This window comes from Coregonus lavaretus (genome assembly GCF_964263955.1).
Source record: "Coregonus lavaretus genome assembly, chromosome: 13".
Taxonomy (NCBI): domain Eukaryota; kingdom Metazoa; phylum Chordata; class Actinopteri; order Salmoniformes; family Salmonidae; genus Coregonus; species Coregonus lavaretus.
In genome coordinates this window covers 21,025,380-21,086,327 of record NC_140000.1, presented here as the reverse complement: position 1 = coordinate 21,086,327, position 60,948 = coordinate 21,025,380, and the positions used below count along the sequence as shown (strand labels likewise).

Sequence of the window (60,948 nt, the reverse complement as noted above, 5' to 3'; positions counted from 1 at the left end):
GTAGTTCCTTGCAAACAAAAATGTGATAACTTTTTTTGAAAAACGCATCACACGGAGAGGAAGTGGTTAATAGCTGATAATCCTTTGTGATTGTTTTGCTTAAACTGATAGCCTAACAGTCAATATTTGTATCATTTGTATCAGTGAATATCTATAAATGTAACCAAACCTATCCAAAATTGGGACTTAGGGCCTTAATGATGACACCCACTTTGCACTGCTTGACAAGACACATACCAACCATGACTGTTGACATTTTGTTATTGGAAAAAAAAAAAAATACATAAAGACATGTTTTGTACTTCCGAAAAAAATGCCTCTTCGGCACCTCGCATGTATTTTTCGGTCGCTTTGACATTTTTATGAAGGTGCCGAATAGGCATTTTTTCGGTTGCTTGTGTTTTTGGATGTACATACCGGCCGTGTATGCAGTGTAGGCCTACAGTGGGGAGAACAAGTATTTGATACACTGCCGATTTTGCAGGTTTTCCTACTTACAAAGCATGTGGAGGTCTGTAATTTTTATCATAGGTACACTTCAACTGTGAGAGACGGAATCTAAAACAAAAATCCAGAAAATCACATTGTATGATTTTTAAGTAATTAATTTGCATTTTATTGCATGACATAAGTATTTGATACATCAGAAAAGCAGAACTTAATATGTGGTACAGAAACCTTTGTTTGCAATTACAGAGATCATACGTTTCCTGTAGGTCTTGACCAGGTTTGCACACACTGCAGCAGGGATTTTGGCCCACTCCTCCATACAGACCTTCTCCAGATTCTTCAGGTTTCGGGGCTGTCGCTGGGCAATACGGACTTTCAGCTCCCTCCAAAGATGTTCTATTGGGTTCAGGTCTGGAGACTGGCTAGGCCACTCCAGGACCTTGAGATGCTTCTTACGGAGCCACTCCTTCGTTTCCCTGGCTGTGTGTTTCGGGTCGTTGTCATGCTGGAAGACCCAATCACGACCCATCTTCAATGCTCTTACTGAGGGAAGGAGGTTGTTGGCCAAGATCTCGCGATACATGGCCCCATCCATCCTCCCCTCAATACGGTGCAGTCGTCCTGTCCCCTTTGCAGAAAAGCATCCCCAGAGAATGATGTTTCCTCCTCCATGATTCACGGTTGGGATGGTGTTCTTGCGGTTGTACTCATCCTTCTTCTTCCTCCAAACATGGTGAGTGGAGTTTAGACCAAAAAGCTATATTTTTGTCACATCAGACCACATTACCTTCTCCCATTCCACCTCTGGATCATCCAGATGGTCATTGGCAAACTTCAGACGGGCCTGGACATGCGCTGGCTTGACGAGGGGGACCTTGCGTGCGCTGCAGGATTTTAATCCATGACGGCGTAGTGTGTTACTAATGGTTTTCTTTGAGACTGTGGTCCCAGCTCTCTTCAGGTCATTGACCAGGTCCTGCCGTGTAGTTCTGGGCTGATCCCTCACCTTCCTCATGATCATTGATTCCCCACGAGGTGAGATCTTGCATGGAGCCCCAGACCGAGGGTGATTGACCGTCATCTTGAACGTCTTCCATTTTCTAATAATTGCGCCAACAGTTGTTGCCTTCTCACCAAGCTGCTTGCCTATTGTCCTGTAGCCCATCCCAGCCTTGTGCAGGTCTACAATTGTATCCCTGATGTCCTTACACAGCTCTCTGGTCTTGGCCATTGTGGAGAGGTTGGAGTCTGTTTGATTGAGTGTGTGGACAGGTGTCTTTTATACAGGTAACGAGTTCAAACAGGTGCAGTTAATACAGGTAATGAGTGGAGAACAGGAGGGCTTCTTAAAGAAAAACTAACATGTCTGTGAGAGCCGGAATTCTTACTGGTTTGTAGGTGATCAAATACTTATGTCATGCAATAAAATGCAAATTAATTACTTAAAAATCATACAATGTGATTTTCTGGATTTTTGTTTTAGATTCCGTCTCTCACAGTTGAAGTGTACCTATGATAAAAAATTACAGACCTCTACATGCTTTGTAAGTAGGAAAACCTGCAAAATCGGCAGTGTATCAAATACTTGTTCTCCCCACTGTAAATGACAATAGGTGCTAATCGAAACTCCATATTTGGTGAGTAACGATCGTATTTTGACATTATTAAGCTTGAAAGGCTGTTGAATGGCAAGTTGAATGGCTGCTTCCTGGGTTTAAAGGAGATTCGCCATATACACGTATCATGTCATTCTGGTTCAGGGGATTCCCTATAATATTGTATGATGCGCAATCTGCCTGGGGAGGTTAGGGGATTCTCAGGCAATGGCCAACCATGAATTTCACTTTAAGTTTGCAAAAATAAGGCATATATTTATATGTAGGCTATTATGTATTTTTCCTTCTCTAATTTTAACGCCTTCTCTTCTACACTACAGAAAGAACCCCGCTTAACGCCAGCAGGCAGACATAATAAAAAAGCGTTACACTGGGATGCTGGCCCATGCTGATTCCCATGCTTCGCACAGTCAAATTGGCTGGATGTCCTTTGGGTGGTGGACCGTTCTTAAAACACATGGGAAACTGTTGAACGTGAAAATCCCAGTAGCGTTGCGGTTCTTGACAAAAACCGGTGCGCCTAGCACCTAGTACCATACGCCGTTCAAAGGCACTTAGGCCTAATCTTTTGTTTTGGCCATTCACCCTCTGAATGGCACACATACACAATCCATGCCTCAATTGTCTCAAGGCTTAAAAATCTTTAACTTGTCACCTCTCCTTCATCTACACTGATTGAAGTGGATTTAACAAGTGGCATCAATGAGGGATCATAGCTTTTCCCTGGTCAGTCTATCATGGAAAGAGCAGGTGTTCATAATGTTTTGTAACACTCAGTGTAAAGTCTTGCAGTGACAACTAATTTTCCGTTTATTATGTTTGATCCTTTAAATAATAGGTTTAACAACTTTTAATAAACTGATAGCTAGCAATCTCCTTGTGTAGCCATGCTGGTTAACGTAGTCTTCGTGTTATTAACACATAACAACACACCGTTTGCTTAAGTTGAACAATGTATGAGAAACATAGCCTAACCAAACATATCAGGAGAGTGCCGCAACGTATCGGCATGATGATCAGGAGAACAAATTGCAGTCGGTCCTGTGAATAGAGTACACGCGCAATTGAGAAGCTCGCCCCTTATCCCAAATGAAATGCCCACACGCACTGTGACCTAGCACCTTCAATTTAGCGAAATGTCAGGGATCTGTTCAGTATCATAGAACGGTACTGTCCTGAACAACCAGTGGAAGAACGGTGTGATTATGGTGGCCCAGATGGAGATTGTATGGTGCTACGAGTTTTGCGATTTCAAATGGTCACATCCATATTGATCAGGCCACACACCAAACGAGAGCAAACGAACATCAAATGCTGTTGAGGAATGGTGCGCACCGTTTTAGAGAAACGTGTCGTTAAATTCAAAGCGTCACGCAACGTGGCAAACGTTGAATCGAACAGAAAGCTGACCGCACTCGCTATGGGAAATCCCTAGCCTTGTAGATTCACTTCCGTTTTAGATAGCTTTATATAAACTGCAACCCTTCTGTTCTGGATCATCATCTTCATTGCTGTAGTTCTACAAATATGTTTTTTCTACTCGTCTGCGTTATAGGTATGTTGTCATTTCTTTTTAACAACGAGTTTGATATTAGTCCAGCTGGGCAGGCTCACCTGAAGTTATGATTTATCTTGTGTTTTTCTATAGCTGCCTCCTTGCAATGTGGGCTCACACAGGAAATGCCTACCCAAGAGGTGAAGTCCGTTTGTGGAGAGGACTCAATTCTGAAATGTAAAGCAATATGTAAGCCTGGGGTCCAGTACCGGGCAGTGAGGTGGTACAAGGTAAGCTTTCTATTATTGTGATAGCATAAACGGTGTGTTTTGTACCGTCTGACCAAATTCTATACAAGTGCAATATAAGAAAAACATATACAGTACTGGTCCCAGACCAGCTGTTAAGGGCATAGAGTAACCTCACACCCTCTTCTCCCAGCTCGGTGAGGAGCCCTCTAAAAAGGAGTCTGGTCTATTGATGAAGAGGCTATCACATAACGGCACCACCCAATGGTACGCCGGTCTGGAGCGTGAAGTGAAACTTTTGGCTGATGATTCTTTCGATATCTTCCTGCCCAATGTAACGGCTGTTGATAGCGGGAGGTATAAGTGTCTCCTGGCAGCACCTGTAGGAGAGCAGAACCAGGAGGGGCAGGTTCACCTCAGAGTGACAGGTGAGTGTGTTCTACTCTCATTATGTGCTTGTTTTGGTACATATACCTACTTTATACTGTATGTGAGTGTTTTAAATTGGACCCAGAGAGAGTTCATCTTTTAAAATGTTTCCAGTGATGCTCAAGGATTTGTGGATCATTTTTTTGCAGGTTGCCTTGAGTCCACAGACCAATCAGAAGAAAGGGACACCATCCTAGTTCTTTCCATTGTGGGGCTTGTGGCAGCATTGCTGATATTCACCATCAGCTATGTGAGTTACAACACTACCAGCTGTTCCTCTGACTTATTTTTAAAAAAACATACAGTGGGGAAAAAAAGTATTTAGTCAGCCACCAATTGTGCAAGTTCTCCCACTTAAAAAGATGAGAGAGGCCTGTAATTTTCATCATAGGTACACGTCAACTATGACAGACAAATTGAGGAAAAAAATTCCAGAAAATCACATTGTAGGATTTTTAATGAATTTATTTGCAAATTATGGTGGAAAATAAGTATTTGGTCACCTACAAACAAGCAAGATTTCTGGCTCTCACAGACCTGTAACTTCTACTTTAAGAGGCTCCTCTGTCCTCCACTCGTTACCTGTATTAATGGCACCTGTTTGAACTTGTTATCAGTATAAAAGACACCTGTCCACAACCTCAAACAGTCACACTCCAAACTCCACTATGGCCAAGACCAAAGAGCTGTCAAAGGACACCAGAAACAAAATTGTAGACCTGCACCAGGCTGGGAAGACTGAATCTGCAATAGGTAAGCAGCTTGGTTTGAAGAAATCAACTGTGGGAGCAATTATTAGGAAATGGAAGAAATACAAGACCACTGATAATCTCCCTCGATCTGGGGCTCCACGCAAGATCTCACCCCGTGGGGTCAAAATGATCACAAGAATGGTGAGCAAAAATCCCAGAACCACACGGGGGGACCTAGTGAATGACCTGCAGAGAGCTGGGACCAAAGTAACAAAGCCTACCATCAGTAACACACTACGCCGCCAGGGATTCAAATCCTGCAGTGCCAGACGTGTCCCCCTGCTTAAGCCAGTACATGTCCAGGCCCGTCTGAAGTTTGCTAGAGTGCATTTGGATGATCCAGAAGAGGATTGGGAGAATGTCATATGGTCAGATGAAACCAAAATAGAACTTTTTGGTAAAAACTCAACTCGTCATGTTTGGAGGACAAAGAATGTTGAGTTGCATCCAAAGAACACCATACCTACTGTGAAGCATGGGGGTGGAAACATCATGCTTTGGGGCTGTTTTTCTGCAAAGGGACCAGGACGACTGATCCGTGTAAAGGAAAGAATGAATGGGGCCATGTATCGTGAGATTTTGAGTGAAAACCTCCTTCCATCAGCAAGGGCATTGAAGATGAAACGTGGCTGGGTCTTTCAGCATGACAATGATCCCAAACACACCGCCCGGGCAACGAAGGAGTGGCTTCGTAAGAAGCATTTCAAGGTCCTGGAGTGGCCTAGCCAGTCTCCAGATCTCAACCCCATAGAAAATCTTTGGAGGGAGTTGAAAGTCTGTGTTGCCCAGCGACAGCCCCAAAACATCACTGCTCTAGAGGAGATCTGCATGGAGGAATGGGCCAAAATACCAGCAACAGTGTGTGAAAACCTTGTGAAGACTTACAGAAAACGTTTGACCTGTGTCATTGCCAACAAAGGGTATATAACAAAGTATTGAGAAACTTTTGTTATTGACCAAATACTTATTTTCCACCATAATTTGCAAATAAATTCATAAAAAATCCTACAATGTGATTTTCTGGAGAAAAAAAAATCTCATTTTGTCTGTCATAGTTGACGTGTACCTATGATGAAAATTACAGGCCTCTCTCATCTTTTTAAGTGGGAGAACTTGCACAATTGGTGGCTGACTAAATACTTTTTTCCCCCACTGTATAAAATAAAATAGTTTTGCATGTATTTATTTTTTTGTTTCATGTTATTTACTCAATGTTAATCTTTACCATAGGTCATCTTAAGGAATATGTTATTGCAAAGGAGTAAGAAGTATCCACAAGAACCACTTCTAGATGCACCCCTTGAGAAGAAGGATTTAATGTTGATCTACACTCTGGGGCCAAACTGGTCAGGACAGGGTTCCATAAAACATGTCTGTGTGTGAGAGCCTGTTCTGCTAGTTTGGGCTCATTGGATACTTGAATGTGAAGAGGAAACGCAGAGAAAGACTAGGGCACTTTTAAAGCTGAGCAAGGAGCCTAAGAGTCATGTCTACTTTCCAGGAGAAGAGTTCACCTCTAGAGCAGATGGAGGCAGACAACCCTCTGGCCGGTCCTGTAGAACTAAGATGTGTAGGCTTTTCAAAGAAATGAAACAAACAGAAGCCTACACCCTTTCACTCAGACAGCCAAACAGCAGTACAACCAGGCTAGGGCAGCAGTTCTCCAGCAATGACTGCCTGCCTGCAGCATTCACGCGCCTGTGATGCGCAAGGAGCAGGGCCTGGTGAAGGGACCCCACAATCTAAGCCCCAAGATCTAACCCCAAGAAGGAGCTTCAGAAAGGGGTGAAGGAATGGTCCACGATGAGGAGTCATATTGGACAGTTGCGCCATGGCAACGTTGGGGTTAATTCCATTCACATCTTAGCCAAACCAGGAATTGAAATTGACATTGAGTTTTGAACTGGGAAATGACCAATGTGTACAGAATTGATCTTTTTGAATTTCTGCACAGAGAAATGAACCCAACCTTGACTGCATTCCATCTGAGCCAAGCAAGGCTCCCAATGAGCTCTAATGTTTTAGGCATACTTTAGATTTTTTGCTAGGCCAAAACAATACATGATGAATTTTTTTAATGCAGAAACAAAAAATAAAATTGTCTTCCGCCAAGCAAACCATAAGTAAAGGGGCTTGAAAAACTGGCTAAAAGAAATTGGCAGAAAATGAAACATAAAAAGTTCTGTAAATAATGTTGTAAAGTATCACAAGTACATGTACTGTGTGTTCTGAAATATCACTGTTTTAGATAAATGCTGTCTTACCTTTTAAGATGAGTCCTCACTTTTGTAGTCACCACAGTTTGAGTGTCTTTCTGAGAATGTGTGGTCTCTTTCAGTCATCTCATGTTATTCGGGTTAATCTAAATGTTTTTTTTAATTTTTATTTTACCATTTACAGATGTTCACAGACTAGATAACATTGATCAATATAACATTTAAGAAAACATACTATTTCATATTTCATATTAAAAATAATACATTGAAGTTTGTTATATAGTACATTGTATTTGGAATTTATAGTGAAATAATCTGGCAATGATTTGTAGGAGAGCACAAAATGTCTGTCGATTAAATGAATTAACTATATTCATTGGATGGCGGTTTTGATTTTTAAATAAATATGTACATAATTTATTTCGCATAAATAATAACTTTCACATGAACAGGATGTTCAACTCCTACCACCTCTTAACTGATATTTTTGTCATTGTCAATCTTCTTTGAGAATCATCCCAACACATTACAAGGCGGAAACATAGCCCTGTAAACTCAAGTATATCACACACGTGTTCTTAACATTTGTACTTTTGTGTACATGTGTTGGCAATCAGAACCCTGATAGAAAAGAGTCGCAATGTTTGAAGACAACTTTTTTTAATGCATCACAGGACAGATTAGAAAATGATCAGAGCATGAACATGGGTGATTGTCTCTCATCAAAAGCATGCAAAACATTATGGCATACAACTATGCTACGAAAGTACACATACATAACATCAACGGACAAGAAAATAAAGCTTATTGTTTAACGCTGCTCGTGTTCAAAAGGGCTCATCTTAATGTGTGTAACGTTATGGTTGTCAGTTAATATAAGTGTTTGGTTGTATGGACTGGAGGGAGGTAAGAAGTATTATTAATATCATGTTTAAACACTATTGTACAGTACATCTCTCTGAAATCTACCTGGTGAAATCAATCACTTGTCTCTAAGCTTATTGTCTGATCTAGGGGTGAGTAGGTGTAGCTATATTTGTACCAATACAAAATGGTCCAAGTCAAGGTGGATATATATAGTTTTTTTAAGGACACACCTTTAAAATATATATTCTTAAAATCTTGCAAAATAAATTCCTTAATTTGATGAGACATAAAAACACACAATTTCACATTGGTCCCATTGCATAGTGAAGTACTTCCATTTTGTGCCAACAAATTGTCCATGGGAGATGATTGGCTTGTTACGGAAAAGTTCACAGCTTGTTTTTCTAGCTAATTGTACATTCATACTTTGGTCATTTGTGCCTTTTATAATTAATAGGTAATAAATAGCTTAATAAATATATTTCATAAATTACACAGTCTATATGGCACAGCATGATGAGGCAGTGCAGTTTAAAGGTGGTCAGCAGCAATAAACACATTTCCTGTTGAAATTCGTGTTCAGACAAAAAACACTATGGCTTTCTTTCCTCCTCTCTTAGGTGAAACTACATAATGTAAACATCACCCATCCTACAGGTAAACTTGGTTTAGTTAGCAGAGTATTGAGACAAAAAAGGTAGAAAAGTGCATAGAAGACAGCAATGAGACTAAAACATGAATTAGAGTGGACACTAGTGGGGGAAGACACATTCTTCCTTTAAAAAGCAATTAAAGGTCCTGAGTAGATAGATGTCTATAATACTATTGGCTCAACTTTGATGTTAGTTTGTGTAGTGTGTCCCACCCACTACAAATACCCAACTGTTCTTCATTGGCAGGATAAAGGATGCCATCTGGGTTCTTTGGGGACCAACAATGTAGGACCAACAACGTGAGAGACCCCTCAGACCACATCTACAGTACAAATAGTTTGATCAGCATCAGGAATGCCCAAAGTCCTAAAATATAAACAGAACAGTTGTTAAATAACAAGTTATTTTGTTTATTTCAAAATCTCTCATTGTAGTTAGAACATCAGGCATTTTCCTGTAGCATCAAAACTTGTTTTGATAGTAATTGAGCTCTGATAATATGCAGTTATCTATATTATAATACACTAAGGATTCTAAGCTGCAGGAGGGTGTCCCTCCTACAATTTTGGGCCAATTTGATTCATTTTAAGCTCAAAAGAAGTGCGTCGTCCTCCCACATGATATTGTCCACTTTATAATCCGCTGTGTTTTGTATTTTTGTTTATTATCCCGGTTTTTGTGTTTGGAACTACTTGAGTCCGGTCTCGAGGCCAGTTTGCTTCATCATCATCCCGCAGCAACAGGAAATGTGAATTATAATGAAAGGACATTTTTGTAAGGGTTGATACATTCTTCGTTAGGGCAAATCAAGTCTGGAAATTACAAACTTTAGATTACTTTTTAAAACTTGAATACACAAGTTTGCATTTCCTGCTGTGCAGGTAAATTCTCAGCAACAAAGGAGTGATCAAATTAAGATCCTACATCTGTATTGAGTGTCTCTGTCTTGTCTCGGTGTCAGATACATTTTTACTTGGTCTTGATTCTGTCTCGGACAGTGATGACTCATTATTTCTTGAATTGGACCAGCGGAGTGAAGGACTCAGTTATCAGCTCCCATTCACCAAGCCAAATATTCACACTCCTTTCATGACACATTAATATCTTCTTGCCTATTGAAACCAGGGCTTCCTACTTTACTCATAACATTACTGTCCTTTACTTTCACAGAAATGTATCCTTAAATATTGTCACGCTCGTCAGAATTGATTTGCTGCTAGGGAAGACATTGTTTGAAAGTTGCATGCTCACTATTAGTAAGGGGAAACTGGGGGAAGTTGTAACATATTTTGTCTTTTCATCTATTATAGACCTGTTTGGTTCGTCATCATTTGTAGAGTGACTATTTACCGTCAGCATGAATGTTTTCACCATTCTGAATGTCTAAAGAATACATATCTTCTGAAATATCAACACAGCAATACTGGACATTTTGAACTCTTTTTATGGTGGAGATTTGACAATTGATGGTCTTGAATTGGACTCGCATTTTTCTGGTCTTGGTCTTGACTTGGTCTCGTACCCCTAACCCCCCTCCTGATCTCGGTCTTGACTTGGTCTCGTACCCCTAACCCCCCTCCTGATCTCGGTCTTGACTTGGTCTCGTACCCCTAACCCCCCTCCTGATCTCGGTCTTGACTTGGTCTCGTACCCCTAAACTCCTCCTGGTCTCGGTCTTGACTTGGTCTCGTACACGGAATGGCACGGTTACTATTGCATCATGTCAATGCCATTATGACGTCATTTCGCTGCCAAGGCAAAGCTTAGGCCTATAAAAGCGCGGGTCCAGCTACTCAGTGGGTATAGCAATAAGAGGCCACTAAGAGGATGCCCAAGAGAAGATGACATTGATGAGGAGGATAGTTGTAAGGTGTGTACACTGCGCCAGGCTGCCACCACGGCCGTGTCCAAACAGAGGGAGTCTCACAGCTACAGACTGGACATTTCAGATTACCATGGCAATAATGCGTCACAATAGTAATATTAATGCAACATGCAGCCAGCAATCTGCGGTATCCAAGGTACAGTATCCTATCAACTGCAAGGGTGCTGCTGCGCTTATAGTCTATGGAAGGCCCATGTGTAAAATCTTCAACAGCATCTTAAACTAAGTCTCAAATCCTTTCAAATAAAGAGGTCAAATAAAGCAAGGTACAGTGGTATATTTGATAACCTGCAAAATCGTCAGTGTTTCCTACTTACAAAGCATGTAGAGGTCTGTCATTTTTATCATATGTACACTTCAACTGTGAGAGATGGAATCTAAAACAAAAATCCAGAAAATCACATTGTATGATTTTTAAGTAATTAATTTGCATTTTATTGCATGACATAAGTATTTGATACATCAGAAAAGCAGAACTTAATATTTGGTACAGAAACCTTTGTTTGCAATTACAGAGATCATACGTTTCCTGTAGGTCTTGACCAGGTTTGCACACACTGCAGCAGGGATTTTGGCCCACGCCTCCATACAGACCTTCTCCAGATCCTTCAGGTTTCGGGGCTGTCGCTGGGCAATACGGACTTTCAGCTCCCTCCAAAGATTTTCTATTGGGTTCAGGTCTGGAGACTGGCTAGGTCACTCCAGGACCTTGAGATGCTTCTTACGGAGCCACTCCTTAGTTGCCCTGGCTGTGTGTTTCGGGTCGTTGTCATGCTGGAAGACCCAGCCACGACCCATCTTCAATGCTCTTACTGAGGGAAGGAGGTTGTTGGCCAAGATCTCGCGATACATGGCCCCATCCATCCTCCCCTCAATACGGTGCAGTCGTCCTGTCCCCTTTGCAGAAAAGCATCCCCAAAGAATGATGTTTCCACCTCAGTTCTTCACGGTTGGGATGGTGTTCTTGGGGTTGTACTCATTCTTCTTCTTCCTCCAAACACGGCGAGTGGAGTTTAGACCAAAAAGCTCTATTTGTGTCTCATCAGACCACATTACCTTCTCCCATTCCTCCTCTGGATCATCCAGATGGTCATTGGCAAACTTCAGACGGGCCTGGACATGCGCTGGCTTGAGCAGGGGGACCTTGCGTGCGCTGCAGGATTTTAATCCATGACGCCGTAGTGTGTTACTAATGGTTTTCTTTGAGACTGTGGTCCCAGCTCTCTTCAGGTCATTGACCAGGTCCTGCCGTGTAGTTCAGGCTGATCCCTCACCTTCCTCATGATCATTGATGCCTCATGAGGTGAGATCTTGCATGGAGCCCCAGACCGAGGGTGATTGACCGTCATCTTGAACTTCTTCCATTTTCTAATAATTGCACCAACAGTTGTTGCCTTCTCACCAAGCTGCTTGCCTATTGTCCTGTAGCCCATCCCAGCCTTGTGCAGGTCTACAATTTTATCCCTGATGTCCTTACACAGCTCTCTGGTCTTGGCCATTGTGGAGAGGTTGGAGTCTGTTTGATTTTTATTTATTTTATTTTACTTCACCTTTATTTAACCAGGTAAACCAGTTGAGAACAAGTTCTCATTTACAACTGCGACCTGGCCAAGATAAAGCAAAGCAGTGCGATAAAAACAACACAGAGTTACATATGGGGTAAAACAAAACAAAGTCAAAAATACAACAGAAATACATATATATACAGTGTGTGCAAATGTAGCAAGTTATGGAGGTAAGGCAATAAATAGGCTATAGTGCAAAATAATTACAATTAGTATTAACACTGGAATGATAGATGTGCAAGAGATGATGTGCAAATAGAGATACTGGGGTACAAATGAGCAAAATAAATAACAATATAGGGATGAGGTAGTTGGGCGGGCTAATTTCAGATGGGCTGTGTACAGGTGCAGTGATCGGTAAGGTGCTCTGACAACTGATGCTTAAAGTTAGTGAGGGAGATTAAGTGTCTCCAGCTTCAGAGATTTTTGCAATTTGTTCCAGTCATTGGCAGCAGAGAACTGGAAGGAATGGCGGCCAAAGGAGGTGTTGGCTTTGGGGATGACCAGTGAGATATACCTGCTGGAGCGCAGACTACGGGTGGGTGTTGCTATGGTGACCAATGAGCTAAGATAAGGCGGGGATTTGCCTAGCAGTGATTTATAGATGGCCTGGAGCCAGTGGGTTTGGCGACGAATATGTAGTGAGGACCAGCCAACAAGAGCGTACAGGTCACAGTGGTGGGTAGTATATGGGGCTTTGGAGACAAAACGGATGGCACTGTGATAGACTACATCCAATTTGCTGAGTAGAGTGTTGGAGGCTATTTTGTAAATGACATCGCCGAAGTCAAGGATCGGTAGGATAGTCAGTTTTACGAGGGCATGTTTGGCAGCATGAGTGAAGGAGGCTTTGTTGCGAAATAGGAAACCGATTCTAGATTTAACTTTGGATTGGAGATTCTTAATGTGAGTCTGGAAGGAGAGTTTACAGTCTAACCAGACACCTAGATATTTGTAGTTGTCCACATACTCTAGGTCAGACCCGTCGAGAGTAGTGATTCTAGTCGGGTGGGCAGGTGCAAGCAGCGTTCGGTTGAAGAGCATGCATTTAGTTTTACTAGTGTTTAAGAGCAGTTGGAGGCTACTGAAGGAGTGTTGTATGGCATTGAAGCTTGTTTGGAGGTTTGTTAACACAGTGTCCAATGAAGGGCCAGATGTATACAAAATGGTGTCGTCTGCGTAGAGGTGGATCTGAGAGTCACCAGCAGCAAGAGCGACGTCATTGATATACACAGAGAAAAGAGTCGGCCCAAGAATTGAACCCTGTGGCACCCCCATAGAGACTGCCATAGGTCCAGACAACAGGCCCTCCGATTTGACACATTGAACTCTATCTGAGAAGTAGTTGGTGAACCAGGCGAGGCAGTCATTTGAGAAACCAAGGCTATTTAGTCTGCCAATAAGAATGCGGTGGTTGACAGAGTCGAAAGCCTTGGCCAGGTCAATGAAAACGGCTGCACAGTACTGTCTATTATCGATCGCGGTTATAATATCGTTTAGGACCTTGAGCGTGGCTGAAGTGCACCCATGACCAGCTCGGAAACCGGATTGCATAGCGGAGAAGGTACGGTGGGATTCGAAATGGTCGGTGATCTGTTTGTTGACTTGGCTTTCAAAAACTTTTGAAAGGCAGGGCAGGATGGATATGGGTCTGTAACAGTTTGGATCTAGAGTGTCACCCCCTTTGAAGAGGGGGATGACCGCGGCAGCTTTCCAATCTCTGGGGATCTCAGACGTTACGAAAGAGAGATTGAACAGGCTAGTAATAGGGGTTGCGACAATTTCGGCGGCTAGTTTTAGAAAGAAAGGGTCCAGATTGTCTAGCCCAGATGATTTGTAGGGGTCCAGATTTTGCAGCTCTTTCAGAACATCAGCTGTCTGGATTTGTGTGAAGGAGAAGCGGGGGGGGGCATGGGCAAGTTGCAGCGGAGGGTGCAGAGCTGGTGGCCGGGGTAGTGGTAGCCAGGTGGAAAGCATGGCCAGCCGCAGCAAAATGCTTGTTGAAATTCTCGATTATTGTAGATTTATCGGTGGTGATAGTGTTTCCTAGCCTCAGTGCAGTGGGCAGCTGGGAGGAAGTGCTCTTATTTTCCATGGACTTTACAGTGTCCCAAAACTTTTTGGAGTTAGTGCTACAGGATGCAAATTTCTGTTTGAAAAAGTTAGCCTTTGCTTTCCTAACTGCTTGTGTATATTGGTTCCTAACTTCCCTGAAAAGTTGCATATCGCGGGGGCTATTTGATGCTAATGCAGTACGCCACAGGATGTTTTTGTGCTGGTCAAGGGCAGTCAAGTCTGAGGAGAACCAGGGGCTATATCTGTTCTTAGTTCTGTATTTTTTGAATGGGGCATGTTTATTTAAGATTGAGAGGAAATTACTTTTAAAGAACAACCAGGCATCCTCTACTGACGGAATGAGATCTATATCCATCCAGGATACCTGGGCCAGGTCAATTAGGAAGGCCTGCTCGCTGAAGTGTTTTTGGGAGCGTTTGACAGTGATGAGGGGTGGTCGTTTGACCGCGGACCCGTTACGGACGCAGGCAATAAGGCAGTGATCGCTGAGATCCTGGTTGAAGACAGCGGAGGTGTATTTAGAGGGTAAGTTAGTCAGGATGATATCTATGAGGGTACCCATGTTTACGGATTTAGGGTTGTACCTGGTAGGTTCGTTGATAATTTGTGTGAGATTGAGGGCATCTAGTTTAGATTGTAGGATGGCCGGGGTGTTAAGCATATCCCAATTTAGGTCACCAAGCAGTACAAACTCTGAGGATAGATGGGGGGCAATCAATTCACATATGGAGTCCAGGGCACAGCTGGGGGCTGAGGGGGGTCTGTAGCAAGCGGCAACAGTGAGAGATGTATTTCTGGAAAGGTGGATTTTTAGAAGTAGAAGCTCAAACTGTTTGGGCACAGACCTGGATAGTATGATAGAGCTTTGCAGGCAATCTCTACAGTAGATTGCAACTCCACCCCCTTTGGCAGTTCTATCTAGACGGAAAATGTTATAGTTGGGGATGGAAATTTCAGAATTTTTGGTGGCCTTCCTAAGCCAGGATTCAGACACTGCTAGAACATCAGGGTTGGCGGAGTGTGCTAACGCAGTGAATAACTCAAACTTAGGAAGGAGGCTTCTGATATTTACGTGCAGAAAACCAAGACTTTTACGGTTACAGAAGTCAACAAATGATAGCTCCTGGGGAGTAGGAGTGATACTGGGGGCTGCAGGGCCTGGGTTAGCCTCTACATCACCAGAGGAACAGAGGAGGACTAGAATAAGGATACGACTAAAGGCTTTAAGAACTGGTCTTCTAGTGCGTTGGGTACATAGAATAAAGGGGGCAGTTCTCCGGGCGTTGTAGAAAAGATTCAGGGCATTATGTACAGAAAAGGATATGGAAGGATATGAGTACAGTTCAGGTAACCCTAAGCGTTGGGTAACAATGAAAGAGATAGCGTCACTGGAGGCACCGATTGAGCCGGTCTCGGCGTGTATGGGGGGTGGAACAAAGGAACTATTTGAGGCAGTTTGAGAGGGATTAGGGGTTCTACAGTGAAATTGTATAATAAGAACTAACCCAAACAGCAATAGGCAAGGCATAATTGACATGGGAGAGAGGCATAAAGCAGTCACAGGTGTTATTAGAGAGAGCTAAGACAACAACTGGAAATAGCGATAACGTTTGGGCTAAGGCTAAACAGAATAAACAGGACAGGGTACCGTGTAAAGGAACAGTCCAGCAGGCATCAGCTGTGCAGCTGAGTGATCATAAGGTCCAGTAAACAGCAATATGTGAGTCCGAGAGCAGTTCAAATTGGTGCTTCAGCACAGCTAGCAGGGAGCACAGTTGTAGTTTGCGTGTGCTAGCGGGCCGGGGCTGGCAGATGGATCTTCGTGGTCGTCGCAACGGGAAGCCTGTTGAAACCACATCAGACTATTTTGTCGGCAAACCAGTCGTGTTGGATCGGCGGGGCTCAGTGTCAACACTAGGAGGTCCCGTCCGGTTGACAGAGAGGTAGATAGCCGGGAGATGGGCCTGAGGCTAGCTCAAGGCTAACTGGTGCTTGCTATAGGGCAATGGTAATTAGCCAACAACAGGTTGCAGCTAGCTAGCTGGTTGCGATGATCCGGCGCTAGGGTCCAGTGATTCCGGCAGAAAGTCCAATAAGCTCTGGGTCGATAGCACGCTGTGCAGACTGGCCGACGAATTGTCCAGGCTAGAGCTAGAGCTGGCTGGTGGATAGTGTAGGCCACGGACAGTGGTGAAGATGCTAACGGTGACTAATAGCAAGTAGCCATTCAGTTGCAGCTACACTAGCTACACTAGTTTCAGCTTAAGGTTCTTGATTAAAGTTATAAAGAAATAATAGAATCCTTTCCACGTTGGGTGAGGCGGGTTGCAGGAAAGTATATTTAGTTAAAGAATGAAAAGTAAAAATTGAGAAATATATACAAAAAAACAAGAAACGGGATATTTACACAAGGACAATGAATAAAAGCGAACGCACTGCTACGCCATCTTGAGTGTGTGGACAGGTGTCTTTTATACAGGCAACGAGTTCAAACAGGTGCAGTTAATACAGGTAATGAGTGGAGAACAGGAGGGCTTCTTAAAGAAAAACTAACAGGTCTGTGAGAGCCAGAATTCTTACTGGTTGGTAGGTGATCAAATACTTATGTCATGCAATAAAATGCAAATTAATTGCTTAAAAATCATACAATGTGATTTTCTGGATTTTTGTTTTAGATTCCGTCTCTCAGAGTTGAAGTGTACCTATGATAAAAATTACAGACCTCTACATGCTTTGTAAGTAGGAAAACCTGCAAAATCGGCAGTGTATCAAATACTTTATCTCCCCACTGTACATAATTCTGCATCACAAAATTCATTTTCTATTGTAGGCTACTGTTTTTTTTAACACATATGGATAACATGGTTTCAGCCTAACAAAACATGTGCCAGCAACACAAGCAGCACCGGGCATATCGCACATCTCGCTGACTTTTGTAATGGTCCAGAAAGCAAGTGCCTACAAAAACAATAGTCTACCACAAGTTTATTTAAATGCTCCGGAGTTGAGAAGGTTGATAGCCTATACAGTCTATTTTCTTTGCAGGAGGGGGGATTTGCATTAAATCAAAATATTAATTTGCAATGATTTACCGCCCGTAAGGGCACGGTGCCGCTAGCAATGTATATTTTGATAACAGTGCCACTTATTTGTGCAATCAAAATGTAATCCATTATATAAAAAAAAACATACTTTACCATAATGTGCGAATTGATTGTTTGCTGAGTTAGTGGTTGTCATAGAGACAGTTTGTCTGCTTATCACTAATGGAGTAAAAAGAGTGACATGAGCAATATGATGACAACAATGATTTATATGAATATCAAATGGTATGTTGTGTTATACACCAATAACGTCAGGGGCAACCATACCTGAGAAGTACAGCATGGTCTCTTCATATACCCCATCCTGTGAAAGAGAAAGAAAGGGGTAAATATTTAGAAATGTTTACTAGGCTGGCACTTGGCAGGCAGTAACAGAGGAGAGGAAGGTGAATTGTATGAGTTGACCTACCTTGGTGATGCAACCAGTAGTTAATGTGACATCGGGACATTCACTGAGGATGACTTTGCCGGGGAACACATCCTTGCATGGAAAACTGCATTCGCCTTTGCCATTTTTGTAGTATGCAATTGGCTGTAGCGAGAAAAATAATATTTCACGTCATGTCTCAATTGAAATGGCCCTTGCCCTTCTGCATACTGTTGATGATACTATCAATGGTGATATGTAAAAAATAGTGGTAATAAAAATGCCTGACTCCACATTGTATCAACTTGTCATGACCACATATACAGTACCAGTCAAAAGTTTGGACACACCTATTCATTCAAGGGTTTTTCTTTACATTGTAGAAAAATAGTGAACACATGTGGAATCATGTAGTAACAAAAAGTGTTGAAGAAATCAAAATATATATATTTTTTGAGATTCTTCAAAGTAGCCACCCTTTGCCTTGATGACAGCTTTGCACACTCTGCATTCTCTCAACCAGCTTCACCTGGAATGCTTTTCCAACAGTCTTGAAGGAGTTCCCACATATGCTGAGCACTTGTTAAATGATAAATGATAATATGCCATTTAGCAGACGCTTTTATCTAAAGCGACTTACAGTCATGCGTGCATACATTTTTACGTATGGGTGGTCCCGGGGATCGAACCCACTACCCTGGCGTTACAAGCGCCATGCTCTACCAATTGAGCTACAGAGGCTGCTTTTCTTTCGTTCTGCGGTCCAACTCATCCCAAACCATCTCAATTGGGTTGAGGTCTGGTGATTGTGGAGGCCAGGTCATCTGATGCAGCACTCCATCACTCTCCTTCTTGGTCAAATAGCCCTTACACAGCCTGGAGGTGCGTTGGGTCATTGTCCTGTTGAAAAACAAATGATGATAGTCCCACTAAGCGCAAACCAGATGGGATGGCGTATCGCTGCAGAATGCTGTGGTAGCCATGCTGGTTAAGTGTGCCTTGAATTCTAAATAAATCACAGACAGTGTCACCAGCAAAGCGCCCCCACACCATCACACCTCCTCCTCCATGCTTCACGGTGGGAACCACACATGCAGAGATCATCCGTTCACCTACTCTGCGTCTCACAAAGACACGGCGGTTGGAACCAAAAATCTCAAATTTGGACTCATCAGACCAAAGAACAGATTTCCATGGGTCTAATGTCCATTGCTTGTGTTTCTTGGCCCAAACAAGTTTCTTCTTCTTATTGGTGTCCTTTAGTAGTGGTTTCTTTGCTGCAATCCGACCATGAAGGCCTGATTCACACAGTCTCCTCTGAACAGTTGATATTGAGATGTGTCTGTTACTTGAACTCTGTGAAGCATTTATTTGGGCTGGAATCTGAGGTGCAGTTAAATCTAATTAACGTATCCTCTGCAGCAGAGGTAACTCTGGGTCTTCCTTTCCTGTGGCGGTCTTCATGAGAGCCAGTTTCATCATAGCGCTTGATGGTTTTTGTGACTGCACTTGAAGAAACTTTCAAAGTTCTTGACATTTTCCAGATTGACTGACCTTCATGTCTGAAAGTAATGATGGACTGTCGTTTCTCTTTGCTTATTTGAGCTGTTCTTGCCATAATATGGACTTGGTATTTTACCAAATAGGGCTATCTTCTGTATATCCCCCACCCACCTTGTCACAACACAACTGATTGCCTCAAACGCATTAAGAAGGAAAGAAATTCCACAAATTAACTTTTAAGAAGGCACACCTGTTAATTGAAATGCATTCTAGGTGACTACCTCATGAAGCTGGTTGAGATAATGCCAAGAGTGTGCAAAGCTGTCATCAAGGCAAAGGGTGGCTACTTTGAATGGTGTTGATTTAACACAATTCAAGTCTTGAATTGGACTCGCATTTTTTCTGCCTTTAGAATATATGAAAGGCCCGTGCTTAAAATGACCCGCTGCCCTGTTTCCCCCAACTCTTAAACTAAGCCTAAAATCCTTTCAAATAATGCGGTCAAATAAAGCAAGGTACATAATAATTATGCATCACAAAAACATATTTATATTGAAGGCTACTTTTGTGTTTTTTACAGATATGGATAATATGGTTTAGGCCTATCAAAACATGCACCAGTGACACAAGCAGCAGCGAGCAGGCATATTGTACATCTCGCTGACTTTAGTAACGGTCCAAAAAGCAAGTCCCAACGAAAACAGTGGCCTACAAAAAGTGTTTTAAATGCTGCAGAGTTGAGAAGGTTGGTAGCCTAGGCTATTTGCTTTGCATGAGGGTGGAATTTCATTGAATCTAAATATTAATTTCCAATGATTTCCTGCCCATAAGGTTGGGGTGACGCTAGTAATGTACTATATTTTGATAACAGTGCCACTTGTTTGTGCATAATGTAATCCATTATATAAAAAGCATTTTCATAGTAGGCAATGGGCTGCAGTAAGAAAATAATATTTCACATGTCATGTCTCAATTGACATGGCTCCTGCCCCTCTGCATACTGTTGATGATACCATCAATGGTGATATGTAAAAAATCACATTGTATCTACTTGTCATGACCACATATATAATAGATTACCTTTTTGCCAGTGATCCAGCTCTGATCACACTGGGGATTCACTGCTCCAAATGGTGCTTCGAGTGTGTTTGTACCTTCTTCACATGTGTAGTCAATTTGCTTCTCCATGACAGGGGCAGCGGACACGGAGACTGAAAAGTGAATAAAGAAAAGGACATGAGTGGGATTGGGAATCCACCTAACACCAAGAAAGGATGATGTCAACCTAAATCCACTGTATTATGCAGCATACTAGGCAGAGTGTCATCTTAACGGAGGTGGTCACTATGGTGTATTTGTATTTATTCCGGATCCCCATTAGCGGCTGCCAAGGCAACAGCTACTCTTCATGGGGTCCAATCACAATTACATACAATAAAACAATACATAACACATTAATACACACTACTCTACCATAACATATCTACAATACAAAAATCAATAATACAGCAAAATGTATGTGTGTAGAGTGCGTGTGTTAGCATGTGTTTACGAATGCTGTGTGTGTGTGCCTGTGTGTGTGTCTCTTCACAGTCCACGCTGTTCCATAAAGTGTAGTTTTATTTGTTTAAAAAAAAATCAGATTCTACTGCTTGACTGAGTTACATGATGCGGAATAGAGTTCCATGTACAGTTGAAGTCGGAAGTTTACATACACCTTAGCCAAATACATTTAAACTCAGTTTTTCACAATTCCTGACATTTAATCCTAGTATAAATTCCCTGTCTTAGGTCAGTTAGGATCACCACTTTATTTTAAGAATGTGAAATGTCAGAATAATAGTAGAGAGAATGATTTATTTCAGCTTTTATTTCTTTCATCACATTCCCAGTGGGTCAGAAGTTTACATACACTCAATTAGTATTTGGTAGCATTGCCTTTAAATTGTTTAACTTGGGTCAAATGTTTCAGGTAGCCTTCCACAAGCTTCCCACAATAAGTTGGGGGAATTTTGGCCCATTCCTCCTGACAGAGCTGGTGTAACCGAGTCAGGTTTGTAGGCCTCCTTGCTCGCACACGCTTTTTCAGTTCTACCCACACATTTTCTATAAAATTGAGGTCAGGGCTTTGTGAGGGCCACTCCAATACCTTGACTTTGTTGTCCTTAAGCCATTTTGCCACAACTTTGGAAGTATGCTTGGGGTCATTGTCCATTTGGAAGACCCATTTGCGACCAAGCTTTAACTTCCTGACTGATGTCTTGAGATGTTGCTTCAATATATCCACATAATTTTCCTTCCTCATGATGCCATCTATTTTGTGAAGTGCACCAGTCCCTCCTGCAGCAAAGCACCCCTACAGCATGTTGCTGCCACCTCAGTGCTTCACGGTTGGGATGGTGTTCTTCGGCTTGCAAGCAACCCCCTTTTTCCTCCAAACATAACAATGGTCATTATGGCCAAACAGTTCTATTTTTGTTTCATCAGACCAGAGGACATTTCTCCAAAAAGTAAGATCTTTGTCCCCATGTGCAGTTGCAAACCGTATTCTGGCTTTTTTATGGCGGTTTTGGAGCAGTGGCTTCTTCCTTGCTGAGCGGCCTTTCAGGTTATGTCGATATAGGACTATGTGGAGTTGTTGAAAAACGAGTTTTAATGATTCCAACCTAAGCGTATGTAAACTTCCGACTTCAACTGTAGTCATGGCTCTATGTAGTACTGTGTGTTTCCCGTAGTCTGTTCTGGAATTGGGGACTGTGAAGAGACCTCTAGTGTGGCATGTCTCGTGGGGTATGTATGGGTGTCTGAGCTGTGTGCTAGTTGCTTCAACAGACAGCTCGGTGATTTCAACATGTCAATACCGCTCACAAAAACAAGCATTGATGCAGTCAATCTCGCCTCCACCCTGAGCCAGGAGAGATTGACATGCATATTATCAATGCTGGCTCTCCGTGTACATCTAAGGGCCAGGGGTGCTAGTCTGTTCTGGGCCAAATGTCAAGAAAGCGGAGCACTTGTGTTAGCTCCCCCAAGTTATAAATTCAGAGGGCTAAGAGAGTCTTGTGAAAACAACCTAGGTTCAAATCCAGTTGGTTACTTCAGCACATAGGCCTATCCTTATTGAAATGACAGGTGGTCCTTGTAAACAACAGGGTGTGATTACTTTTCTGAAAGAATGCATCACATGGAGAGGAAGTGGCTAATAGCTGACATATAGTTGATGCATAGTGCTTGTTTTACTTAAACTGATATCAGTGCCTATATAGCAATTTATTCAAAATTGGGACACTCCATGATGACACTGGACAAAAACTGGTTTAATTGAAGTTGATTTCACATCATAAAAAAAATATATGACCTTGAATCAACGTGGAAAACTGATTGGATTTGAAAAAAAGTCACCCAACTTTTCACCTAATTTCAATGACATGGTGACATTTTTTGTTGATTTCAAGTTAGCTGACAACTCAACCAAATGTAAATCAAAACTAGACATTGAACAATGTGGGCACATTGCAATGCTTGACAAGACACTTGACATGATTGTTGACATTTTTATTATTGAAAAATGTTAAATACAGAATAAGAAGAGAGTATTCTACATTATAAACGCGAACAGCACATTTAAGACTGGGACAGCAATGATTCAAAGTTGGCCTTATTGGGAGTGACATTAGAATTCTATGGGAGTGACCTTACTGAGTAAAGTAGCTGTCATTTAATTTTAGGGAATCACAAACTGAAGGTTTGTCTGCACTGATGGTTTGTTTAGATTGCAGGTTAGGAGAGCTAACGTGGCAGGTTAAGATAATTAATGTAGCAGGTTAGGAGAATGAGGTTAAGGTTAGGAAAATAGTTGGGGTTAGGCATAGCTAAAATGCTACAGTTGTCAACAACTGGTACTGGTAGCAACAAGTGACAAACCATCAGTAAATAAAAACGTGGTCCTCTGTAGCTAAATTGGTAGAGCATGGCGCTTGTAACGCCAGGGTAGTGGGTTCGATCCCCGGGACCACCCATACGTAAAAATGTATGCACACATGACTAAGTCGCTTTGGATAAAAGCGTCTGCTAAATGGCATATTATTATTATTATTTAATGGTTCTTTATAAGAGCTTCCAAAAATGCTTCTACATAGCACCAAAAAGGAATCCGCTATCATAACAAGCCAAATAATCCTTATTTTGCACTAATATATATATATATATATATATATATATATAAAACCATTTGTTTTTAGTGTGCACTCAACTGCACGTTTCGAAGACTCGTGGAATTCACCGGGATTCCCTCATCTCGTTTACCAGAAATGTGTGCCTTTGGGCAATCAGCGTGGTGATTCATAGGCGATGGCCGATGGAACATGAATTTCACTTTCAGTAAACAAAAGGCCTATGTATTTTTAGGCTTTTATATTTTTCCTTTTCGAATTTTAACGCCTTCTCATCTACCGAAAGAAACCCAAGTAACGCCAGACAGACACATCGCAAGTGTGAGCGTTCGTAAACCCCACCTGACGCCTTGCCCCCGCACATTGACTCTGCACCGGTACCCCCCTGTATATAAAGCCTCCCTACTGTTATTTTATTTTACTTCTGCTCTTTTTTTCTCAACACTTTTTTTGTTGTTGTTTTATTTTTACTTTTTTGTTAAAAATAAATGCACTGTTGGTTAAGGGCTGTAAGTAAGCATTTCACTGTAATGTCTGCTGTTGTATTCGGCGCATGTGACAACGGTAAGTTCCCTTTAGCTTAATTTTAACGCTATGTATAAAACATATGGGGAAAAACAACTTACCCAACCACATCAGGAGAATGACCCGTTTCTCCATGATTTCTCAACAATAGTCAATAATTCCAGTGCAGAGTGCACGTGCTCCTGAGAAGGTGAATGCACCAATTTGTAAGTCGCTCTGGAGAAGAGCGTCTGCTAAATGACGAAAATGTAAATGTAAATGTAATAAACGTCCGTCTTCTTCAGTGGGGTTTATCGTCGGTTGGCATCCAACGTTATAGTGCATTACCGCCACCTACCGTACTGGAGTGTGGGCCAGAGACAGGGATAAACTAAATCCTACCTGCCAACACCGTTTCTGTTAAAAAAGATAACAAAATATTTTAGACTATATCTAATAACGCTCTACTAAATATACTATTTAAACTAATTTCCTGTATCCCCTTCTCCCTCATACTAAATCATCCTCTCTCTTTCCCTCTGATACTGCCCACACTGTAGCAATACATGCTCCACAGTCTCCATTTCCTGACAATGATCACACTTTCCTGTTGGATGCTTTCCTATCACATTTAATGTCTTATTCAACTGACTGTGTCCCACCCTTAATCTTGTAAAAATAGCCTCCTCTCTTCTGTCCCTTCCTGCCGTCCTCCCCTCCCCAACTTTCCTCTGTACTTGAAATAAATGCCTTCCCTTATTATTTATATTCCACTGCTCTTGCCATCTCTTCACCATCACTGTATATATCAGCCTCTGCCTTGCTCATTGACACTTCAACATCAACATCCCTACTACTAAGTGCTTGTTTATCCCCACTACTAGTGCTTGTTTAGCCTGTTCATCTACTGCCTCGTTCCCCTCCACCCCCACATGGGCTGGGACCCAAGTAAATCTTATCTGTATACCCATCTGTTTAATCCTGCCATGGGTTTGTAGCACCTCATAAAGCAGGTATTGTCTGCTACGTGAGCTAAAGGACTGGAGACTCATTAACACTGCACATGAATCAGAGCCATTAACTACTCTGTCTGTCTTAACTTCCTCCACCCACTGCAAGGCCAACAATATGGCCATCAGCTCCGCCGTATATATGTTACGCCCCTGAAAAAGGGGAGAAATAATCACGAGAGTGACGCAGTTGTTTCCTCACTGAAACTTTAGTATAATGAGTTTTACAAAAATAACACATTTTACAGAACAACAGATCTACAGGAACCAGAGTTTTGTAGGGTACAAAGCTTATTCAAGTCACAACAGCATAAACTGTAATTCACTAAAACATATACAAATGTTTCAATATAACTGTCAAACACAAAGTAGCTTTAGCTCAGTAACCCATAACTACATATCAACAAAGTATTCGAAACACATTATACAAATAACCCCAAATATATTATTAACAGCGCACATGTTCATTCACAATTAGCATAAAATGGCAGCTACTCTCAGTACGAAGCTATTTCGCTGCAACCAAGCAGGTTTCACTCACACCTAATAACTCTCTTCAACTTAACTCTAACTTACTCAAGATGTTACTAACACATACCTTAAACTCTCTTGACATGTTAGCAAGTTATTACATTCAAATTAACTCGTTTTATATCAATAACGTACCTGAAAAAGGGGAGAAATAATCACGAGAGTGACGCAGTTGTTTCCTCACATTATGAATATGTCCTTTAACCTGTCACATATACAGCCAGATGATCTGTAACACGTTTCCTGACTTCTGTGGGGATCTATTCTCTTACAACTAGATGTGATGCCTAGCTTAGAAAGAATACATTAATGATTAAACATAATAGGTTTGTGCTGTACTGATATAGATCGTTTAACATAACAAGCTGTGATTAATGTGAGGAACCGTTAGGGGGTAGGCTGAGATAGGCTTGTTTACATTTACATTTACATTTACGTCATTTAGCAGACGCTCTTATCCAGGCTTGTGACTCACACACACACACACTGCTACAATGAAGAAGAACAAACTATGTCTGAGGTTGCTGACTCGAGACAAGTTGTAAAGATAACAACTAATGCCCGGCAACAGTGAAGCGCCAAGGGTCTAGGACCAGCCTGAGCGCCAACGATAGGTTGGGTAAATTTAAACCACACCCAGCCTCTATTCTGACAGGCCCAGCAGGGAGCGGGAACTATCTCTGTCAGAGTATTTAAAGAAGAACTTATAACAATAGCTCAGTTCTCTGTCTGCCCTGTGTGGTGTTTCAGTGGGCCCGTATATACGAACATCATATTTACCATTCAAGTGTTTGCATTAATTAAAATACTAGTCTATCTTAGAAGACGTGTATTGACCTTTTTTTGTTCCTATACCAGATTCGAATTGACGCAACTTGACACTTCCACCCCACATTCCTGCACTACAAATGCTGACCCAGTACGTCCTGTCCTTGGATCTTTTGAACCATCTGTGCAAATGGTCACAAAATCCTGATACACAGTATCCAGACATCTATTTAACAAATCAGATGGATCAACACCCTCCCTATCTTTCTGTAGTCTCTCCAACACTTCTTGATCAACTACTGGAGACGGGAGTAACCATAGTGGATTTACAGGAATAACTACCGTTGGACTAAACTCCCTTCCATACAGTCCCATCTCCTTCGCCTGGGTATTACCCACCCACCCAAAGCTTGTGTTTGGTCTTCGCTCATGTTCCCAGCATGCCTGTAAAATCCCCTTTGCAGGATGAGACACCCCATGTCCTTGTAGGTTGACCCAGTAATTCATTGCCAGCTGCTGTCTCCTAATCTGCAACGGCATATCCCCCATGAGATCACACCCAGAGATCACATCCGATCTTAATTTCTTACTGAAGCGGAAGTGCCCGTTTACACCCACTGTGACGAAGCACATGCCATGTTTTTAGTCATTTGCAGACGGGTCTCTACGGGAATCCCCATAGTTTCACTTCCATTTTAGCCTATTATATAAACTGATTAACTTCTGTTCTGGATCATCATCTTCATTGCTGTAGTTCTACAAATATGTTTTTTCAACTCGTCTGCATTCTAGGTATGTTGTCATTTCTATTTAACAATGACTTTGATATCAGTCTAACTAGGCAGGCTCACCTGAAATGATGACTTACCTTGTGTTTGTCTATAGCTGCCTCCTTGCAAGGTGTGCTCACACAGGATAGGCCTACACAAGAGGTGAAGTCAGTTTGTGGAGAGGACTCAATTCTGAAATGTAAAGCAATATGTAAGCCTGGGGTCCAGTACCGGGCAGTGAGGTGGTAGAAGGTAAGCTTTCTATTATTGTGATAGCACAAACTGTGTGTTTTGAAGCATGCAATACAGGCATAACATATACAGCACTGGTCCCAGACCAGCAACCTGGTCTCAGAGCATTTTGTATTATTCTGTACGTAAATCCGAGACACTTCATTTAGTGTGATATGTTACGTTTGGTATTGTTATATAAGACAGATGGTTAATTAAGGCAAAAACTAAAGGAGGGTGATTGGTCAGGGTGGATAGGCGGGCGTATAACGCAAATATTTAGCAAACCAAAGGTTGTGAGTATGAATCTCATCAGGGACAACATTAGCATTTTAGCTAATTAGCAACCTTTTAACTACTTAGCATGTTAGCTAACCCTTCCCCTAACCTTAACCCTTTTAGCTAACTCCTAGCCTAGCTAACATTAGCTAGAATTCGGAACATATCATACGTTTTGCAAATTTGTAATATGTTGAACGTTTAGCAAATTCGTAACATATAATAGGAATTGTAATTTGTAACATATCATACGAAATAGGTGATGGACATCCACAAATTAATACATACCATACGAAATGTAACATATTATACTTACTACAGCATCCTCGGATATACGTACAGAATCATACGAAATGCTCTGAGACCAGGTTAAGACCAGCTGTTAGAGGCATAGAGTAACCTCACACCCTCTTCTCCCAGCTAGATGAGGAGCCCTCTAATAAGGTGTCTGGTCTATTGATGAAGAGGCTATCACCTAACAGCATCACCCAATGGTACGCCGGTCTGGAGCGTGAAATTGAACTTTTGGCTGATGGTTCTTTCGACATCTTCCTGCCCAATGTAATGGCTGTTGATAGTGGGAGGTATAAGTGTCTCCTGGCAGCACCTGTAGGAGAACAGAACCAGGAGGGGCAGATTGTCCTCAGAGTGACAGGTGAGTGTGTTCTACTCTCATTGTGTGCTTTTTTTGGTACATAGACCTACTATATACAGTATGTGAGTGTTTTAAATTGGACCCAGAGAGAGTTCATCTTTTAAAACGTTTCCAGTGAGGCGCAAGGATTTGTGGATTTTTTTTTTGCAGGTTGCCTTGAGTCCACAGACCAATCAGAAGAAAGGGACACCATCCTAGTTCTTTCCATTGTGGGGCTTGTGGCAGCATTGCTGATATTCACCATCAGCTATGTGAGTTACAACACTACCAGCTGTTCCTCTGACTTATTTTTTTGTATTAAAACAGATAAAAGAAACTAACATTTTATGGTGATGGTTTCCATGTATTTCATTTTCTTTGAAATGTTTCAGTTATTTACTCAATAATGTTAATCTTTACCACAGGTCATCCTACGGAATATGTTATTACAAAGGAGTAAAAAGTATCCACAAGAACCGCTTCTAGATGCACCCCTTGAGAAGAAGGATTTAATGTTGATCTACACTCTGGGGCCAAACTGGTCAGGACAGGCTTCCATAAAACATGTCTGTGTGTGAGAGCCTGTTCTGCTAGTTTGGGCTCATTGTATACTTGAATGTGAAGAGGAAACGCAGAGAAAGACTAGGGCACTTTTAAAGCTGAGCAAGGAGCCTAAGAGTCATGTCTACTTTCCAGGAGAAGAGTTCACCTCTAGAGCAGATGGAGGCAGACAACCCTCTGGCCGGTCCTGTAGAACTAAGATGTGTAGGCTTTTCAAAGAAATGAAACAAACAGAAGCCTACACCCTTTCACTCAGACAGCCAAACAGCAATACAGCCAGGCTAAGGCAGCAGTTCTCCAGCAATGACTGCCTGCCTGCAGCATTCAGACACCTGAGATGCTCAAGGAAAAGGGCCTGGTGAAGGGACCCCACGATCTAAGCCCCAAGATCTAACCTCAACAAGGAGCTTCAGGAAGGGGTGCAGGAATGGTCCACGATGAGGGGTCATTCTGGAGGGTCGCTCCATGGCAACGTTGGGGTTAATTCCATTTACATTTCAGTCAACCCAGGAATTGAAGTCGACATTGAGTTTGAACTGGAAAATGAACAATGTGTACAGCATTGTTCTTTTAGAATGTCATGCCTAATTCAATTTGTGTATTGAAATAGAATTGATTAATTTTCCTCCAAGCAAACCGAAAGTGGGCTTTGGTGTAAAGTAATTGGCAGAAAATTAACTTGTATAAATCTCTTATCAGTTCAAAAAAATATATGATCAGCAATTCTGTGGATACATTGAAAATAAAGAAGACATGTAAATAATTGTGTAATGTACAGTATTGTATCTGATGTACATGTGCTATGTGTTCTTAGAGTCCTCACCTTTTTAGTCAACACAGTTGATGTTTCTCTGAGAACTGTTATGCACTTTGATCAAGTTCATTGTTACTCAGAATATTTCATGTTATTTTCCCTACCATTTTACAAATGCTTACAAACTGGATACATAACTATTTTTCTGCATCGTATGCTGTTTGAGGTGCTAAATGGCTGGCAACAAATCTCTACCTATTTCACAAGACACATTCTGTTCTTTTATATTAGTTATATACTGTACCTTTACATTAGTCATTTACGTCACCTGCCAATGTTGTAATGTGCACATTATGAGCAGGATGATCACAATTATACAAATAATAAATTGCAGAGTAGATAGTGGACAGTATAAAAATACGTTTTAACATTTGTATCCTTGTTAATTTTGACACTGGTCCCACAGGTTAAGTGAGTACCTTCCTCATGGGCACAATAGCATTAGGATTTCAGACCAGTAACTCTCCAATTGCCAGTTCATTTCATCACTTCCAAGGTGAACTGATGAACCTTGAGCGCTTTCTGTTAATGCTCGGCATCTCTAACATCTACTGTAGCTAACTGTTTTTTCCACTAATATGAAAGAGAGAAATGGCAATGTGCAGTGTAACAATTACTGTACTGAAATGTTTTCACAGTACCTTTCTCATTTTACACTCATACATCTGTCATATTCACATGAACTGAGCAGTAAATAGATTTGAAATACTTGTCACTACGTTAATACTTCAACACTAGCTATATGTCCCAGCATTGTGATGCAGTGCAGTTTCAAATGTTAGCAGCGAGAACACATTCTCACCAAAAAATCTCTGGCTTTTCTCCTTCCTTTCTTAGGTGAAAAGACTTAATGTCACCAGCACCACTGGTGAGCAACTTTAGGGGGTTATTCAAGTATTGGAAGAAAAAGAGAAGCCAGGAAACTGCATAACATTGAGTGCTTCACATAACTACATCATTTTCATCAGTCTGCAATGAAACTAAAAACCTACATGGTCTAAAAGCTGATTTTCTTTCCCTTTTGAGAGGTAGAGCAGCAGTCCCAATCCTACTGGCTCCATTTTAAGATAATGGCTCATTCAGTGTTCTTCATTGGCAGGATAGATGTCCCAACAGGATGTCATCTAGGTCATTCGGGGGGACTACAACGCCATGGATGAAGCCTCCTCACCTTCACTTGGACAGGATCTGCAGTAACGGCGGTGACAGGACCAAGAAGGTGACAGGACCAAGAATATAATTAATCCTGAAATATAAACAGAGCATAACATTTGTCAATAAATGAATGGGAATTGGAACTGGAGAGGCTTCAAGAGAGGAAGAGAGTAGACGGTTTTAAAACTCTGTGATACAGTCACATTGTTGCATTCCATGTATATTTACATAACAGTTCCACATGTTTGTGCTATCAATCTATCCCCAATGCTGTAAAGCAGGGGTCTCCAACCTTTTCTAGCATGAGAGCTACTTAAAAAAAAAAAAAACATGTTGTGAGCTACTCCTTTTTTTCTAGCTTTCAAATAGGCACACTCTTCTCCTCTACCCTGCAACTCTTCCCCGGGTCCTTAATGTACCTTTGTTTTCTGTCAATATAGCTGGTAAAATAATGGTTAATAAACAACTCTAAGGGGGACCCTATAAAATGTGTGATTTTTTCCCCCAAGTTCTGTTTTATATTTTCCTACATTATGTTTTCTCCGTTTTATTTTTCTGGTTTTAGATTTTATTTGCTTTTTCACTCTCAACATTAAAATTATTCATAGAGAAACAACGAAATTGTCTGTTCTGAGTCCATGTCAATGATAAATTACATCAGAATACTTTTTTTTTTTTTTTTGTCTGGAAGAAAACAAACTTTTTTGTTGTTGAGTGTAATTCCCCTTTAATTGCACATCTGCCCTTTAATTGCGCGTATAGCAAGTGATGAATGTGCCATCCAATGTGCTGGTATAGCAATGGTTCAGTGCTGCTGCTGCTCATTTCATATTAAAGTTTGCAAATAACAAATAATAGATACAAATTATATATTTACTTATGATATAGGCTAGTCTACCAGGTAAGCCTACTTTGCAGTTAATATTTAATTGAGAAGGTCTTGGGGAAAGAATTGTTTGGCTAGCTACTCATAGGTGGGCTGAGAGCTACTGGTAGCTCGCGCTCGACCTATTGGAGACCCCTGGTGTAAAGAATAAAATAAAACTCTTTACTTAACCATAATGAGCATTTTGAACGTTTGTAGAGGCAGTGCTGGCAGTTGTCGGAGGCAAAGCTTGGTTGCTGACACTTATCCCTATAAAGGAGAAAATAAATCATATAAGCAATATGATAAAATAATTGCTATGAAGACTTATGGTATACAGCACTGAAATCAAAGGAAACCTTACCGTAGAAGTGGAGCCAAATTTCTTTCACTGAACACCTCCTCTGGCGTTATTGCTTAAATATGCTAAGGATTCTAAACTGTGGGAGGGTCTCCTCCTATAATTTTGGGCCAATTTTCTTCATTTTAAGATCAAAATAAGTGTGTCGTCCTCCCACATGGTATTGTCCACTTTATATTCTGCTGTGTTTTGTATTTTTTGTTCATCCCGGTTTTTGTGTTTGGAACAGTGTTGTACTACTTGAGTCTACTACTTGGAGACCACATAAAGATGTAGGATCTTAATTTGAGCCAGTTTGCTACAGCAGGAAAATAACCCTGCAGCAATAGGAACTTTGAATTATTATGTGGATTATAATTAATGGACATTTTTTGTAGGGGTTGATACATTTTTCGTTAGGGTAAATGAAGTCTGGCATTTTAAAGTAGAATTACAAACTTTAGAATCCTTTTTAAACCTTTCATACGCTACAAGTTCGCATTTCCTGCTGTGCAGGCAAATTCTCATTGTGTCTTGGTGTCGGATAATTTTTTACTCGGTCTTGATTCTGTCTCCTCGTAATTTCTTGCCGAGACCAGCTGAGTGAAAAACTCAATTATCAGCTCCCATTCAGTCAGCCCATAAAACCGCTTCGCCAGGCCAAATATCCACAATCCTTTCATGACACAATATCTTATCGCCTATTGAAACCTGGGCTTCCTACTTTACTCGTAACATAACTGTCCTTTACTTTCATAGAAAAATATCCTCATTTTATCGCGCTCATCAGAATTTCCTTGATTCGATGGTAGGGAAGAGTAGGGGAAATTGTTTGAAAGTTGCACGCTCACTATTAATAAGGGAAGTTGTAACATATTTGGTCTTTTCATCTATTATAGACCTGTTTGGGTTCGTGTTAATTTGTAGAGTAACTCTCTATTTACCCTCAACATTATTATTTTCACCATTCTGAAAGTCTAAACTCCATTCTGGGTGTCAAACTCATTCCATGGAGGGCCTAGTGTCTGCGGGTTGTTGTTATTTCCTTTCAATTAAGATCTAGACAACCAGGTGAAGGGAGTTCTTCATCAAACAAGTACAAGTCCTCTGTAGCTCAATTGGTAGAGCATGGCGCTTGTAACGCCAGGGTAGTGGGTTCGATCCCCGGGACCACCCATACGTAAAAATGTATGCGCACATGACTGTAAGTCGCTTTGGATAAAAGCGTCTGCTAACTGGCATATTATTATTATCTAGACAACCAGGTGAGGGGAGTTCTTCATCAACCAAGTACAAGGGAGGAGCGAAAACCCGCAGACCCTTTGTGGAATGAGTTTGACACATGTGGTCAAAAGAATCCATATGTTCTTCTGAAATATGAACACAGAAATACTAGACATGTTGAACTCTTATTATGGTGTTGATTTAACACAATTCAAGTCTTGAATTGGACTCGCATTTTTTTGTTTTTATAATCTATGAAAGGCTCGTGCTTAAAATGACCCCCTTCCCTGTTTTCCCCAACTCTTAAACTAAGCCTAAAATCCTTTCAAATAATGCGGTCAAATAAAGCAAGGTACATAATAATTATGCATCACAAAAACATATTTATATTGAAGGCTACTTTTTTGTTTTTTACAGATATGGATATGGCGGTGACCTGGGCGTCAAAGGTGGCTCTGGACCTAAAGGAGTGCCAGGTGCCCCTGTGCGTATCAGGAGCCAACCCCAGTCTGTCTGGAGGAAGTGTCTTCCCGTTATTTTACATTGACACATATATAGCATTAACTTTTACTGACTGATTGATCGATTGATTACTTGCTTGGTTGATTGATTGCCTGCTTTTTGACCTCAGGGCCCTGGGCTGACAGAAGAGCAGGTATTGCAGCTGTGTAAAGGAGTGGTGACAGCCCAGATCTCCCAGTATGCAGCTTCCATCCAGGCCAAGTGTTCCCAAGGCTGCCCCATCAACAACCGCACACTCATTGGGCCGCCCGGAACCAGGGGACCAACTGGAGAATCAGGCAAACCTGTGAGTCACACAGCCCCCAAACCAACCCTTATCTACTAAGGAAGGCCTTTAGTCCAAACAATGATACATTCTGTTGACCTCTCTCTCTCTTAGGGTAAAGCAGGCAAAGCTGGAGTCAAAGGAGCCAGGGGCATCCAAGGGGACACAGGCGCGGATGGTCAGAAAGGGGCAGAGGGTGAAAGAGGTATGTACTCCAATTGACTTAGTTCAACCAAACTTCATTACTGGTAAACAAAACCTTGATCACTAAGGCTCATTTTAAGTGAAAATGAGTGGAGCTCCTTTGTAGTGGCATAGCTTCAGAGTTCACCCATAAGCTCTGTTTTACTCCACAGGTACAAAAGGTCCGAAAGGAAAGGGGGGTGAGCCTGGTAAAAGTCTGCCAGGACCCGATGGGCATCAAGGCCTCAGAGGTAGGACACTGTTTACACTGGTGTGAAACTCTCAGATCTACCTCAACATTGCTTGTCTTAGAATTGTTGGAAAGTATCTGTAACTCACTTCCAGATTCACTTGAAAAGGGATTGTGTGGTTTTTATTCAACATTTATGTTAGCAGGAAGTCTTATTTTTCAAGAGAACTGTTAAGCCCCTTTTTTCCCCTTCAGGGCTGCCAGGCCACCCAGCAGAGCCAAAGAAAGGTATGGCAGGTCCCAGAGGGCCCACTGGTTTCACAGGCGCTTTGGGCCAGCCTGGCATGGCGGGCAACGCAGGAGTGCCCGGCTTCTGTGAGGCACGGGACTGCAGCATTCACGCGCCTGTGATGCGCAAGGAGCAGGGCCTAGTGAAGGGACCCCGCGATCTAAGCCCCAAGATCTAACCCCAAGGAGCTTCAGAAAGGGGTCAAGGAATGGTCCACGATGAGGGGTCATATTGGACAGTCGCGCCATTGCAACGTTGGGGTTAATTCCACTCACATCTTAGCCAAACCAGGAATTGAAGTTGACATTGAGTTTTCAACTGGGAAATGACCAATGTGTACAGCATTGATCTTTAAGAATTTCTGCAGAGATAAATGAACCCAACCTTGACTGCATTCCATCTGAGCCAAGCAAGGCTCCCAATGAACTCTAATGTTTAGGCATAATTGATAACTTTTTTGCTAGGCCAAAACATTACATTATTCATTTTTTTATGCAGAAACAAAAAAGAAAATTGTCTTCCGCCAAGGGGCTTGAAAAACTGGCTAAAAGAAATGGGCAGAAATTGAAACTTGCAGGACAACTACCAGTCAGGTTTTGTTTTTGATATTATCAACAATGCTGTGGATCCATTGAAAATAAAAAGTTATGTAAATAATGTTGTAAAGTATCGCAAGTACATGTACTGTGTGTTCTGAAATATCACTGTTTTAGATAAATGCTGTCTTACCTTTTCTTAAGATGAGTCCACACTTTTTTAGTCGCCACAGTTTGAGTGTCTTCCTGAGAATGTGTGGTCTCTTTCAGTCATTTCATGTTATTCGGGTTAATCTAAATAGATGTTCAGACAAGATAACATTGACCAATATAAAAAAAATTTAAACACACTATTTCATATTAAAAATAATAAATTGAAATTTGTTATACAGTACATTGTATTTGGAATTTATAGTGAAATAATCTGGCAATGATTTGTAGGACAGCACAAAATGTCTGTTGATTAAATGAATTAACTATATTAATTGGATGGCGGTTTGGATTTTTAAATAAATGTATGTACATTATTAATTTTGCATAAATAATAACTTTCACATGAACAGGATGTTCAACTCCTACCACCTCTTAACTGATATTTTCGTCATTGTCAATCTTCTTTAAGAATCATCCCAACACATTACAAGGCGGAAACATAGCCCTGTAAACTCAAGTATATCACACACGTGTTCTTAACATTTGTACTTTTGTTGGCAATCAGAACCCTGATAGAAAAGCGTCACAATGTTTGGAGAATTTTTTTTTTAATGCATCACCACATCACAGGACAGATTAGAAAATGAGCAGAGCATGAACATGGGTGATTGTCTCTCATCAAAAGCATGCAAAACCTTATGGCATACAACTATGCTACGAAAGTACACATACATAACATCAACGGACAAGAAGCTTATTGAAAATTGTTTAACGCTGCTCTTGTTCAAAAGGGCTCATCTTAATGTGTGTAATGTTATGGTTGTCAGTTCATATAAGTGTTTGGTTGTATGGACTGGAGGGAGGTAAGAAGTATTATTAATATCATGTTTAAACACTATTGTACAGTACATCTCTCTGAAATCTACCTGGTGAAATCAATCACTTGTCTCTAAGCTTATTGTCTGATCTAGGGGTGAGTAGGTGTAGCTATATTTGTACCAATACAAAATGGTCCAAGTCAAGGTGGATATTTTGTTTTTTAAAGGACACTACTTTAAAATATATATTCTTAAAATCTTGCAAACTAAATTCCTTAATTTGATGGGTCATAAAAACACATACGATTTCACATAGGTCCCAAGGCATAGTGAAGTACTTCCATTTTGTGCCAACAAATTGTCCATGGGAGAGATGATTGGCTTGTAACGGACAGGTTCACAGCTTGTTTTTCTAGCTAATTGTACATTCATACTTTGGTCATTTGTGCCTTTTAGAGTTAATAGGTAATAAATAGCTTAATAAATATATTTCATAAATAACACAGTCTACATGGCACAGCATGATGAGGCAGTGCAGGTTAAAGGTGGTCAGCAGCAATAAACACATTTCCTGTTGAAATTCGTGTTCAGTAAAAAAACACTATGGCTTTCTTTCCTCCTCTCTTAGGTGAAACTACATAATGTAAACATCACCCATCCTACAGGTACACTTGGTTTAGTTAGCAGAGTATTGAGACAAAAAAGGTAGAAAAGTGCATAGAAGACAGCAATGAGACTAAAACATGAAATAGAGTTTGGACACTAGTGGGGGAAGGCATATTCTTCCTTTAAAAAGCAATATAGGCCCTGAGTAGATAGATGTCTATAATACTATTGGCTCAACTTTGATGTTAGTTTGTGTAGTGTGTCCCACCCACTACAAATGCCCAACTGTTCTTCATTGGCAGGATAAAGGATGTCATCTGGTTCTATATCGGGGAGCTCTGCTCCTATTGGTTTACCCACTGCCCTAAGGCAGCATCAGCCTGAGACAAAATTATGCACACACCTGCAGCCAATAGGAGTACAGGTGTCCCTATAAGAGGGGATGCCTCCCCTCAATCAGTCTATCCCTTTATCTTCAGCGACTGGACTAGACTGAAGAAGCCAAGAAGAGACGAAGAGAAGACTCAGGACGAAGAAAACGCAGTCGATTTTCCAGATCATCGACGTCGTCCTACAATGAGCACACCAAGCTTATCCATAGGGTAAGTATTAAACAAAAGCTATTTTCAGAGCTCAATGTCGCTGTTCCCCTTGGTGGCTGTCGACCCCCCCCGACTTATGTTTCGTGGGTTGAGGGACACAGCACGCCAGGGACGGCCTCATTAATCCCCCACTATGCGCCAGCTGCGCCCTCCTTTTTTGAAGGAGAGGAAGCAGCGTTGGGCATTTTTAGGGAGGATATTCCTCTTGAGGATGTGCTATCAGTGTTAGCCTCAGCTTCTGAGGCATCATCTGAAGGCGCTGACTCAGGAGATGACAGGGCTATTGGGGAAGAAATGAATATTCTATTGGAACAATTCATTACACTGACCCAGATGTTTAACACCCCTTTTCCCTCAGGAAAGTGTGAGGTCATTTACATCCCTGGATGATGACGCCACAGCCTCTCTGTGCTCTGAATTTTCAGGTCTCATTGAGTGGGCTGCTAAACAGCGGGAGATTAAGCTGCCCCCCATTCCCTCCAACCCGGAAGTGGACATGATGGAGGGCGGCCGTTACTCTCGCTACAGCTTGGCGTCAGACGGCGGCCTCCAGCAGCAAGGGAGCGGGCCTCGCCCTCCCCCCTGCAGTGCCAGAGGTGCCGACCATTCCGCCGGCGAGAGAGGTCATTAAAGCGTCATCCTGGCATCACCCGAAGGGCGGCCAGAAGAGACGCCGTTTATGACATGGCGAGGGGGAGAGAACAGAAGACGGCGCAGCGCCTGGTGTGACTGAGCCCACTGTTCCCCCTCACCCTACCGTTGAGGGTATGGAGGAGAATGTTTTTTATTGATGTGTGTAATAAAGAGTTGGCTCTACCTGACTTTGTCAAAAAATAGCCCCTTTTCCATAATACATCCGAGAGCGCTCGACCTTCCTCACTCTCGCTCTCTCTCTTACCACTCGAGTACAGCTCAGCCCACCACGGTGCGTTGCTGAGCGCACACATAAGGTAGGTATAAAAAGGATATTAATTTTAAGATGTTACCTTATGAAGACCTCACTTTACAGACTCCTAGGAGTGCTATAGTGAGTGTCTCACATAGCAGGCTGCAGTCTCAGCCGGATAATGGCATGATGACGCGACCGCTATTCGGGACGGCGCTCTGTCTCAGACTAAGGTCTCAGTCAGTGCAGTTCAGACCCGTGCTGCATTCAAGGAGGGCCGGAATACTACGGTTACGGGTTTAACCAACATATCGGCGGCCCCGTTTCTCTCAGAATGCGCTGATGCTCACCACACTGAGTGTAGCTCAGCCCACCAGGGGTGCAGAGCTGAGCACACACAGGAGGTGAATGAAAATAAGGTATCAAGGCGCCGCCTTGTGTTACCTCATAGAAACCTCACATTACAGACTCCTAGGAGTGCTGTAGTGAGTGTCTCACATAGCAGGCTGCAGTCTCGGTCAGACACTGACATGATGACACAGCCGCTATTTGGGGATGGCGCACTATCGCAGACTAAGGTCTCTGTTAGTGCGATTCAGACCCATGCTGTGTTCACGGAGGGCCCGATTACCACGGTCACGAAAGTAACCAACGTATCGGCGCCCCCACCTCTCTTAGAACGCGCCAATGCTCACCACACTGAGTGTAATTCAGCCCACCAAAGGTGCAGAGCTGAGCACACACAGGAGGTGAAAGGGAAAAAGATACCAAGGCACCATCTTAGATTATCTCAAAGAGACCTCACATTACAGACTCCAAGGAGTACTGTAGTGAGTGCCTCTCATAGCAGATTGCAGTCTCAGTCAGGAGACATGATGACGCAGCCGCTATTTGGGGATGGCGCACTATCGCAGACTAAGGTCTCGGTTAGTGTGATTCAGACCCACGCTGCGTTCACGGAGGGCCGGATTACTAAGGTTACAGGAATAACCAACGTATCGGCGCCCCCACCTCTCACAGAACGCGCTAATACTCACCACACTGAGCGTGACTCAACCCACCAGAGGTGCAGAGTTGAACACACACACAGAAGGTGAAGGTTAAGAAGGTATCAAGGCGCCACCTTGTGTTACCTCATAGAGACCTCATATTACAGACTCCTAGGAGTATTGTAGTGAGGGGCTCTAATAGCGAATTGCAGTCATCTATGATGACGCAATCGCTTGCTGGGGATGGTGCCCTGTCGCAGGCTGTGGCCTCGGTCAGTGCAATTCAGACCCGCGCTGCGTTCACGGAGGGCAGGAATACGACGGTTATGGCTTTAACTGACGTCTCTGCCCCTCCTTCTGGTTCAGAACGCACTAATGTTTCCTCTCCCTTTCATAGGAGGCCCGCCTTGGGCTGTTCCACCACCTCAGTGTTGGGGAACAGCGGCGGCAAGGGCCATAGAGGAATACAGGTCCTTCCTACTGAATGTACCACAGCTTCGCACTCGGCCGCTTTCTCTGTATTGCTGGCAGTGGCAGCGAAGCTGCACCCTCTCACGCTGGCTAGAACAGACGTTGCAGAAGGGTTATGCTCTCCAATTCCATCGGACCCCACCCCCATTCAGGGGAGTGGTGGAGACGGTGATGAAAACGCCCGAAAAAGTGGCCGCTCTGGTTCAGAGATTACGGAACTTTTGGCGAAGGAGGCAGTCACAGTGGTTCCCCAGGAGCAAAGGAACAAGGGGCTATATTCGCCCTACTTCCTGGTGCCCAAAAGGACGGGGGGAATGAGGCCAATATTGGATTTACGCATTCTCAACGAGAGCGTAACCAAACGGCCCTTTCGAATGCTAACGACAAAAAGTCTGCTGGAATGTGTCCAGAAAGGAGACTTTTGTACGAGCATAGACCTAAAGGACGCGTACTTTCATGTGCCGGTACAGCCGCGTCACAGGAAGTTTCTGCGATTCGCCTTTCAAGGGGTGGCGTACGAATACACGAGGATGCCATTTGGGTACGCCCTGGCACCTCGCACGTTTTCCAAGTGTGTGGAGGCGGCATTGGAACCGTTGCGTCGTCAGGGAATACGGCTACTAGCCTACCTAGACGACCTACTGGTTCTCGCCCCGTCAGCAGAGCTGGCGATCACTCACACAACACAGACAGTGATTCATCTCACACGTCTGGGGTTCGCTGTGAATTGGAAAAAGAGCGCGCCCTGGCCCAGTCATCAGATTATCTACCTGGGGATACAGCTAGACACTGTAATGATGAGGGCTCGAATTTCGGACCCCCGAAGGGTAGCCTTGTTGCTAGCCCTGAGGAAGTGTCGTCCGAATCACACGGTGACGGCGGTGTCGACCATGTCACTCTTGGGTCTCATGTCGTCAGCCCACTCTGTGGTTCCGCTGGGACTCCTGCACATGCGCAGGATGCAGCGATGGTTCGCCCAACTAAGACTAGACCCATTGCGTCAACGTCATCGGTTGGTGGTGGTTCCCCTCTCGCTCAGTGCAGATCTGAACTATTGGAGAAACCCGCACGTTCTCACGCACGGAGTCCCGATAGGCAAAGTGTCCTCTTACATCCCAGTGTTCACAGATGCGTCTCTGACGGGATGGGGAGGGACATGTCAGACCCAAGCGATAGGAGGTGTGTGGCCTCTTTCGAGTCGCCACATCAACCTCTTGGAGTTGGAAACGGTTCGACTGGTTTTGACCCACTTCGCGTCTACCCTTCGGGGTCGCGATGTGCTGGTCTGGTCAGACAACCGGACCACAGTAGCCCACATAAATCGCCAGGGAGGAGTCAGGTCTCCTGCTCTCCATCGGGCGGCAGAGGAATTGTGGCTGTGGGCTCACGAGCACCTTCGCTCATTGAGAGCAGCACACATTCCGGGCTACTTGAACGTAGGAGCAGACCTCATGTGAAGAGGGGGTCCTCGAGACGACGAGTGGTGTCTGCATCCGGACATTGTTCTCCAAATTTGGGAACAGTTCGGGAGAGCCGAGGTGGATCTATTCGCGTCACGTGTGAACGGGCAATGTCCCCTATGGTTCTCTCTGAGGGAACAGGAAGAACCGCCACTAGGAAGAGACGCCTTTGCGCACCACCCGTGGCCGAGAGTTCTTCTGTATGCATTCCCTCCGCTGTCCTGCATTCTCCCACTGTTAGCCAGGGTGAGGTCAGGAGGGCTGTCAGTGATACTGGTAGCCCCCGATCGCCCAGGGGCTCCTTGGTTTGCGGAGATGAGTCAGATGTTGATTGCGCCACCTTGGCCAATTCCACATCGACGGGACGCGTTGTCACAGGCGGGGGCACGATAGGGCAGTTGCCCATAATCGGCCAACCACTGAAGGCCTGGCTGCTGAGAGGGACAGGCTAGAGCTCCGTGGGTTATCTGATGCGGTGATCAGGACCATACAGGGTTCACGTGCCAGTTCCACTTCTAAGATGTATGCCAGTAGATGGAACGTGTTTTCACAATGGTGTGTCACACAAGGTGTAGACCCCATGAGCTGTCAGGTTGAGAGTATTCTCTCTTTCCTACAGCTTATGTTTGACAAGCAGAGATCGCCCGCCACCATTAAGGTGTTTGCAGCGGCGATTTCAGCTTGTCACGAGGGGTTTGGCAGAGACAATGTCTTTAGCCACCCTCTAGTGAAACGTTTCCTATTAGGAACGCGGCGGCTTAGGCCAACACCTATAGCCACGCTTCCTCAGTGGGATTTGGCTTTGGTACTCGAAGCGCTATGTAAGTCGCCGTTCGAGCCATTGAATCAAATACCCCTCAAGATGCTGTCTTTGAAGACAGCACTGTTGCTCGCTTTGACTACGGCTAAGCGTGTTAGTGATTTGTGTGCTCTTTCGACGAGACCCGACTGCCTGGCCATTAATGGCGATCTGAGCAGAGCGGTGTTACGGTTATGGGTTTACTACTAACCCGGCATTTGTGCCGAAGGTTATTAGGAGTTCATATAGATAACAGACCGTGGAGCTGTGGGCTTTTTCTCCCCCTCCTCATAGGGAGAGGAGTGAGGAAAGGCTCCATCGCCTGTGCCCAGTGCGCGCCTTGGCGTGTTACGTCGAGCGCACAGCAGCGATTAGGTCATCGCCTCAGCTGTTTGTGTGTCATGGTGCTGCTGCACTAGGTAGACCACTTTCGAAACAGCGTCTGTCTCATTGGCTCTGTGAGGGCATTGAGACAGCTTATGAGGCAGCGGGGCGACAATTGCCTCAGGGTATCAGAGCTCACTCCACTCGTAGAGTAGCAGCTTCTACTGCCCTTTTCAGAGGAACAGGGGTAGAGGATATATGTAGAGCGGCGTCATGGTCAACACCGTCTCCATTTATCCGTTTCTATCTCTTGGATATGTCTTCTAACTCTTTGGCTCAGTCTGTACTCAGCGTGGCTGAAGGGAGACTTTGAGCTAGGAGGAGAGGAATGCAGGACTGTGGAGACAGGGTCTCTATCAGGTCCGCTTCTGATAGAAGGACATATTTTGGCATGACTCCTGACTGACAGGTTCAGTACAGTAGAGGGCATGTATTGATCTGCCCACCAGTGATTCACTGGAGTGAGGCGGAATGATGGGGGATAATAGTAGTAACTTTGTTACGATACTATTAGACCGGTCATGACAATTTGACGGAATGTGACGTCATCTATCTGCTTGTTCAGATTAGTATGAATCATGTTCTGGGATCTGCCCACTAATCTCTGGGGTTCCATTGATTGAGTGAGGCGGCCTACCGTGTACACAATGTAGAGTGACACTTTGTGTTATTCCATTAGTGGTCGGTAGTATTGTAACAGGATATTGAGGTACCATCTATCTGCTAGTACAGATTAGTATGGCCTGTATTCTGGTGATCTGCCCACTAGTCATTGGTGTTGCCATTGGACTAGGTGGGGCGGGTTTTTAACCGATGATGCAGTATATTGTGACACTTGTATGGTTACAGTGGTTGCAGTACTGCGGGAATTGGTTGCAGCCATTGCTAGGCCTGACCTTTTCATTTTGATGGGAAGGGTTGGGCTCGGCAGGGAGTACATTTTGGAGCGCTACGCTCCGCCTTAAACCAATAGGAGCAGAGCTCCCCTATGGGGCGGAGCTCCACGATATAGAACGATTAGTTACCGGAGTGTAACTCCAGTTCTATGAGTGGAGCGGAGCCCCATAGGACTTAAGGCCCTGCCGACCCTCTCTAGTCTCGCTGAAGATAAATATCTCGGGAGGCTGATTGAGGGGAGGCATCCCCTTATAGGGACACCTGTACTCCTATTGGCTGCAGGTGTGTGCATAATTTTGTCTCAGGCTGATGCTGCCTTAGGGCAGTGGGTAAACCAATAGGAGCAGAGCTCCCCTATGGGGCTCCGCTCCACTCATAGAACTGGAGTTACACTCCGGTAACTAATCGTTCTTTGGGGTCCAACAATGTAGGACCAACAACGTAAGAGCCCCCTCAAACCACATCTACAGTACAAATTGTATGATCATACAGACTGAAAGCATCAGGAATGCCACAAGTCCTAAAATATAAACAGAAGAAGACAGTTGTTAAATAACAAGTTATTTTGTTTATTTCAAAATCTCTCATTGTAGTTAGAACATAAGGCATTTTCCTGTAGCATCACAACTTGTTTTGATAGTAATAGAGCTCTGATAATATGCAGTTATCGATATTATAATACACTAAGGATTCGAAGCTGCAGGAGGGTGTCCTCCTACAATTTAGGGCCAATTTGATTCATTTTAAGCTCAAAAGAAGTGCGTCGTCCTCCCACATGATATTGTCCACTTTATAATCCGCTGTGTTTTGTATTTTTGTTTATTATCCCGTTTTTTGTGTTTGGAACTACTTGAGTCCGGTCTCGAGGCCAGTTTGCTTCATCAGTAAAATAATCCTGCAGTACCAGGAAATGTAAATTATTATGTGTATTACACTGCTCAAAAAAATAAAGGGAACACTAAAATAACACATCCTAGATCTGAATGAATGAAATAATCTTATTAAATACTTTTTTCTTTACATAGTTGAATGTGCTGACAACAAAATCACACAAAAATTATCAATGGAAATCAAATGTATCAACCCATGGAGGTCTGGATTTGGAGTCACCCTCAAAATTAAAGTGGAAAACCACACTACAGGCTGATCCAACTTTGATGTAATGTCCTTAAAACAAGTCAAAATGAGGCTCAGTAGTGTGTGTGGCATCCACGTGCCTGTATGACCTCCCTACAATGCCTGGGCATGCTCCTGATGAGGTGGCGGATGGTCTCCTGAGGGATCTCCTCCCAGACCTGGACTAAAGCATCCGCCAACTCCTGGACTGTCTGTTGGTGGATGGAGCGAGACATGATGTCCCAGATGTGCTCAATTGGATTCAGGTCTGGGGAATGGGCGGGCCAGTCCATAGCATCAATGCCTTCCTCTTGCAGGAACTGCTGACACACTCCAGCCACATGAGGTCTAGCATTGTCTTGCATTAGGAGGAACCCAGGGCCAACCGCACCAGCATATGGTCTCACAAGGGGTCTGCGGATCTCATCTCGGTACCTAATGGCAGTCAGGCTACCTCTGGCGAGCACATGGAGGGCTGTGCGGCCCCCCAAAGAAATGCCACCCCACACCATGACTGACCCACCGTCAAACCGGTCATGCTGGAGGATGTTGCAGGCAGCAGAACGTTCTCCACGGCGTCTCCAGACTCTGTCACGTCTGTCACATGTGCTCAGTGTGAACCTGCTTTCATCTGTGAAGAGCACAGGGCGCCAGTGGCGAATTTGCCAATCTTGGTGTTCTCTGGCAAATGCCAAACGTCCTGCACGGTGTTGGGCTGTAAGCACAACCCCCACCTGTGGACGTCGGGCCCTCATACCACCCTCATGGAGTCTGTTTCTGACCGTTTGAGCAGACACATGCACATTTGTGGCCTGCTGGAGGTCATTTTGCAGGGCTCTGGCAGTGCTCCTCCTGCTCCTCCTTGCACAAAGGCGGAGGTAGCAGTCCTGCTGCTGGGTTGTTTCCCTCCTACAGCCTCCTCCACGTCTCCTGATGTACTGGCCTGTCTCCTGGTAGCGCCTCCATGCTCTGGACACTACGCTGACAGACACAGCAAACCTTCTTGCCACAGCTCGCATTGATGTGCCATCCTGGATGAGCTGCACTACCTGAGCCACTTGTGTGGGTTGTAGACTCCGTCTCATGCTACCACTAGAGTGAAAGCACCGCCAGCATTCAAAAGTGACCAAAACATCAGCCAGGAAGCATAGGAACTGAGAAGTGGTCTGTGGTCACCACCTGCAAAACCACTCCTTTATTGGGGGTGTCTTGCTAATTGCCTATAATTTCCACCCATTCCATTTGCACAACAGCATGTGAAATTTATTGTCAATCAGTGTTGCTTCCTAAGTGGACAGTTTGATTTCACAGAAGTGTGATTGACTTGGAGTTACATTGTGTTGTTTAAGTGTTCCCTTTATTTTTTTGAGCAGTGTATAATGAATGGACATTTTCTGTAGGGGTTGATACATTTTTCGTTAGGGTAAATGAAGTCTGGCATTTTAAAGTAGAAATTACAAACTTTAGAATCCTTTCATACGCTACAAGTTTGCATTTCCTGCTGTGCAGGCAAATTCTCAGCAAAAAAAAGTGATCAAATTAAGATCCTACATCTGTATTGAGTGTCTTGGTGTCGGATAATTTTTTACTCGGTCTTGATTCTGTCTCCTCGTAATTTCTTGCCGCACATAATAATGATGCGTCACAAAAACATATTTATATTGTAGGCTACTTTTTAGTTTTTCACAGATATAGATAACATTGTTTAGGCCTATCAAAACATGCGCCAGCGACACAAGCAGCAGCGAATGGGCATCTTGCTGACTTTAGTAACGGTTCAAAAAGCAAGTGCCAACGAAAACAGTAGCCTACAAAAAGTTTTTTTAAATGCTCCGGCATTGAGAAGGTTGGTAGCCCAGGCTATTTGCTTTGCATGAGGGTGGAATTTCATTGAATCTAAATATTAATTTCCAATGATTTCCTGCCCATAAGGTTGGGGTGACGCTAGTAATGTACTATATTTTGATAACAGTGCCACTTGTTTGTGCAATCAAAATGTAATCCATTATATAAAAAGCATACTTTACCATAATGAGAAAATTGATATTTTTCTGTGTTAGCAGTTGTCATAGAGACAGCTGGTCTGCTTATCACTAATGGAGTAAAAAGAGTGACATGAGCAATATGATGATGACAACAATGCTTTATATGAATATCAATGGTATTTTATGTTATACACCAATAGCATCAGGAGCAACCATACCTGAGAAGTGCAGCTTGGTCTCTTCATATTCCCCATTCTGTGAAAGAGAAAGAAAGGGGTCGAAATTTAGACATTTTTACTAGGTTGGCACTTGGCAGGCAGTAACAGAGGAGAGGAAGATGAATTGTATGAGTTGACCTACCTTGGTGGTGCAACCAATAGTTAATGTGACATCGGGACATTCACTGAGGATGACTTTGCCAGAGAATACCTCCTTGCATGAAAAACTGCATTCATCTTTGCCATTTTCGTAGTAGGCAATGGGCTGCAGTAAGAAAATAATTTTTCACATGTCATGTCTCAACTGACTTGGCTCCTGCCCCTCTGCATATCGTTGATGATACCACCAATGGTGATATGTAAAAAAAAAAATAGTACTAATAAAAATGTCTGACTTCACATTGTATCTACTTGTCATGACCACATATATAATAGATTACCTTTTTGCCAGTGGTCCAGCTCTGATCACATTGGGGATTCACTGCTCCAAATGGTGCTTCAAGTGTGTTTGTACCCTCTTGACATGTGTAGTCAATTTGCTTCTCCACTACAGGGGCAGCGGACACGGATACTAAAAAAGTGAATAAAGAAAAGGACGAGTGGGATTGGGAATCCACCTAACACCAAGAAAGGATGATGTCAACCTAAATCCACTGTATTATGCAGCATACTAGGCAGAGTGTCATCTTAACGGAGGTGGTCACTATGGTGTATTTGTATTTATTCCGGATCCCCATTAGCGGCTGCCAAGGCAACAGCTACTCTTCATGGGGTCCAATCACAATTACATACAATAAAACAATACATAACACAACACATTAATACACACTACTCTACCATAACATATCTACAATACAAAATCAATAATACAGCAAAATAAAAATATTAAAATGTAGGTGTTTGCGAATGCTGTGTGTGTGCCTGTGTGTGTGTGTCTCTTCACAGTCCGCGCTGTTCCATAAAGTGTAGTTTTATCTGTTTTTTAAAATCAGATTCTACTGCTTGACTGAGTTACATGATGTGGAATAGAGTTCCATGTAGTTCCATGGCTCTCTGTGTACATCTAAGGGCCAGCAGTGCTAGTCTGTTCTGGGACAATTGTCAAGAAAGTGGAGCACTTGTGTTAGCTCCCCCAAGTTAAGCCATAAGTTCAGAGGGCTAACAGAGTCTTGTGAAAACAACCTAGGTTCAAATCCAGTTGGTTACATCAGCACATTGGCCAATCCTTATTGAAATGACAGGTGGTCCTTGTAAACAACAGGGTGTGATTACTTTTCTGAAAGAATGCATCACATGGAGAGGAAGTGGCTAATAGCTGACATATAGTTGATCCATTGTGCTTGTTTTGCTTAAACTGATATCAGTGCCTATATAGCTATTTTTTTTTCTCAAAATTGGGACACTGCATGATGACACTGGGCAAAAACTGGTTGAATTCAAGTTGTTTCCACATAAAAATATGAAATAAAGTGATGACGTTGAATCAACGTGGAAAACTGATTGGATTTGAAAAAAAGTCAACAAACTTTTAACCTAATTTCAATGACATGGTGCCATTTTTTGTTGATTTCAAGTTGAATTCACGTTAGTTGACAACTCAACCAAATGTAAATCAAAACTAGACGTTGAACAATGTGGGCACATTGCAATGCTTGACAAGACACTTGACATACCTGACATGACTGTTGACATGACTGTTGACATCTTGTTATTGGAAAAATGTAAATACAGAATAAGAATGAGAGTATTCTACATTATAAACGCGCACAGCACATTTAAGCCTGGGACATCAATGATTCAAAGTTGCCCTTAGTGGGAGTGACAATATAATTCTATGGGAGTGACCTTACTGAGTAAAGTAGAAGGTTTGTCGGCACTGATGGTTTGTTTAGATAGCAGGTTAGGAGAACTAACGTGGCAGGTTAAGATAATTAACGTAGCAGGTTAGGAGAATGAGGTTAAGGTTAGGAAAATAGTTGGGGTTAGGCATAGCTAAAATGCCTACAGTTGTCAACAACTGGTACTGGTAGCAACAACTGACAAACCATCAGTATCATTACACCGGGCAGGAACTTGTGGTGCGCACAATACATGTACGGGGAGGGTTAGGGGGAAGGTGTTGTAGGAGATGATTGGTTGGTTGATTAAGCCGACTAAACCAATTCTTATGCGTCTGGAGTTTCTCGCAGTCTTTCTGTATTGGCTAATGAAGGCCAAGTTTGACGTGTTGGTCCACCAGACTCTTCACGTATTTGGGCGGAAGTGTCTGGGAATGAGATTAGCTACATTACCATGCAAACTGCATATCCTAAATTAGGTAGGACTAGGCTGCTATTGATATCCCCATTCAGCATGCGTGAACTATTTTCATGATGTATTTTTTAATGACATTTCCTACCGACACACGTCAAATGTAACCTAATCTGACACAGCCCAATTACTCGAAAGACCACACAGTCACACACTAACAAAAGAGGGTTCCTCAATGGTTCTTTGGACTGGGTGATGGTTCTGTGTGGAACCATAATGACTCAAATAACCCTTTGAGCCCTTCAATGGTTCTTTGCAGTTCACAAAAAGTGAACTTTTAGTGTTAACAGAGATCTGTATATAATGACGAGATGCTCATGTCTCCGCCCTAACAATAAGAGTCGTTATCCCAAAGGCGGGAAGGCAGGCGACAAGCTTAGGTCCAAAATAAGACCATAGAAACACATTAGGCTTATTTTTGACAGATTTTGGCGACTGAAACCTCTCGCTTCACGTCTTCCTCTCTGGTGAAAATTAAAAAGTAGGGGCGGCAGCTCATTCAAATATTTTGGGGTGTTTTGCTCAGATCGCTTTTTGTGCAACCGTGAGTGAAAGTGTCATTCCAGTTAATCTAATCTGTTGTGTTATGCTGTTAGGTGTTAAATATGACTAGTGAAGGTCTTGTGACGGACTCATGTCTGGCCATGCATCAATTGAGAACTGTGGTCTAAATCAGTGGTTCTCAAACCTCTCCTCAGGATCCCTCAGCTGTTCCAGAGTTTGCACACCTGATATAACCAATTAACACAACAATAAAACCTATGGAGATTTAACAATATAAAATGGCTAACCAGAAATTAAACCTGTATTGTTCTTCAAAAGGTTGTATCTAGATTGAGAAAGGTTCTATAAAAAGGTCCACAAAGGTTCTACAAAGAACCATTAAAAAAAATTATATACAGCACCAAAAAGGGTTGTAGCGATAGTGGAACCCCTTTTGAGGCTACTGTCACAGGTGTTATTATTAGCATATTCAATCTAACAAGTGTTTTCATTGGCTAATTGACTTGTCATGTGATTATAGCTTAACGTATTTGAACCCCCCATGTTTTTTTGTTTCTTGGCAGCTTCCCACAGGAAGTGAATGTTGTCTGGAAGAATGGTAGCATGAGTGGGCAGAGCGCTTATGGTTATGTTTGGTGAGAGCACATGGCTAATGAAGTTTGAGCTTTAATGGAGAACTGGAGAAAATGGACGCCTGCCTCCTGGGCTGCAACACTTCATGTGCCCCTTTTGTTTTCTTTGGTTTGTTGGTGTTTCTTGTGATAAAAAAAAAATCTATCTTGGTTTAAAAGTTAAACATATGAGGAAATTATATTTATAAAAGGTTTGGAAACTGTAACTAGATAACTGACAAGTTGAAACTGATTGAAAACCATACCTTACAAAATCAATATTCAAAACTGTCATTTGTTGTCTGCCTCTGCTTTCAAACTGCCTGCTCAAACCAGACCTTAGAACCTGTCACATTCCACCTCATGACACTATAAAACCTTTTTTAAAGTGATTTATAGATCAAGGGCGGCAGGCAGCCTAGTGGTTAAGAGTGTTGGGCCAGTAACTGAAAAGGTCGCTGGTTTGAATCCCAGAGCCGACTAGGTGAAAAATCTGTTGATGTGCCCTTGAGAAAGGCACTTAACCCTAATTGCTCCAGGGTTGACGTCAATAATGGCTGATCTCTCCGAGGGTGTCTCAGTGGGAGTTGGGCTATGCAAAAAACACATTTCCATTTCACACCTCGCACAGGTTACCCACTTGTACATGAAGTTAAACAGAATGTACAAGAGGATATGTTGGCAGTGGGGCAGCTTTTTAATTGCTCGGGGGGTACTTCTTAAGTAAGGAGTGGGCTGTTCTCTGTGGGGAGCTCAAACTTTATCCCAGTGTCCCAACAATACACAGAATCTGGAGACGGCGGAGACGCCCTGATGACATTGCACTACCTGCCTGCCCTTGGACATGCTGACCTGACCACCACCTCCGCTGACCATCTAGCTATGAGCTTCCAGATCCTCTCATGACCGCGGCTGCCCATCTACTGGAAGTGTCAAGAAGCACTCAAGACTTGATCTAGCTACTGTTATAGCCTACATTTATTTTAAAATTACTTTTTGTTTATTTTGTTTAACAAGCGCTTTGACATTTTATCTGTAATGAAAATCACTATAAAAGTTTAATAAATTATGTATTATTAAATATAAGAACCCCCTATTTGAGTTTTTTAATGGTTCTTTATAGGACCTTCCAAAAAGGGTTCTATATAGCACCAAAAAAGAATCCGCTATCATAACAAGCCAAATAACCCTTATTTTGCAATATATAACCATTTGTTTTTAGTGTGCACTCAACTCATCTATGGGATAGCCACCCCGTTAAGCAGAAAGGAACTGACATTTTATTTTTCAATGGTAAACGGCCTGAATTAATTATCTTCATTTATCCACCATCTTTGGCCCAGCTACTAATAAACTGCGAAATAAAGTATTGAGTTAACATTAAGAAATAACATCCAGTGACAACGGTAAGTTCCATTTTGCTTAATTTTAACGCTATGTATGAAAACATATGTATGAAAAACAGCCTACCCAAACACATCCAGAATAGTAGAATGCCCTGTATCGCCATGATATGCTCAACAAATGCAAATCCGAGTGCACGCGCACCTGAGATCACACCCAGAATATGTAATTCTATTGGATCACATTCACACCTCATACAGGACTGTTTTAATTTCTTACTGAAGCTGAAGTGCCCGTGTACACCCACTGTGACGAAGTACATGCCATGTTTGTAGTCATTTGCAGACGGGTCTCTACGGGAATACACATAGTTTCACTTCCATTTTAGCCTATTATATAAAATTGATTAACTTCTGTTCTGGATCATCATCTTCATTGCTGTAGTTCTACGAATATGTTTTTTCAACTCGTCTGCATTCTAGGTATGTTGTCATTTCTATTTAACAATGAATTTGATATCAGTCTAATTGGCAGGCTCACCTGAAATTATGATTTACCTTGTGTTTGTCTATAGCTGCCTCCTTGCAAGGTGTGCTCACACAGGATAGGCCTACACAAGAGGTGAAGTCAGTTTGTGGAGAGGACTCAATTCTGAAATGTAAAGCAATATGTAAGCCTGGGGTCCATTACCGGGCAGTGAGGTGGTACAAGGTAAGCTTTCTATTATTGTGATAGCACAAACTGTGTGTTTTGAAGCATGCAATATATGCATTTTTTTATGACATTTCCTACCGACACACGTCAGATGTAACCTAATCTGACACAGCCCAATTACTCGAAAGACCACACAGTCACACACTAACAAAAGAGGGTTCCTCAAGGGTTCTTTGGACTGGGTGATGGTTCTGTGTGGAACCATAATGACTAAAATAACCCTTTGAGCCCTTCAATGGTTCTTTGCAGTTCACAAAAAGTGAACTTTTAGTGATAACAGAGATCTGTATATAATGACGAGATGCTCATGTCTCCGCCCTAACAATAAGAGTCGTTATCCCAAAGGTCCAAAATAAGACCATAGAAACACATTAGGCTTATTTTTGACAGATTTTGGCGACTGAAACCTCTCGCTTCACCTCTTCCTCTCTGGTGAAAATTTAAAAGTAGGGGCGGCAGCTCATTCAAATATTTTGGGGTGTTTTGCTCAGATCGCTTTTTGTGCAACCTTGAGTGAAAGTGTCATTCCAGTTCATCTAATCTGTTGTTATGCTGTTAGGTGTTAAATATGACTAGTGAAGGTGTCTTGTGACAGACTCATGTCTGGCCATGTATCAATTGAGAACTTGTCTAAATCAGTGGTTCTCAAACCTCTCCTCAGGATCCCTCTGCATAAAATATACAGCACTGGTCCCAGACCAGCAACCTGGTCTCAGAGCATTTTGTATTATTCTGTACGTAAATCCGAGATACTAATCCCCGAGCCGACTAGGTGAAAAATCTGTCGATGTGCCCTTGAGCAAGGCACTTAACCCTATTTGCTCCTGTAAGTCGCTCTGGATAAGAGCGTCTGCTAAATGACCAATTATTTATTTATTTATTATTTATTTAGTGTGGTATGGTTACATAAGACAGATGGTTACTTAAGGCAAAAACTAAAGGACGGTGATTGGTCAGGGAGGATAGGCGGGCATATAACGCAAATATTTAGCAAACCAAAGGTTGCGAGTATGAATCTCATCAGGGACATTAGCATTTTAGTTAATTAGCTACTTTTAAACTACTTAGCATGTTAGCTAACCCTTCCCCTAACCTTAACCCTTTTAGCTAACTCCTAGCCTAGCTAACATTAGCTAGAATTCGGAACATATATGTTTAGCAAATTTGTAATATTTTGAACGTTTAGTAAATTCGTAACATATAATAGGAATTGTAATTTGTAACATATCATACGAAATAGGTGATGGACATCAACAAATTAATACATACCATACGAAATGTAACATATCATACTTACTGCTACATCTCAGATTTACATACAGAATCATACGAAATGCTCTGAGACCAGGTTAAGACCAGCTGTTAGAGGCATAACCTCACACCCTCTTAAGGTTAAGACCAGCTGTTAGAGGAGTAACCTCACACCCTCTTCTCCCAGCTCGGTGAGGAGCCCTCTAATAAGGAGTCTGGTCTATTGATGAAGAGGCTATCACATAACAGCACCACCCAATGGTACGCCGGTCTGGAGCGTGAAGTGGAACTTTTGGCTGATGATTCTTTCGATATCTTCCTGCCCAATGTAACGGCTGTTGATAGCGGGAGGTATAAGTGTCTCCTGGCAGCACCTGTAGGAGAACAGAACCAGGAGGGGCAGATTGTCCTCAGAGTGACAGGTGAGTGTGTTCTACTCTCATTATGAGCTTGTTTTGGTACATAGACCTACTGGATACTGTATGTGAGTGTTTTAAATTGGACCCAGAGAGAGTTCATCTTTTAAAACGTTTCCAGTGATGCTCAAGGATTTGTGGAAAACATTTTTGCAGGTTGCCTTGAGTCCACAGACCAATCAGAAGAAAGGGACACCATCCTAGTTCTTTCCATTGTGGGGCTTGTGGCAGCATTGCTGATATTCACCATCAGCTATGTGAGTTACAACACTGCCAGCTGTTCCTCTGACTTATTTTTTTGTATTAAAACAGATAAAAGAAACTAACATTTTATGGTAATGGTTTCCATGTATTGCATGTATTTCATTTTCTTTGAAATGTTTCAGTTATTTACTCAATAATGTTAATCTTTACCATAGGTCATCCTACGGAATATGTTATTGCAAAGGAGCAAGAAGTATCCACAAGAACCGCTTCTAGATGCACCCCTTGAGAAGAAGGATTTAATGTTGATCTACACTCTGGGGCCAAACTGGTCAGGACAGGCTTCCATAAAACATGTCTGTGTGTGAGAGCCTGTTCTGCTAGTTTGGGCTCATTGGATACTTGAATGTGAAGAGGAAACACAGAGAAAGACTAGGGCACTTTTAAAGCTGAGCAAGGAGCCTAAGAGTCATGTCTACTTTCCAGGAGAAGAGTTCACCTCTAGAGCAGATGGAGGCAGACAACCCTCTGGCTGGTCCTGTAGAACTAAGATGTGTAGGCTTTTCAAAGAAATGAAACAAACAGAAGCCTACACCCTTTCACTCAGACAGCCAAACAGCAGTACAACCAGGCTAGGGCAGCAGTTCTGCAGCAACGACTGCCTGTCTGCAGCATTCAGACACCTGAGATGCTCAAGGAAAAGGGCCTGGTGAAGGGACCCCACGATCTAAGCCCCAAGATCTAACCTCAACAAGGAGCTTCAGGAAGGGGTGCAGGAATGGTCCACGATGAGGGGTCATTCTGGAGGGTCGCTCCATGGCAATGTTGGGGTTAATTCCATTTACATTTCAGTCAACCCAGGAATTGACATTGAGTTTGAACTGGAAAATGACCAATGTGTACAGCATTGAATTTCATGCCTAATTCAATTCCTGTACTGACTGGTATAGAACTGGAATTGATCTCAGCACTGTTTCATGGGGCTCACCCATGTTGGAAGGGTTTGATGGGACCCGAGACAAGCAAACCTCCCAATGAACTCTGTTCAGACATAATTTATAACTTTTTGTTATTTTGTGAGGCCAAAACAGTATGCAGACCCCCCCCCCCCCCCCAAAAAAAAGGGCTTTGGTGAATATTAGCGAAAAGTAATTGACAGAAAATAAACTTTGTATAAATCTCTATCAGGTTTTTAAAATATGATCAGCAATTCTGTGGATACATTGAAAATAAAGAAGACATGTAAATAATGTTGTAACGTACTGTATCTGAAGTACAAGTGCTATGTGTTCTTAGATAAATGTTCTTTAACTTTTTCTTAAGAGGAGTCCTCACTTTTTTAGTCACCACAGTAATAATGTTTCTCTGAGAACAGTTCATTGTTACTCAGTATATTACACGTTATGAAAACGTATTTAGCCTACCATTTTACAGAGGCTTACAAACTAGATAACTGTTTTTCTGCATTGTATGCTGTTTGAAGTGCTAAATGGCTGGCAACAAATCTCTACCTATTTCACACGACACATTCTGTTATATTTTATACTAGTTATATACTGTACCTTGCCATTAGTCATTTCCGTTACCTGTCAATGTTGTAATGTGCACATTTTAAAATGGTTGATCACAATTTTCCTCAAGGGCTAACATAAAGTGTTAGCTGAAATATTATATTTTGGATAGCTGTTTGAATTGTTATACATAAATGCCCCTTTACTAATCTTTTAAGTGACAACATTTCTCTGAAGTCTCTGTCATTGTCATCGACAATCACATTACCCCAAACACATTACAAGGTAATAACATCACAAAGCATAAAATGGAAGCCAGGTGGGTTACATGTGATCTAAACAACATTGAAAATGAAAATCCTTTACAAACATGAAATTCCATGTAGCTTAAAAAAATGAAATACTATAGAATAACTAAATATTTGTTTTTAATTGCATCACCATATCACAGGGCAGTTTGACATGAGGAGTGCATGGATATGGGTCATATACTTTAACAGTGACCTTTTTTCATGCCAACTGTGTGATCATAGCACTTAACACATTATTGCACAATAATAATAAGCTTAACAGAATTAAAGAGTACAAATGCAAAGCAACAAGAAAATGTGCTTATTCGCTGCTCATGTAATACTAGTGTGTATCAAATTAGGTCTGTCAGTTAATATAAATAAGAGGAGAAAAACTGATGTTTCGTATGTCTCCATGAAATGTACAAGGTGATATCAACCTATTCAGTTAGTCACTTGTCTCTAAGCTTATTGTCTGATAGGGATAAGTGTAGCTTGTAACTTCAACAATACATTTATTTCCGTACCAATTATAAATTGCAGAGTAGATAGTGGACACTATAAAAATAAGTTTAAACATTTTTATCCTAATTTTGATACTGGTCCGTCCACAGGTTAAGTGAGTACCTTCCTCATAACACAACATCATTAGGATTTCAGACCAGTAACTCTGCAATTGCCAGTTCATTTCATCACTTCCAAGCCCAAGATGAACTGATTAACCTTGAGCGCTTTCTGTTACTGCTCTGCATCTCTAACATCTATAGTGCCTTCAGAAATATTCATACTCCTTAATTTATTCCACATTTTGTTGTGTTACAGCCTGAATTTGTATTTGTATTTATTATGGATCCCCATTAGCTGCTGCCAAGGCAGCCGCTACTCTTCCTGGGGTCCAGCAAAATTAAAGCAGTTATACATTTTAAAAACATTACAATACATTCATAACAGATTTCACAACATATTAAGTGTGTGCCCTCAGGCCTCTACTACCACTTATCTATAACACAAAATCCATGTGTACATGTGTGTATAGTGTGTATGTTATCGTGTGTTATGCATGTGTCTATGTTTGTGTTGCTTCACAATCCCTGCTGTTCCATAAGGTGTATTTTTATCTGTTTTTTAAATCTAATTTTACTGCTAGCATGAGTTACTTGATGTGGAATAGAGTTCCATGTAGTCATGGCTATATGTAGTACTGTGCGCCTCCCATAGTCTGTTCTGGACTTGGGGACTGTGAAGAGACCTCTGGTGGCATGTCTTGTGGGGTATGCATGGGTGTCCGACCTGTGTGCCAGTAGTCAATGTCAATACCTATTCAGAATGGATTAAATCAATCACATTATTCTTAAAACCACTCTGCTGGCTTGCCTCTGAAGCTAGCAGGGTTGGTCCCTGGATGGGAGACCAAATGCTGCTGAAGTGGTTTTGGAGGGCCAATGCCCCAGGGCAGTGATTGGGGACATTGCCCTATGTAGGGTGCCGTCTTTCAGATGCGATTGTTAAACAGGTGTCCTGACTCTCTGTGCTCACTAAAGATCCCATGGCACTTATCGTAAGAGTAGGGGTGTTAATCCCGGTGTCCTGGCTAAATTCCCAATCTGGCCCTCATACCATCATGGCCACCTAATCATCCCCAGCTTCCAACTGGCTCATTGTCACATCTCCTCCCGTTGCTCCCCTCCGGCGCTCTGATTCGCCGGTCTACTGAGCCACTGGTCTGAGCGCACCACCTCGGCAACACCGGAATGGAAACCCAACGCACCCTAATCTCCTCCAGCGCACCTGCACCTCATCATCACCCCTATATAGCCCTGGGCGTGTGTGTGTGTGTGTTGCCTCTTCGTATCCTCAGTACTCGTCACACTCATTCATCCCTCCCCTCCTCTCCCCTGTAACTATTCCCCAGGTCGTTGCTCTAAATGAGAATGTGTTCTCAGTCAACTTACCTGGTAAAATAAGGGATAAGTAAAATAAAATAAAATAAGCCAGTGGTTCTCAAGCAGGGGACCTAGGGCTCTAATGGAAAGGGACTCAAGAGCTTTTAAGGTTCCTTGAAAAAGTAGGGAGAAAACTAGAGTTTGACACACATTAAAATATCAAAAGCAATGTTCAATTTGATATAGTGAGTGTCAACAATTAATATCAAGCAGCCAGTTTACTCTTTAAAATGACATCTCTAATGTAGGGGGACCCCAGATTTTCTGAAACAATTTTACAAAGTAAGCCTTTGACAAGTAAGCAGGGCCAGAACGGCCCATAGGGGACCCCATATTTCCTGTAACTGTTTTAAGGGGCCTCAGAAAATAAAAGATTGAGATGCCCTTGCCCTTTGGAAAAAGATCAGGCAATGATTTGACTTTTTTATTCAAATACCTGTGCTGTGAGGGAAAACTGACTATACCGAGATAATATGTAAATGATGGCCCTTTAAAAGAATACCAGTGACTCGACTCACAGGGCTCGACGCCCCTTCTAGGTCTTGGTTCAGTGCTTCCAGAGCGCAGCCGAGCCTGGTCCAGAGCAAGGGGAATTCCTCACCTGGAAAATCCCATCAAAGCAGCTGAAAAAGGGCTCGGCTGACGCCTTTTAAATATGGTTAAGACGTAAATTATAACATTTTCTTCTAAACACAGACCTATAGGATTGTTTTATATGCGGTCGCACGCAGCCAACCTACCTTCGTCGATGTTCCGCACAGGCACTGCGCAATATCATGATTTTCTGTCTGGTGCGCGAGACTACAGCAGCCTAGTGGTCTCGATACATTTTTCTTCTCATAAAAATTAGGTCCATGTTACAGTTACAGTCTGAAATATATTACATAGAGCCAATAACTATTGTTGATAAAACAAGTTTACTGGAGAACTGAGACCAAGTAGAGACTTTGGACAAGGTGGATAATTGTATAATATAAGGCAGTTTATTCAGAGGTAAAGATATCTGGAATCGCGTGCACGGACCCGTTCGTCAATCTCGTAGGGAGATATCTGAGAGAGCCCCTAAACATTGTGTGCTGACATTTTATACAATAAAATGAAGTAGGTTGATTCTAGTAGTTCTGATCTTCTGATTGGTCCTGATGAGTTGGGCGAGGTCCCCTCCAGGTTAGTATCACTGTTGCATTGGCTCTGAGTCGGGTTCTCTGTCTTCAGATGTTCAGCCTAAGAGAAGAGGATTTGTGTGTGTGTGTGTGTGTGTGTGTGTGTGTGTATGTGTGTGTATGTGTGTGTGTGTGTGTGTGTGTGTGTGTGTATGTGTGTGTGTGTGTGTGTATGTGTGTGTGTGTGTGTGTGTGTGTGTGTGGGGGTGTGTGTGTCCTCAGAGCAAGAACTCGTGAGTTGGAAGAACTGAGAGACCTATGGCGTGGGTGTTGTTCTTAGCCACCTGCTGATAAGGCTGACAAGATAGAAGTCTTTTGTGCATTGTATTAAATACAAAGGCCCAACACAAGATGGGTCATGCACAAGATTTTAGTCAGACCAAGCTATAACATTATATATTTACTACGACACTATGTCTCCTTTCAATTACGTTTTGCGTTGCCTTTCCTACTTACCAAATATGAGGGTCATCAAAGGCAAGAGCTCCATATTTGATGCTGATATGCCATCTGTGAAGTGCACGAGTTAATAAATAAATGCGGGGCGTGGAAATAGGCCGCCTATCCTTTCTTTGGATTGATGGATACATCTAATTATTGTAATACTTTTTTAAATATTCGATGAGGGTTGTTGACATCACTGCCTGTATTCAATGAAGAGAGATGCTACGCTACTACCCTCATCGCATGAATATGCATAGCCATCTCGAGACTCCGATATAAAGTGTTTTTTCTCGGGATGTCACGTGTCCTACTTAAATTAGTACACTCGTAACAACTTAAGCATTACGAAACTTCTATTCGATCAAATAAACCTCACGTAGTAAACAAATAAGCCATTCATGTTTTGTTGACCAAATTCGACACTCGTTGACCTCTATACAAAAACTCCTTGCTTGGTGGGCGAAACAACGAAAAAACACCACCTGCTGGAGGGAGACAGATTTTCCGCCGAGTTGGACCTCTCTCTTCCTCAACAGATAGTCTAGTCTACTTTGACTTTAATATTTTAGCAGGCTATATCTACGCCTTGAATACGACAGAGAAATCTAGATAACTTTTTGGTGCTGAACAAAAAATGCGTACTCTGGTCTTTCTCCATGCCTTTGCACTACGTAAATTGACATTTCCTTTTAGACCAACAAGTCTTTACGTCTTCCCGTACAAACATTTTTGCAGTTTTGAAACTGCAGTAAAAGTGCAGTCGACTGTGGCATTTTGGACGCAGTAACTGCAGTGAACTGCAGTGAACTAAATTACTGCAGTAAAAAAAACTCTTATTTCGGACGCAGTATAACTGCAGCACTGCGCTCTGACTGCAATCTTTTTTCGTAAGGGCTGTCTATCAAGGTTCAACTTGACATTTACCTTCAATTTTTCCAGTTTGCGTGCACAGCAGGCTTATGAAGGAAGCTGAAGATACAAAGTCGATATGCGGCGAGGACTCGGTTCTGAGATCTTCTTACCTGGGGTCAAGTACCGGTCAGTGAGGTGGTACAAGGTAAACTACATTGTGTTACTCTTTTCCAGGGAGTTAGTGTGGCTTGCTAACGCTGACAAACGCCCTGGACCAGAGACATTGACATTACATTTACATCATTTAGCAGACACTCTTATCCAGAGCGATTTACAAATTGGTGCATTTTAGGCAGGATTAGGCGGATTGACGAGGGCGACATTTTCGGAGCTTAATTGACCAAGACGCACCTCCAACAACACATACAACCTCACATAATTATGCACCAAAACAAAGACAATTTCTCTCAACCAGTTGCACATGGGCTATTTAGGTGAGCGCTGATACCCCGGCTGCCGTCCTGTGATAGGCTAATAAGCAGTGCCCACTTTGTCAAAGGCAGGGACACTAAATATGTATCTTGCCCATTCCCAGCGCGACTCCCCAGGGAGCTCTCCACCAACGTTCCGGTAAAAAAATGATCTAACATAGGCCTAAATCATGTAGCAGATATTGCATATGGTAGAAAGAGTATGTGGCCTTTTCTGTAGCGTACAGGCTGGAGATAAAATGTATGACAATGTAAGGAGATGGACACTTTTTACATCATGCAGATTTCTCCGATCAAATAGCCTAACCTAAATGGCGCCCAGTCAAATAAAAAATGCGCTGACATGTTAACAAACAACATATCCTAAAAACAGGACAGGTCAAAGTAAAATGGACAATATGAATGGACAATCAGGCTACTCACAACTGCTGTCCAGGAGTTTCACTC

General features: G+C 42.5%; 3 protein-coding genes and 2 pseudogenes across 5 annotated transcripts in view; 4 read left to right on the top strand and 1 right to left on the bottom strand.

The window, feature by feature from the left end:
* Positions 1 to 3,296: 3,296 nt before the first annotated feature.
* Positions 3,297 to 7,578, top strand: LOC311139149 (CD83 antigen-like). The gene is made up of 5 exons (XM_084174040.1): positions 3,297 to 3,621; positions 3,715 to 3,851; positions 4,003 to 4,237; positions 4,388 to 4,488; positions 6,221 to 7,578. Exons 1-5 carry the CDS (start codon positions 3,594 to 3,596, stop codon positions 6,371 to 6,373), a joined length of 654 nt encoding a protein of 217 aa, XP_084030166.1. The 5' UTR covers positions 3,297 to 3,593; the 3' UTR covers positions 6,374 to 7,578.
* Positions 7,579 to 7,855: 277 nt separating this feature from the next.
* Positions 7,856 to 25,622, bottom strand: LOC311139847 (uncharacterized protein). Its single transcript, XM_084174824.1, has 7 exons — positions 25,579 to 25,622; positions 24,025 to 24,319; positions 20,307 to 20,437; positions 17,766 to 17,888; positions 17,624 to 17,660; positions 17,450 to 17,515; positions 7,856 to 9,092 (listed from the first exon to the last, which is right to left on the bottom strand). The coding sequence occupies exons 2-7, from the start codon at positions 24,056 to 24,058 to the stop codon at positions 9,049 to 9,051; spliced, it is 435 nt and encodes a 144-aa protein (XP_084030950.1). The 5' UTR covers positions 24,059 to 24,319; positions 25,579 to 25,622; the 3' UTR covers positions 7,856 to 9,048.
* Positions 25,623 to 26,975: 1,353 nt separating this feature from the next.
* LOC311139696 (CD83 antigen-like) lies at positions 26,976 to 28,946 on the top strand (annotated as a pseudogene). The gene is made up of 5 exons: positions 26,976 to 27,003; positions 27,097 to 27,233; positions 27,912 to 28,146; positions 28,297 to 28,397; positions 28,551 to 28,946. The product of its transcript is annotated as a CD83 antigen-like (transcript).
* A 22,730-nt stretch (positions 28,947 to 51,676) lies between these two features.
* LOC311139435 (CD83 antigen-like) lies at positions 51,677 to 54,445 on the top strand (the record flags this gene model as incomplete). Its single annotated transcript, XM_084174311.1, has 5 exons — positions 51,677 to 51,704; positions 51,797 to 51,933; positions 53,375 to 53,609; positions 53,760 to 53,860; positions 54,023 to 54,445. The coding sequence occupies 5 exons, from the start codon at positions 51,677 to 51,679 to the stop codon at positions 54,173 to 54,175; spliced, it is 654 nt and encodes a 217-aa protein (XP_084030437.1). The 3' UTR covers positions 54,176 to 54,445.
* Positions 54,446 to 60,146: 5,701 nt separating this feature from the next.
* The window catches only part of LOC311139963 (CD83 antigen-like), an 11,867-nt pseudogene continuing 11,065 nt past the window's right edge, over positions 60,147 to 60,948 (top strand). The window contains exon 1 of the transcript in view: positions 60,147 to 60,215. The product of the transcript in view is annotated as a CD83 antigen-like (transcript). The remainder of the gene's footprint in view (positions 60,216 to 60,948) is intronic.

Bases quoted from the DNA above. Each gene is read 5' to 3' on its own strand.
- LOC311139149 (XM_084174040.1), top strand. From the start codon at position 3,594: ATGTTTTTTCTACTCGTCTGCGTTATAG. The intron at 3,622-3,714 runs GTATGTTGTCAT...GTTTTTCTATAG, and splicing joins TCTACTCGTCTGCGTTATAG to CTGCCTCCTTGCAATGTGGG. The intron at 3,852-4,002 runs GTAAGCTTTCTA...CTCTTCTCCCAG, and splicing joins GGGCAGTGAGGTGGTACAAG to CTCGGTGAGGAGCCCTCTAA.
- LOC311139847 (XM_084174824.1), bottom strand. From the start codon at position 24,058: ATGGAGAAACGGGTCATTCTCCTGATGTGGTTGG. The intron at 17,889-20,306 runs GTAATCTATTAT...TTCTCGCTACAG, and splicing joins GCTGGATCACTGGCAAAAAG to CCAATTGCATACTACAAAAA. The intron at 9,093-17,449 runs GTAAAGTATGTT...TTTATATTTTAG, and splicing joins CAATCAATTCGCACATTATG to GACTTTGGGCATTCCTGATG.